Source organism: Mesocricetus auratus, unplaced genomic scaffold (genome assembly GCF_017639785.1).
Source record: "Mesocricetus auratus isolate SY011 unplaced genomic scaffold, BCM_Maur_2.0 Super-Scaffold_100004, whole genome shotgun sequence".
Classification (NCBI taxonomy): Eukaryota; Metazoa; Chordata; class Mammalia; order Rodentia; family Cricetidae; genus Mesocricetus; species Mesocricetus auratus.
Genome location: NW_024429189.1, coordinates 104,543,449 through 104,615,537, shown reverse-complemented (window position 1 = coordinate 104,615,537; position 72,089 = coordinate 104,543,449). Strand labels below are relative to the sequence as shown.

The 72,089-nt window shown below is 38.2% G+C and overlaps 1 long non-coding RNA gene across 4 annotated transcripts; it reads left to right on the top strand.

Annotated features, from left to right (window-relative positions):
- The first annotated feature begins 24,075 nt into the window (after positions 1-24,075).
- LOC110340637 lies at positions 24,076-43,845 on the top strand. Of its 4 annotated transcripts, none has more exons than XR_002382438.2 (5): positions 24,076-24,254; positions 32,596-32,670; positions 35,648-35,716; positions 40,187-40,452; positions 43,725-43,845. It is a non-coding gene; the product is annotated as an uncharacterized LOC110340637 (long non-coding RNA). The 4 variants fall into 4 exon arrangements; XR_002382436.2 differs by lacking the exon at positions 43,725-43,845 and adding an exon at positions 43,160-43,713; XR_005877442.1 differs by lacking the exon at positions 43,725-43,845 and having other exon boundaries at positions 40,187-41,691.
- Positions 43,846-72,089: the final 28,244 nt, after the last annotated feature.

Below are 72,089 nucleotides of genomic sequence, written 5' to 3'. Positions count from 1 at the left end.
GCCATAGATGCCTGTAATCCTAGGAATAGACAAAGGCAGACCCCAGGATTCCACTTCATTCCCCAGCCCATCAGTAAGAGTTGATAGCTGAGACACTTAAGATACTTATGTCTCTGCATTTCAGTACCCACACTGCTCATGGACACAGGTTAAATCTTAGAGCTGAGCTTTTGTTGCCAGATTGCCACTATCTCTAGTTGGATATCTAGCACATCCCAGACTCTGTGTAACTGTGATTTAACAGCTGTTTTCTCCTCAAAGCTGCCCTTTGTACAGCTAGTTGTATCTCAGTTAACATCAGCAGCTTCCTTCCAGCTGCCTAGGTGGAAAGTCTTCTAGGTGTTCTTGATTTGGCTGTTTTTTTTTTTTTTTTTGGTTTTTATGAGACAGTGTTTCTCTGTATTGTTTTTGAGGTTGTTGGTCCAGCCCAGCCTCGAACTCACAGAGATCTGCCTGCCTCTGCCTCCCGAGTGCTGGGATTAAAGGCATGCGCCACTACTGCTGTTTTATTCCTACTTTCATTCAACTGGGGCATGAAGTCTGTATTTCAGCATTGAAAAGCTTAGTCAGATTCTAACCTCTTCCCTTGACCTGTGGTATTGTTACACAGGTCTTGGCCCCTTCCTCTTGTCTGGATTGTTAGAAACACTTAGTAACTGGTCACCTGTACTCTAGTCTTAATACAGCTCATTGTTAACTACAGAAACCTTTCAAAGTTTAAATTAGGCAAAGAGAGTTAGAAAATGGCTTGGCGAATCTTCTATAAAGTGCTCCATTTTCCTTTCATTGTTTTTTTGGAAGCCACTCCCTCGCTCAGTCCAGTTCCAGCACACAGGCCTCCTGGCTGGTCCTCAAACACACTATGTTCATGCAAACTCCTTCTCCTTCCATCACTCTACTTTCATTTACTTGCCTGGTTGTATAATGGATGGAGGATGTCCTTTTGTATACTGTGAATATGTTTCTCTTATTGGTTGATGAATAAAGCTGTTTTGGCCAATGAACAGGCAGGATGTAGCCAGGCAGGAAGTATAGGTGAGGCTACCAGAGTAGGAGAATGTTGGGGAGAGGAACAGAGAGAGTGAGTCAGGAGAGAGGTGCCATGTAGCTGCCAAGGAAGAAAGAAGACTGAACATCACCAGTAAGCCAAGACCACATGGAGATACACAGATGAATAGAAATGGATTAATGAATGAGAGAGAGAGATAGTCATTAATAAGCCTGAGTCATAGACTTTCCAGTTTATAATTAAAAGAAGCCTTTTGTCTTTATTTGGGACTGAACAGCTGTGGGAACCAGGTGGGACAGAAACTTCTGTTAACAGCTGTGTCTCTTATCTTTGTCATTTTTTTCTTCAAACATCAACTTTTGACATTGCTTCCCAACCTCAGCTAACAATTCGCTTTCATTATAACTTATTTGTTGTTCAGTTATTGTCCCCCCACAACCACAAGATAATCTAGTGTGTGCAGAGGCCTTTGAAGCTCTGTGAGCATTGATATATCCTGTATGTCTAAAGCAGAAAGGCACATTGTGGGCTCTTACTAAGCACTGGTTGAATGAAAATTCCCATTTCAGTATCAACATTTATTGTATGATCAAAGTAACTTTTTAATGTTGCTGTAACAGTCTGCCAAAGGCTGCACAATTTACTAGGAAAATCATAGTGCTACCTCTCATTGTAGGGTACAGCAAAAGCCATAATCCACATGGGCCTAAATTTCCAAATGCTTAGTTATCTTTCCTGTGCTCATCAGGGTAGTCCTAACTTGCTGAGGAAGGAACTATATCAGTGGTCCTCAACCCATTTGGGGGATCTAAGAACCCTTTCACAGGGGTTGCATAGCAGATATAATGAATATCAGATATTTACATTATGATTCATAATAATAACAAAATTAGGGTTATGAAGCAGCAATGAAAATAAATGTATGGTTGGGGATCACCACAAAATAATGAACTCTATTAAACCTGTTATCTCCCCAAAATCCTATTTTTTCCCACACATATTTTTGTCTTTATTGGTACCTACCCTTGTATGCATATCTATAAATATTTAAACATTCTGTTTTGATATTAGTGTGTAAGTCTTCCACAGTGAACAATAAAATTTCCTAACAGCAATCTCTGAAGTCTTCAGAATGAAGTTGGGGTCCCACAACATTGATTCCACTTGTTTCAAAATGATGTCTTTGAACCATTTAAGTACTCACTTAAGTACACCACTCAAGTACCAGTTTTGAAATAAAACTGCTCTAGACAATTCCAGGTTAGCTAGATGAGATAGTCCACTTTCTTACAGCACTATGGCCAGAGATTAAGAACTTCAGATAACCCTCACCTGCTACTTAGAAACCAGCTGCAAGTGTTACAGCTAGTCTTCTTGAGACTTAACCATTGCTTTAGTTTTTTTTTACAGGATCCCATAGACACAACTTTGCTCCCATGATAGCCGGAAGTAATTCTAAAAAAAATGCCACCTGTCCCTACAGTTGGCTCAGATGTGTATTTTTTGTTTGTTTTTTTCCCCAAGATTATGAATAATTGTCACCTGTTAAGAGTGCTTTACAAGTTGTGTAGGGTTGGGAGTGAAATATGAAGTTCAGACTCAGGCATCTCTTTTGGAAAATAATAAAGGACAATGGATGGGATGGGATATAGGTAGATTAGTATATCTTCTTGTGAAATATTTTAGCAACTATTAGCTCTAGACAACTTATATTGTTATAGATTATTGTATATTGATACTTACGTAAAATTAATTTTGTATGCCTGTCTTAGAGAACTTGTGTATTTTTTCAAACTTGAATTTTTATTTACCATGCTGAGTAGGTTCCTCTTTATGTTTACAATGTTTTGCACATAAAGTTATTTTTATCATTTTATATATGTATGTTTCTACATATTCTTAAGATATTTTGTATATTGATAAAATTTAGAATATTTTTATAATTTTGCATTATACAGTTCTACCTCTGATCAAGATATTTACATATATATGTGTATAGCTGCAATTTTGAGGTCATTGTCCTCATGCTGCATATCTGTTTAAAGATTCTTTATTTTGTATAAGGAAAGCTTCAGTTAGTAAGCAATGCATGTTTTTGAGAGTCACAGATTATAGTCACCCATGCATCTCATATCTAGTTATGTTAGTTAGGTTCTCTAAATGCTCAGAGAGGTAATCAGCATAGATATTTAATCTTCAAATACTTCAGAGACCTACAGAATATGGCATTTAAATGTTCTACTAAATTAGAGCTCTGTTGACATGAGACACAATTGTTCCTGGCAGCACTGAGCTATTCCTGGGAGTATGATGGACACTGGGGACACTCCATTTGGAGGTTGTTTTCTTCTTGCCAAAATTGGCCTTTTGGGCAAAGAACTGCCCTAACTGGTCAAGTAGGATATAAGCAGAAAGAGATGGTTGAAACTTGCCAAATCAGGCTTGGACAGTCAAATTTTCCTGCTTTTGGTAATGGTCTGTCAAACACTCTAGGTCTTAGCCAAAGTTGGTTGTCTCAATGTTACTGTGAGATCTTGGGTGGCTGTCCAGGTAGCCAACTCTTTCTGTTATTTCTTACACCTTTAAGAAGTTGCCCTTCCTGCTTTACCCTAGTAACATTATTTTCCTTCTCAGGTTTTTGATGAAGACTAGATAGTCACAGCTAATATTTTCTCTTATCTTAGCTAGATCATATTAGGCACAAGAAGTAGACTTTCCAGAATAGCACAGCTATTGGAGTAATATCTGTAATAGTCTATTAGCCTTGGCCTAGAAATTTAGTGAATGTTTCTTGCTTAATGTTGTTCTTGTTGGTTGTAGGTTGAAATTTGTGTATGTTTTTACCTTTACTTCTACTGAACTATACTTAATATTTGTTATCATTGTATATAGTTTTTATACCAGGCTTAAAACACTCTTATTGCCCCACCTTGAGACATGGGAACTGTGCATTATGTAACCCATCCCAGTGGTCCAGCCCATCCAGAGACTGCCAGTGTCCTGGTCCCACCTCCACCCAAAGGAGTAGGTAGGCATCTATCTGCCCTGCCTTCCAGTGCCCTGCTTGGAGCCTCCTGAGGCTTGGGGCCTGCACACTAGGAACCCATCCCAGTGGATCAGCCCATCGAGGGTCTGCCAACATCCCAGTACTAGCCCTGCCTCCACCCATGGGAAGAGGAAACCTATTGGAGTATTGAACCTTCTTACACTCACCAAAAGGGAACCTTGGATGTGCAACTACCAGGAGAGGAAGAAACTCCACCTGTAGCCACTAGAAGAAGTGATGCGAAGAAGCCAGTATAAAAACCCATTCAACAAAAGAAAAACCAATATGAGACCACCAGAGTCTAGGGACTTTTCACCAGCAAGACCTGAGCATCCCAATGTAGATGATGCAGAAGAGAATGATTTTAAACACAACTTCCTGAAAATGATAGAGGCCCTCAAAGAGGATATAAGAAAATCCCTTAAAGAAATGGAAGAAAAAACAAACCAAAAATAATAAGAAATCAACAAATCTTTTAAAGAAAGCAAGGAAAACCAAAAAACAGTAATCAAACAAATGAAACAGTTCAAGACATGAAAACAGAAGTAGAGACAATAAAAAAACACAAACTGAGGAAATGCTAGAAATAGAAAAACTGGCTAATTGATCAGGAACTACAGATGCAAGCATAACCACCAGAATGCAAGAATGAAGCGAGACTCTCAGGTGTTGAAAATACACTAGGAGAAATAGATTCATCTGAAGAAAATCTTAAACCCAACAAATCCCTAACAGTAAGTATCCAGGAAATATGAGACACCATGAAAAGACCAAACCTAAGAATAATAGATATAGAAGGTGAAGAAACCCAGTTTAAAAGTGCAGAAAATATATTCAACAAAATCATAGAAGAAAACTTTCCCAACCTAAAGAAAGACATGTTTACGGAACACCAAATAGAGTGGACCAAAAAAAAGTCTCTTTGCTACATAATAATTAAAACCACAAACATACAGAATAAAGAAAGAATATTAAGAGCAGCAAAGGAAGAAGCCCAAGTAAAATATAAAGGCAAACCTATCAGAATTACACCCGACTTCTCCATGGAAACTCTGAGACTCAGAAGGTCTGGGATATATAATTCCACCAACCCTAAGTGATCACGGATGCCAGGATGGACTACTATAACCATCAAAGATTTCAACACTATAGATAAAGAAACAAGATTTTCTATGACAAAATAAGATTTAAACAATACATACCCATAAATCCAGCCCTACAGAAAGTTCTGGAAAGAAAACACCAACCCAAGGAAGTTAACTACACCCACAAAAACAGAGGCAATAAATAGTCCCACTTTACCAAAAGTCAAAAGAAAAAAGGGGTGGAGATCCAAACACAATACCACTACCACCACCAAATCTAAAACAAAAAATAATGAACAATCAATGGTCATTAATATCACTTAATATTAATGGTCTCAACTTGTCTATAAAAAGATACAGGTCGACAGAATCCATTCTTCTGCTGCATACAAGAAAAACATCTCAACTTCAAAGACAGATGGTACCTTAGAGTTAAGGGTTGGGAAAAGATTTTCCAACCAAATGAACCCAAGAAACAAGTGGGTGTAGTAATCAAAAATCAACAAAAAGAGATGAAGGAGGTCATTTCTTATTCATCACATGAGAAATCCATCAAGATGAAGTCTCAATTGTGAACATTTTCTCCCCAAATACAAAGGCATCCACATTTTTAAAAGAAACATTAATAAAAATCAGATCACACATAAAACCTCAAACACTTATGGTGGAAGAATTCAACACTCCACTCTCACCACTAGACAGGACCACCAGAGACAAACTTAAAAAAGAAACAAAGGAACTATTAGAAGTTATGACACAATTGGGTTTAACAGAAATCTATAGAACATTCCATCCTAACACAAAAGAATGTAACTTCTTCTCAGCAGCACATGTAACCTTCTCTAAAATCCTCCATGTACTTGGCAGCAAAGCAAACCTCAACAGGAAAAAAATGGAATAACACCTTGTGTCTTATTAAACAACCATGCTATAAACTTAGTATTCAACAACAACACAAATTGCAGAAAACCTACAAACTCATGGAAATTGAACAATGCATAATTGCACCATTCCTGGATCAAGGAAGAAATAAAAACAGAAATTGAAGACCTCCTAGAATTCAATGAGAATGAAGACACAGCATAACCAAAATTATGGGATACTTGAAAGCAGTGCAAAGAGAAAAGTTCATAGCACTAATTGCCACATGAAGAAACTGGAGAATAGTCACAATAGAGAATGAACAACACAGCTAAAAGCTCCAGAACAAAAAGAAGCAAACTCACCCCAGAGGAATAGATGTAAAGAAATAATCAAATTGAGTGTTGAAATCAATAAAGTAGATACTAGGAAAACAATACAAAGAATCAATGTAACGGAGAGTTGGTTCTTGGAGAAAATCATCAAGATAGACAAAACTTTATCCAAACTTACCAAAAGGCAGAGAGTGAACATGCAAATTAACAAAATCAGAAATTACAAGGAGATATAACATCAGACACTGAGGCAATCCAGAGAATCATCAGGTCATACTTTGAAAACCTGTACTCCACAAAAGCAAAGCCTTAAAATGACCTCAGGTTAGATGAAGATATTTTGATAATAGTTTTGAGGTTAGGGATAAAAAAGCAAAGTAGCTCAATTATTATTAGCTGACACACTTTCCTTACAAGGAATGGGTAGTGATCAAAGACAATTAATTCTTTGTACCCATTTCTATCCTCAATTTCCTGACATAAAAAAGTTCTTGATGAATGGATATTAACCCTAAAGATTTAAAATAGAACTGACTGATTGTTTTTCATGTGTAAAAAATGTAGGCTTGTGATTCCTTTTAAGATTACCTTTCAAGATAAGTAATAAAGTGATTGGTCCTTTCTTTGTAACCACAAAATGTATTCTTCCAGTAAAACAACTGACTCAGAAGAAAACAAAACAAAACAAAAAAAAAACAAACAAGAAAATGAAAAAAAGAAAATCTGAAGGAAATGGACAATTTTCTTGATAGATATCACTTGCCAAATTTAATCAAGAACAGATAAGCAATTTAAATAGACCTATAACCCCTAAGGAAATAGAAGCAGTCATCAAAAGTCTCCTCTCCAACAAAACAAAACAACCCAGTTTTAGATAGTTTCAGTGCATAATTCTACCAGAAATTCAAAGAACACATAACACCAATTCTCCTCAAAGTATTCCACATAATAGAAGCAGAAGGGTAATTGCCAAACTCTTTCTAAAATGCTTCAATAATCTTGGTACCCTAGCCACAGAAGGACACAACTAAGAAAGAGGAATACAGAACGATTTCCTTCATGAATATTGAAAAAAACACTAAAATACTGGAAAATTGAATCCAAGAACACATCAGAAAAATCATCTGCCATGATCAAGTAGGCTTCATCCCAGGGGTGCAGGGATGGTTCAAAATATGAAAATCCATCAATATAATCCACCATATAAACAAGTTGAGGAACAAAAATCACATGATCATCTCACTAGATGCTGAAAAAGCCTTTGACAAAATCCAACACCCCTTAATGATAAAGGTCATAGAGAGATTAGGCTTAACAGGAACATACCTGGACATAATAAAAGCAATATAGAGCAAACCAACAGCCAAAATCAAATTCAATGGAGAGACACTCAAAGAGATTACTCTAAAACCAAGAAGAAGACAAGACTGTTCACTCTCTCCATACCTTTTCAATACTGTAATTGAAGTTCTAGCTAAAGCAATAAGACAACAAAAGAGATCAAGGGGATACAAATTGGAAAAGAAGAAATCAAATTTTCACTATTTTCAGATTATATGATTGTTTATATAAGTGACCTGAAAAATTCTACCAGGGAACTCATACAGGTGATAAATAACCTTCAGCAAAGTGGCACAATACAACATTAACTAAAAAAAAATCAGTAACCCTATTATATACGTATGATAAATGGGCTGAGATAGAAATCAGAGAAGCATCAACGTTTACAATAGCCACAAATAACATAAGATACCTTGGTGTTGCTAACCAAACAAATGAAAGAACTATACAACAAGAATTTGAGTCTTTAAAGAAAGAAATTATAGAAGATACCAAAAAAAAAAAATGGAAAGATCTCCCATACACTTGGGTAGGATCAATACAGTAAAAATGGCATTCTTGCCAAAAGCAATCTACAGACTCAATGTAATCCCCACCAAAATACCAAGGTGTGTAAAAAAGACCTTGAAAGAACAATTCTCAACTTTGTATGGAAAAACAAAAGACCCAGGATAGCCAAAACAATCCTGACCATAAAGGAACTTCCAGAGGCATTTCCTTCCCTGCCTTCAAGCTCTACTATAGAGCTGTAGTAATGAAAACTGATTGATAGTGGCTCAAAAGTAGAGGAATAGACCAGTGGAAACTAATTGAAGGCTATGATAATAACCCACACATCTTTGGACACCTGATCTTTGATAAAGAAGCTAAAACTATACAATGGAAAAAAGGAAGCATTTTCAACAAATCGTGTTGGCATAACTGGATGGTAGCATGTAGAAAACTGCAGACAGAACCATATCTATCTTCATGCACAAAACTTAAGTTCAAATGAATAAAAGACCTTAACATAAGTCCAGGCACACAGAACTTCTCTCTTAGAAAAAAAGTAGGAGGTCCCCTAATTGTTGATCTCAGTGTCTGTGCTACTGGGGTTATGTTCAGGAAGCAGTCTCCTGTACCAATTCATTCAAGGGTACCTCCCACTTTCTCTTCTAAGAGGTTCAGTGTGGGGAGCCGCCCCCACATTCTCCGTTACAAGATGGCGCCGACATCCGTTGTCAGTTGGAGTAAACAACCTTGGTGCGCATGTGCCTGCTACTTTTCTATCCCTTACTCTCTGCCTCTCCCGTGGCGTCATATGGGCTGACAAGCAGGAGCCAGTCAGGAGATGACACGTCCGAGGCGGGGACTGCTGAGCTATATAAGGGTTGGGCTTTTCACTCCCTGGGTCTCTGCTCTGTAAGCTTATGCTCTCCCTCTCAAGACGCATTAAAGCTGTTCTGCAGAAGGATCCTAAGTGTGCCGCGTCGTTCTTGCTGGCGAGACGGTAGCGCGGGACATCTGGGGAGCCGCCCCCACAGTTCAGTGTGGCTGGATTTACGTTGAAGTGTTTGATCGATTTGGACCTAAGTTTTGAGCAAGGCGATAGATTTGGATCTATCTGCAGTCTTCTACATGTCAATACCCAGTTATGCCAACACCATTTGTTGAAGATGCTTTCTTTTTTCCATTGTATAATTTTAGTTGCTTTGTCAAAAGTCAAGTATTCATAGGTGTGTGGGTTAAAATCAGGGTTTTCAATTAGGTTCCATTGGTCTACCTGTCTATTTTTGTGCCAATACCAAGCTGTTTTCAGGACTATAGCTCTATAATAGAGCTTGAAGTCAGGTATGGTGATGCTTCCTGAAGTTCCTTTATTGTATAGGGTTGTTTTGGCTATCCTGGGCCTTTTGTTTTTCCATATAAAGTTGATTATTGCTCTTTCAAGTTCTGTGGAGAATTGTGCCAGAATTTTGATAGGGATTGCATTGAATCTGTAGACTGCTTTTGGCAAGATTGCCATTTTTATTATGTTGATCCTACCAATCCAAGAGCATGGGAGATCTTTCCATTTTCTGGTATCCTCTTTGATTTCTTTCTTTAGAGACTCAACGTTCTTGATATACAGGTCTTTCATTTCTTTGGTTAACATTATCCCCAGATATTTGATGGTGTTTATGGCTATTGTAACGGTTGATGCGTCTCTGATTTCTTTTTCAGCCACTTCATCATCTGTATATAATAGGGCCACTGATTTTTTTGAGTTTACCTTGTATCCTGCCACTTCGCTGAAGGTGTTTATCAGCTCTAGGAGCTCCCTTGAGGAGTTTTTCGGGTCACTTACATAAACTATCATATCATCTGCAAATAGTGAAAGCTTGACGTCTTCTTTTCCTATTTGTATCCCCTTTATTTCCTTTTGTTGTCTTATTGCTGTAGCTAGAATTTCAAGTACAATATTGAAGAGATATGGAGAGAGTGGACAGCCTTGTCTTGTTCCTGATTTTAGAGGAATTGCGTTGAGTTTCTATCCATTTAGTTTGATGTTAGCTGTTAGTTTACTGTATATTGCTTTTATTATGTTCAGGTATATTCCTGTTATCCCTGATCTCTCTAGGACCTTTATCATGAAGGAGTGCTGGATTTTGTCAAAGGCTTTTTCAGCATCTAGTGAGATGATCATGTGGTTTTTCTTTTGCAGTTTGTATATATGGTGGATTACATTGACAGATTTTCTAATGTTGAACCATCCCTCCATTTCTGAGATGAAGCCTACTTGATCATGATGGATGATTTTTCTGATGTGCTCTTGAATCCGATTTGCTAGTATTTTATTGAGTATTTTTGCATTGATATTCATGAGGGAAACTGGTCTATAGTTCTCTTTCTTAATTGTGTCTTTGTGTGGCTTGGGTACTGAGTAAATTGTAGCCTCATAAAAAGAGTTTGGCAGTGAGCCTCCCACTTCTATTGTGTGGAATACTTTGAGGAGTATTGGAATTAGCTCTTCTTTGAATTTCTGGTAGAATTCTGCACTGAAGCCATCTGGGCCTGGACATTTTTTGGTTGGGAGACTTTTGATGACTGCTTCTATTTCATTAAGGTTTATAGGTCTGTTAAGATTGTTTATCTGTTCATTATTTAGTTTTGACCAGTGATATCTATCCAGGAAATTGTCCATTTCCTTTAAATTTTCGAATATTGTGGAGTACAGATTTTCAAAGTATGCCCTGATAATTATCTGGATTTCCTCAGTGTCCTTTTTATTTCTGATTTTGTTAATTAGCATGCTCTCTCTCTGTCTTTTGGTTAGTTTGGACAGAGGTTTGTCTATTTTGTTGATTTTCTCAAAGAACAATCTCTTGGTTTCATTGATTCTGCTCAATTTTTTCCTGGTTTCTCCTTAATTGATTTCATCCCTCAATTTGATTATTTCCTGGCGTCTGCTCCTCCTGGGTTAGTTTGCTTCTTTTGGTTCTAGAGCATTCACCTGCTCTATTAATTCTCTGGTGTGACTGTTGTCCATTTTTTTCATGTGTGCACTTAGTACTGTGAACTTTCCTCTCAGCACTGCTTTCAGAGTGTCACATAAGTTTGGGTATGTTGTGTCTTCATTCTCATTGAATTTCAGGAAGTCTTTAATTTCTTTTTTATTTCTTCCTTTACCCACGGATGGTGCAATTGTGCATTGTTCAATTTCCATGAGTTTGTAGGATTTCTGGGATTTGTGTTATTGTTGAATTCTAATTTTAATGAATGGTGGTCTGATAAAATACAGGGGGTTATTCCACATTTTTTTGTATCTGTGGAGGTTTGCTATGTTTCCTATTATGTTGTCCATTTTAGAGAAGGTTCCATGTGGCACGGAGAAGAAGTTATATCCCTTTGTGTTTGGGTGGAATGTTCTATAGATGTCTGTTAAACCCAGTTGGGTCATAACTTCTATTAGTTCTTTTGTTTCTTTGTTAAGTTTCTGTCTGGAGATCCTGTCTGGTGGTGAGAGTGGAGTGTTGACGTCTTCTACTACTAGTGTGTGAGATTTTATGTGTGATTTGAGCTTTAGTAATGCTTCTTTCACAAATATGGGTACCTTTGTATTTGGGACATAGTTGTTCAAAATTGAGACTTCATCTTGATGGACTTTTCCTTTGATGAATATGAAATGTCCTTCTTCATCTCTTTTGATTGATTTTAATTTGAAGTCTAGTTTGTTAGATATTACGATTGCTACACTCGCTTGTTTCTTGGGTCCGTTTAATTGGAAAATCTTTCCCAACCCTTTACTCTGAGGTAACATCTATCTTTGATGTTGAGTTGTGTTTTTTGTATGCAGCAGAAGGATGGGTTCTGTCTTTGTATCCATTCTGCTAGTCTGTGTCTTTTTATAGGCAAGTTGAGACCGTTGACATTGAGGGATATTAATGACCACTGATTGATGATTCTTGTTTGTGCTTGACAGAAGAATGTAAAATGGCTGAAGGACACTTAAGAAAGTGCTCACCATCGTTAGCCATCCGGGAAATGCAAATCAAAATAACTCTAAGATAGCTTGTTATTCCTGTCAGAATGCTTTAATACAAAAACACTAATGACATTTTATGCTGGAGAGTATGTGGAGAAAGGGAACACTCCTCCACTGCTGGTGGGAGTGCAAACTTGTACAACCTCTTTTGAAATCAATATGGTGTCTCCTCAGGATAATGGGAATCAGTCAACAACAAGATCAAGTAGTTCTACTCTAGGTATAATACCCAAATAATGCACATTCATACAACAAGGACATCTGTTCAACTATGTTCATAGCCCCATTATTTGTAATAGCCAGAACCTGGAAGAAACCTAGATACCCCCCAGCTGAACAATGGATAAAGAAAATGTGATATGTACTAGTCATAGGGCAAAAAACAGTGGAATATTGAAATTTTCAGCCAAATGGATGGAACTAGAAGAAACCATCTTGAGTGAGATAACCCAGTCACAAAACGACAAACATGATATGTACTCACTCATAAATGGATTTGCATGAAGCACAGGATTGCTAGCCTAGAATCTTACCACCAGAGCACCTGAGAAGCAGGGAGGACCCTAAGAGAGATATGCATGGTAACCTGGAGAAGGGGAATCAGTGGAGATCTCCTAATTGGATTGGGAACATGGGGGAGAGGAGGAAAGTGGGAGATAGGAGAAAGAGAGGGGAAAGAGGAGGGAAGAAAAGGATACCAGGGAGCAGGATGGTTGGTTGAGTCAAAGTAACAATAGAGGAGAGAATGATGACAGATAACATAATAGAGGGAGACATTTTACGTTGGAGGAAAGATCTATCACTAGTGAGATTTTCAGAGATCTACAAAAATGACACCAACTGGCATTAAGGCTACCTTAAATGCCCTCTCCTGATAATGAGATTGATGACTATCTTATATGCCATTCTTGAAACTTCACCCAATGGCTGATGAAAGCAGAGGCAGACACCCACAGCTAGAAACTGAACTGAACTTCTGGAACCCAGTTGCAAAGGAATTAAGACCTGGCTGGCGAAACCCACAGAGGCAGCTGACTTAAACAAGGGGGAATGCATGGACCTCAGACTGATGACTGAGAGGCCAGCAAGGGACTAGCCCAGACTCCTTCCTCCTGAACCTGGGTGTCATAGAGGATGCCTTGGCAATCTACGGGACCTTGGTGAGTAGATCAGTATTTATTCCTGGCATACAAGTGGACTCTGGGAGCCCATTCCACATGGAGGGATGCTCTCTTAGCCTGGACACATGAGGAGGTCCTAGGCCCTGCCTGGGATGATATGACAGACTGTGAAAATCCATCATGGAAGGCCTTACCCTACCTGAGGAGTGGAGTTGTGATTGAGTGGGGTGTTGGGGGAATTGTGAGGCCAGGGGAGGAGGAGAGGGAGAGGGAACTGGGAGTAGTATGTGTAAAAAGTTAAATAAAAAATTATTATTAGATAAAAAGGGGAAATATATTGGCATATTGTTCCATCAATAGACAAGGTAATGGCCACCCCTTAGGTTGTGGTTTCAGTGTGTGAACATGACCCCTTACAATGAAGAGGAGATGCTCATTTTGGGTTCTCTCTTGGATTATCGTCTCAGGATCCTGAATGCATACCCTCTACTTCCAGTGGCAGAAAGCCTCAGCAGTGATTTACCATCATTGTGTGAGAGCTCTCCAAATTAATATTTGTCATTATTTATTCAGGCATTCATGGACTTTCTTTAACCTGCCTTCAGTTTACAACTATTGAAGTATATTATAGTGAGTTTCTTCCCTTTCATAAAATATGCAAATATATATATGCACTATTTAAAAAAAAGCTCTTGGCCGAATAAATTCAAACTATCCACGAAGTCCTAAGAGTAAGGACTCTGGGAATTTATAGTGATTTCTAGATCTTATTTCTTGTTAAGATTGCTATAGACACTGACATTTTGTGTTTGGTTTAACAAAAATCTCTGTCCCCTTTATAGGTCATTATTCATTTTAAAAATAAGGGTACTTTCTTCAAATATGAACATTCTTCCATCTTAAGCAAAGAAGTTACATTACTGAGGACTTGAAAAATATTCTCCATGAACACTTTACCTCTTCATGTTTGTTTTGCTCAACTATTTACATAATCATAATGCTTGAATTCTCATGTTCCCAAAATGGCACTTTCATAAGTGATGGGGCTATTCCTTAGAATGGAAAAATGTCTGATAGTTGGAAGTTTATAAAGCCCTGGTATCATCACCAGTTCCTGACAAAGCCCAAGTGGTCCATTGCTGGTCAAACTAATGGCTGTTTCCATATAGGTGAAACTCTCCTTCTATTGGAATCACAATATTGAATCCAAAGCCTAATGTGTTCTTGGCTCCTCCAGCAACTAACATTGGCCCCAGAATAGCTTTGTGGAAAATAAGCGATTATTGACAGTTGGAGGTCATGCCCTATAAATATTAAAAGTTCTGGGCTGCAGGCAAGTTTCAGAGTAGAGCCTGTTACTTTTCATTTATTGCTAACATCTTTCAAGCTGCCAATGGCAGACATTTCAAACTAACCAAGATTTTAGACAAATAAAATAGTTTCCTTTTTGACACTGTTTCTTTTTGTGGATGCAGCATTTCACAAAGGCAGAATGCCTTCAATCTGTATCCTAAGGCAAGCAATGAGTTTGACCTTGAAAACAACACTAAACTTGCCACTACTTATACATAGGCGATGTTTCCTTTTCCTTCCTACAAACACAGGCACCTTAAGAAAGTAATAGTATGACAGAATTGGGTGTAGGAGAGGATCGACTTAACCATTACAGGTAATGATACAAGTTTTGAATAGAAAGGTTTTATATATATATATATATATATATATATATATATAGTAGCTGTGAATGGGCAAACAAAAGAGTGAGATAAAGATTTCCCTGCTGTCTTGAGAGGGGAACAAAACTGTGAGAATCTGTTGTGCCTAGCTCCATTTAGAAACCATCAGCTTGAAAGAGCAGTGTATTCATCATATGTGGCCTCAGTACCTTCCCTTCTGAAAATAGGGGTGGAGATGGCCTCCTGCTGGGATGATAAATACAATATGCTTCTTGAGGGCATTTTTCTTCACACTCAGGTTCTTGTTTTTATTCAAAATGTTTACATTGTCAATTAAATGTCAACTTCAGACTCATTTTCTGAGGCAAAGAAATGCATAATCATTAATAGGAGCAAAAAAGGGAAGAGTGCCTAGCTGGCCAAGTGTGTTCTTATTCTCAGTATCATCTGCCAAAAATAATGTCCAATATTGCAAGAAGAAAGAGATAAATATATTTGGAGGCTTTGGAAAGAATCAATTTGTTTCAGCATTAGGCTATTTCTATCTGAAAAACAAAAAAAATTTAAGAGATTCATGTGTTATATATTCCATGAATCATAACCACACAAATTAATTATAAAATGAGTTTGAATGAATTCTTTATTATTAGCCAAAACTTAGTATCTCCTGAAAGATGCACATTTCCAGAAAATTCTTCAATATGCCAGTGCCATTACTAGTACTCTTTTTATGTGATAACTGCTTCTCTGAAGAACTATTTTTACTTTAGTAAGAATAGAATACTTACATTTGTACACGGTGCCTTCACATTCATCTTGATCAATAGTTGCCTTCCTGCTTCATATTTGGGAAACCTTCCTAAGGATATAAGGAAAAATAATTTCATAATTCTTTTAAACTGTAACTATTTTCCCAGTTTGTGTGAAAGCTATGTCCTCTTCATATTGATAAAAGTAGTTAGGGCTGATTTGCTGAATGAAACTGAGAATGTGGAAATGTTTGAGAAGTCTCAAATCATAAAACACACACACACTACAAATAAAAGCTGAAATGTGTGTAAAAGAATCAGAGATATAGAACAAGTCTTTTTAAATTTCTAAAATGACAGTGAAAGAGAAAGAAAATGTTCTGAAATAGAATGAGTAGAATGAGATACAGAGATCAGGAAACTAACACAGAACAAAGGAAAACTCTCACAAGTCTCCATTTTTGTCATTGGTCAGCAGGTTTTTCAGTATTAACAGCATATTTTATATTGTTAAAAACAAATTCACTGTGTCAGTGAGATAGCTCAGCAGATAGCAGTGCTTGCAGCACCCTTTGATGACTTTAGTTCAATGTCTAGAACATGTCTAGAACACACAATGGAAGGACAGAGGTGACTCCTGAAAGTTATCTTCTGATCTCCACACATGGACTCTGACATGCATGGATCACAAATGCACACACACACACACACACACACACACACAAACACACTTAATGAAATAAAAATAAATTGACCATCTCTTGACAGCAAATAAAATTTCCAGTACAGGGATTGGGTTACATCTGAATGAGTTGTTGACCAAAGAGGTCCCATAGGAATCCCCAAATAACCCAGGTCTCTTCCAAGTAGGTCGTTCTCCAAAAACTTGCTGCTATGCCCAATAGCTGAAGACAATACCTATACAACTCATTGAACATGGAGAAGTTGAATTGGTGCCTACATAGAGCCCTCAGTCCTACATTCTAGTGCCTTTGGAACAGGAAGGAACTCAGTGTGACACTAAAAAGGAAACAACATCACCAACCAAGCCACAAACAAACCCTTTGATCAATAATGATGTTCTGCCTACAAGATATGCCAAGGCATTGGTGGCACAAAGCTTGTGGGAGTAACCAACCAAAATCTGATTTGACTTAAGACCCATTCCACAAGATGGAACCCATACACAATACTGCTTCTGTGACCAAAAACCCAGGAGAGCTCAGATACCTAGGTTAAAACCAAATGTGAGCCTTCTACTAAGAGAACAAAGTAATAAAATGACTCCTAGTGACATTATACTGTACTCATAGATCAGTGTCTTGCTCATCGATTAGCAAGGAAGCTTCCTCCTTCAGCAGATGGGAAGCACAGTCAGGTGTTACTCAGAGGTTAAGACACCTTGGAACACTCAGCTCTAAATGAGATGTCTCCTCAAACCCCTCCCCTTAGAGTTCAGGGAACCAGTCTCTCAGAAAAGGAGGAAAGAGTGTAAGAACCATAGGCAATAAAGGACACCAAGAAAACAAATCCCTCTAAATCAGCTGGCACAAAGCTCAAATGAGCACACAAAAACTGAAGCAGCATGCACAGATCTCCACCATGTCCTCAGCATATGTCTTATGGTTTTCAGTTTAGTGTTTGTATGGGATTCTTGTGTATGCCAATAGTGGGTCTCTGATTCTTGTGCCTTCTCTTGGGCTCTTTTCCTTCTGTTGGTTTGTCTTGCCCAATGCCAACATGGTAGTTTTTATTTTATCTTACTATATTTTATTTTGTCATATTTTATTATTATCCTTAGAAGCCTGTTCTTTTCTAATGAGAGACAGAGAGTGACTAGACATGAATAAGAGGAGGGGTGGGGAGGAACTGTGAAAGATAGAGGGAGAGAAAACCACAATCAAGGTATATTATGTGAGAAAAATATATTTCCAGTAAAAGGAATATATATATATATGTATATATATTAAAATCTGTCTTATTCCTCCACTGCTTCAATTGTCAAGAGACTCTTATGATTTAACTTCTTTTTCTCTAATTTGGTCCTTTCTTTGGACCATTGTCTCTATGGAATAAAGCAAATGGAATTATTCATAGCATAGAAATGGATTAATATTTTATCGCTCTTTTTCTATTATTCCTGAAAAATCATTTCTCCCACCTCTTTATAGAATTCCCTGTGTGAGTGGTGCTATTTTTCTCAAATTCTACCCATATCCACATTTTAGCATAAAACTACTTTCTAACATGAAATTCTTCTGTCCATTTCCTCAGATTGTGTTTCTTTTCTTTCACTCCATTGCATAGATCTTTAAAAGCCTTCTTGTATGCTGTAGGAGGAAGTCTGATGCCGCCATTAAACATGTGAGTTATTAGAGGCACATACAGATGAGGTAATAAAAGGGCGGTTTACCACACCGCTAACCACACCCACTTTAGGCAGGACTAAAGACATATACGGCTGGACGTAAAGACATATACGTACGTAGGCGGAACTACGTCACTAGCCAGGCCCACTTTTGGGCATGGCTAGGGGCGTTACGGGGGGAAGGCATAAAAGACAGCGCACAGGAAGTCTCGCTCTCTTTTCCTGGAGTTCGGCTTCCGGTCCGGCCGCTAGCTGAGAACTAGATCCTCTGGGTTTGGTATCTTGTGAGTAATTTTCTACATAAAATACTTAGCATTACTGTCAGTAATTGTGTGTCGCATATAGTTACAGCGTCCGTTGAAGCCAACAATTTGGTGTCGGGAGCGGGATTGAAATCCGGATCCAGGCGCCCCGGAAAAAGCGGCTTCTCTTGGCCCGACCAGGCACACGTGGACTCTCCTTTCGCTAAGTTCCTCACCACTTCGCTCGGCAAGGCACGATTCCTGACGCCAGGAACCAGCACCTACTACCTGCCGGTAAGGTTAGGCGGTATTCCAAGATTTCTCTTGCGGCCACGTGCTGTTTTACCGGCGGCCTGCTGACTCCGGCCACGTGCTCTTTTGCTGGCAGCCTGTTGATTTCAGTGGGAATTACTCCATTGGTAACAAACGTAACTGCTTTATACAATGTCAACAGCTAACACTATGATGCAGGATATTAAGAATTTTCTTGGTTTTTGTATGGATGGGATTTTAGAAAGGGTTGAGGACCTACCTGAAAGGTACTTCCTACACACGATGGTGATTATTAGCTTCATAATCAATATAATTTTGTTAATGAAATGGCTCAAAAATAGGAATAAACTTATACAGGTCATACAGTCATCGCAGGATAGTTTTGAAATCTTAATACAAAGGATTCAGGAAGTGCAAAATTCATTGCAGGAGAGTAAGAAAGGGTTGGTAGATAATATTCAGGATATTAAAAATGATAATGTAGGTCTGACGAACAGATTTAAAGAGACAGAACACAAAATTGAATTACTATCAGGAAAAAAATGTGTTCCACAGAGAGAATTGAAAAATTGGAACATAATGTGGAAACATTTAGCGAAAAACACGGTTTCATGTTTGATGATTTCACTAGCAAATTACAAAGACTGGAACATAAAATTGAAATGCTAGCAGAAAAGCATTGTTCCATGTCTGAGAACAATGATAAACTAACTGATAGAATATCATTTGTAGAAGGCAGTTTACATGCTATTGAGGTACTTGCTAAGGATGAGAATATTAGAAATTTGGAATCACATGTAAATGATGAATGTAAAAAAATGAAAGATTCCATGACGTCCTTAGAAAATTATTTGTCCCAAGAACTTCAGGAGCTCAGAGAAACAATGATGAATAGACTGCAGGATTTAGAAGACACTCAATCTGATACTTCAGAATCAGAAATACAGGCAACAGGTCAGGAAAGGAGTTTCCCAAAGCTTCTCAAATGCCGGAATGATTTCCCTAAGGTTGCTATGCGTTCCCCTATGGTTTTTCCGGTATCTGTAACAGAAAAACCAGCAACGAAAAAACAATCAAATGGTCCCATTGCTTATCACTGGGAGCCTATACAGATGAAGGATCTAAAAAATATTAAGGAGGCCATTGTCCTGTATGGTCTTCATTCTCCCTTTGTCAGAGAGCTCCTAACCTCATGGGCTACTGTAAATAAAGTAACCCCAAAAGACTGGGCCCAATTAGCCTCTGCAGTGCTCGAAAATTCTTGCCAAATTCAATGGAGAGCTTTGTGGAGGCAAGAAGCAAAAGCAATTGAGATTCAGGAATTGCAGAAGGGTCATGAAGTACCCCAAGACAAGATTCTTGGGGAGGGTCCTTATGCTGACACGCAGGTTCAATCTGCATATGACGAGCACATGTTGTCTTTGTGCCGTACAGCTGCTTTAAATGCCTTGGATAAGGTTTGTGAAACAGGAGAGATAATGCAACCCTACACCAAGGTATTACAGGGCCCAAGGGAAAGGTTCACTGAATTTTTAGAGAGATGATCCAGAGCAGTAGAAGTACAGGTAGCGAACCCAGAATCCAGGCGTCTTCTTATAGAATCTTTGGCGTATGAGAACGCGAATCCTCAATGCAGGCAGGTAATTTGGCCATTAAAAATAAGATCAGCGCCATTGGAGGAATGGGTCCTACATACAGCGAACCTGGAATGTAAAAGTCAGGATACAGGAGCTTGGGTAGGTGAAGCTATTTCTACAGGCTTGAGGAGGCACCAGGATGCCAAATACCCTACCTGTGATGATATAGAGGCATGGGTAGGGAAGGCAATCTCAAAGAATTTAAATACGCGTAAAGATGCAAAATGCTTTAACTGTGGTAGAATAGGACATCTTAGTAGGAACTGTAGACAACGCATTCCTAGAAATAATGCTTTTACCAGGAATGCATCAAACAGAAAGCCTAAGCCTCCTGGTCTATGCAGGAGGTGTGGGAAGGGGCGCCATTGGACTGATGAATGCTTTTCCACAATAGACAGACAAGGTAGATCTTACAGCAGGGAAACGGGGTTCCGGGGCTCAATGGAGCCCCGAAAAGGAAGATTATCCGGTCATTCCCAGTGACAGTGGAGGACAGCCTCTCCCAGGACAATTAGAAGATCCACTGCCCATTGTAAATAATATGGCACTGGATAATACATTAGCTCCAGAGGATGAATCAATTACATCAGGAGGAGATACAAAACATATATTTTGGCAAACTTCTATACAATATTATAGACCCAAACTTCCGGTTAAGGTAAATAATAGGGTGATTTACGGATTACTGGACACCGGAAGTGACGTCACTATCCTTAATCAGCAGTCCTGGCCACATAACTGGGCTTTAAAAGAGGTTAATGTTCAATTCTTTGGGATTGGAACCCTATCTGAAGTTAAACAGAGTGTAAGATGGATTGACTTTATTGGGCCAGAAGGACAGCGAGGAAGGTTAAAGCCATATGTTGCAGATATTGCTATAAACCTCTGGGGTCGTGATCTACTCCAGCAATGGAATACACAGATTAACATTCCTCCTGTATCAGCTAGGAATTATAGACAAGCTCTTAGTGGTAGTAAGAATATAGTAAGCCAGTACAGAAAACAGATGCCAAATGTACAGGCTGTACAGAAGCAACATGCTAGTGCCAAACCTACAGAGCAACCGAAAGCTCTACCATTAAAATGGCTGACAGATGAACCCGTCTGGGTGGGTCAATGGCCTATGACATCTGAGAAGTTAGAGGCTTTGAAGAAGTTAGTTCAGGAACAGCTAGATGCTGGACATATTGAGGAATCAATTAGTGCATGGAATTTGCCTGTTTTTGTTGTCAAGAAGAAGTCTGGTAAGTGGAGAATGGTTACTGATCTTAGAGCGATCAACAAGGTAATTCAGCCTATGGGGTCTCTACAACCTGGGATGCCGTTACCTTCTCTAATTCCTAAGGATTGGCCAATTATAGTTATAGACTTAAAAGATTGTTTCTTCACCATACCGCTACAAGAAAACGACAGATAAAAGTTCGCCTTCACAGTACCTACCTATAATAATTCCCGTCCGGTACAGAGATTCCAGTAGAAGGTACTACCTCAAGGTATGTTAAACAGTCCAACTTTGTGTCAATATTTTGTGAATAAACCTCTAGAAATAATTCGTAAAAAATTTCCACATTCGTTAATATATCATTATATGGATGACATATTATTGTCTGATTCAAATAAGGATACTTTGGAAAAGATGTTTGAGGCAGTAAAGGAAATTTTGCCTCGCTGGGGATTACAAATTGCCCCAGAAAAAATACAAAGAGGAGATTCTATTAACTATTTAGTTTATAAAATATATGCTCAGAAAATTAGACCACAGAAAGTACAGATCAGAAGAGATCGTTACCAGACTCTTAATGATCTTCAAAAACTATTAGGAGAAATCTCTCAATTACAGACGATTATTGGTGTAGAAGGGCATGATTTAAAACACCTGAAAATGGCTTTAAAAGGAGATAAAGACCTAAACAGCCCACGAGTACTATCAGCTGAGGCTGAAAAAGAATTAGAATGGGTAGAAAAGAGAATATTAGAAGCACATGTGGACCGTGTGGATCCAAATCTGGACTGTATTCTGGTTATTTTACCATCTAGAGAATACCCCTCAGGAATATTCATGCAGAGGGACGACATCATTCTAGAATGGGTATCCACTTCCTTGACTTCACCTGATTCGACTGGAGGCATCTGAACTGCCCCACATCGTTGACTCCACCTGACAAGCACTATCCTGAAACTGGCTTGAAACTACATCACTCTACACAACTCCGGACCAAGAAACTGAAACAGCACATCTTCTACAATCTGACCAGAGCTTCAAGATAAGAGCTTCAATCAACACTAGAACCCTAGTCAGGAACTTCAATCAAGCATCTCCTGCCATACTGAGACTGTCTGATCTACTGAGATTTTGTTATACTAACATTTTCTTTTCACAGGTCCCCATGAGATTATCATCGTCCCATCTCAGCAGGAAGTAGTTTTGAGAATTCCACGCCCCCTCTCCCTACTATTGATATTATAAGATAGTACACCTGGTAGTGTTAGTTTTCAATTATTTTAGAGTTGGAATTGGAAGGAGGTGTTCATATTTGGGTGTTTCTTTCAGATAAGTTTAGGTTTAGATTGAAGTTTGATACATTTTGTTCATGGACACAAGTTAGTTGTCCTTTTTTAGACTAAAAGGGGAATTGTAGGAGGAAGTCTGATGCCGCCATTAAACATGTGACTTATTAGAGGCGCATACAGATGAGGTAATAAAGGGGCGGTTTACCACACCGCTAACCACACCCACTTTAGGCAGGACTAAAGACGTATACGGCTGGACGTAAAGACGTATACGTATGTAGGCGGAACTACGTCACTAGCCAGGCCCACTTTTGGGCATGGCTAGGGGCGTTACGGGGGAAGGCATAAAAGACAGCGCACAGGAAGTCTTGCTCTCTTTTCCTGGAGTTCGGCTTCCGGTCCGGCCGCTAGCTGAGAACTAGATCCTCTGGGTTTGGTATCTTGTGAGTAATTTTCTACATAAAATACTTAGCGTTACTGTCAGTAATTGTGTGTCGCGTATAGTTACAGCGTCTGTTGAAGCCAACAGTATGCCTCTAATTTTCTTCCATATGCTGTGTCTCTATGATACTAGTGTTCTTCATATGTGGCACAATTTTGGAAGGTGAGGCACATGTCTCCTGCATTTCTGTATTTCATCTCATTCAATAAAGTCTACTGGGTAAAGGAAAGCTTCTGAAACATTGATGAGGAATGAATATATTTCCAATATTCATGATATGTTTTCATTTTCTTGTAAACCAATACTGATTATATAGGCTAAGTAGAAATCAATGCTTTTTAAATATAGTATTTAATATACCAAACAGTCTTTATTTCTCAGGTGGGAAAGGAGAAACAAATTCTGGTGACAGAAAAATGAATTAAAAACACACAAATAGAAAAGGAAACTCCTCCACTCCATAACTATGAGCCATATTTTCCTTACAATTTCCTATATATATTAGGAAAGTGCTTAGCAGAGTGTCCTTAAGAAAGATAATTGCTTTCGGGTAAACTTCAGAGTGTATTCTTAATGTCTATATAATGGTTTATAATGAATAGCTAATGCCCTTGATAGAATACACTACAGTTTATTCCAAAATAAACTAAAATATAGATTAAAAAAGGAAACATGAGGCAAGGTATGCTGTACTTCTGCTTTCCATTTTTCATCCTTCTATTCCACAAGGAAGACTAGAATTTTAGAAATTGTTTGTAATATCAGCACACATTCTGTTCTTGAATATGAAAACAATCTGACCCACCATCGACCCAGTTTGTTAAATTTTGTTGGATATATCATGCATAGCATATGTGTTCTTCCACAGCATCATCTTGGCAGGAGAAAGAACTCTGTGTAAGCAGAGTTGGATGTTTTTCAAAACTGTCATCCCAAGTAGATTTACAGTCACTGAGAGACTCATCATTAAATTGATCCAGTGACCTTATATTTGGAGTATTCCCAAACTGGAGCTCTCAGCCTAAGGTAGACCAGCATCAAAGAGCAATTAAGGGTAAGTAACATGATTGGATTCTGACATGTGGGGTGAGAGTTCAGGAGAAAAGAGTTGAAATGCTGATGAACTGGTGTTAGGTAGTTTAGACCTCCCTGAAGAATGATTTCTTCTATGCAGAACAGTCGGAGAGTTCCTCAGTTGGATCAGCTGGCAGCCACATTAACACAGTTTGAGAGTACATAAACACCACCTGAGGATCTTGTTAAAATGCTGATTGTGTTGTACCAGGTCTGTGAGTTTTAACCATCCGCCCAAATGATGCCAGTGTTATTGGTCCTTAGAATACAAGCTGTTTTAAATAGCCAGGGCTCAAAACTGTGTTGTCTAATAGAGGGCTCAATGATGATCTTGAGTACTGAATTGAGATCACAAGGTAGGAAGAAACAGGAAATGCAATGTGTCAGAAGTCATCTTAAAAACAAATGTGGCGAGAACATGAGAACAAAATGAGACTAGTTAAGTAGGGCAATGATCCTACAGCAACAGTTACAAGAATGTCCTTGATGGACACAGAAATGCCAAAACAGAGTTATGATTTGTGATTCCTTGTTGTTTCTTCTCCAAATAAGCACCCTTATATCGTAAAACTACTGGTGATATTATTATCAGAAATGATGAGGAACCTGGATATCTCCTGGTAGTTCAATCTAACCTGACTACCTCCCATATTTTATTTCAGTATTGGCTATTAGTCTTGTGTAAAATTCCCAGACTAACAACTCAGTGGTACAGCATTTTCTGAAACCTGTTCCTGCTAACATTATACCCACCTGATATATTACTAAAACAAAATTTCTTCTTTCTAAACTTCATCCCTCTGTGATCCATGAATTTTATCCTTGGAATTTGTGAGACAAGCCAATGACTCACTGAAAGTTTTATGTGACCGTATCTGGTACCTAGATTCTCAAATTAAAGCCTACATGAGGAAAAGGGGCTTCCATCTAACAAAGTGGCATCCAGCTTTCCAGCTATCAAAGTGACTCAGCAGAGGTCCTTCAGTTCAAAAGGCCTGAATGAGCTTAAGAATAAGAACTCTGTGTTGGTTGTGTTTGTCATATTATAGGCCATGCATAATCTTCATGAGTGTGATTTTAGTAGATTTACTAAGTACAATGCCTGAACAAGAAAGTAGAGAATGAAAAGATTGAAGTTATTAAAGACTTACCTCAGAAAGAGTAGAAAAAATTATATGACAGGGTGGAGGGAAAGAGGGTTAAAAGAAGATTTTGCATTGGTGTATGTGTTTATATAGTGTCAAGAACGATTATGAAAAGGGAGAAGCTGAGGTACAGTATGGAGACAAATATCTGGCAGAATTCATTCCTTGAGGGGTCAAGTGATGATAAAGTCCAGTGCTAACTTTAATGTAGAGAATGGAAACAAGAGAGGCAGAGTATGTGAGAACCATTCAGAGTCATATGTGAACTGGATTCTATGAAAGACAGAGGCTCTCTTTGTTGCTATTTCCTCTCCAAAGAAGGTATTCGCAGAGAAAGATGAAGAGGCTGTGTATTACTGAGCTGATTAAAATGAGGAATTGCAAAATAGTTGTTTCATGACAAGAAAGAGAAGGAAGAGAAGGAGGAGGAAGTAGAAGTTAATTAGGCAATTACAAAACTCTCAGGTCTCACTGAGGTTGCACTTGAGGGGAGGTGTCATGAATATAAAATGGGATCACTCATCAGGTTTTCTTTCTTAGTGTACAACTATTTAAGAATGGGCACGGAGAAGTTAAATAGGACTTGGACTTTTGTTCATTAATTTTGATGCAAAAAGATACAATAGATAGTAATGGCACAAATGGCATTCTATTTTTCCCAATTTTCATTATTCACATAAATAGGACTACAACTCCTGACCCTTTGATACATAATTGCAACACCTGCCATTATTACTGCACCATTGACCTTGAACCCAGCTAAATGGTTTGCTTTGACCAATGGAATTGGAATAGCTGTTACATGAACAGGCTTTAACTATGCCTACATTTTTTGACTAATTCTATTTGTTTTCAACTAATACCAGTGAAAAGTCTGCTACTCTAGACAGCCACCTGTTCCACAGTAAAGGAAGATGATAGAGACATGAAGCAAGGCTGTGCTGCAGAGGTTCCCCAACATCCTACAGATGCACAACTCATAAACAGAGACTCTTGTCATCATACATAGAAACACTGGATCATGTTACACAATATTTCTTGAGAAATACACGATTTCTGATCTTGCCAGTGATAATATGAAGGTGTCACCACAATGAAGAATGGAATATTATCCAGATAAGGCAGGGAGTGAATTGTTGACAGAAGATAAAGTATCTGCACTTGAAGTCACATCAAAGAGTGGGCTATGTTATGGTATGAGAAGATGTGATCTCAACATATAGGAAGAAGTGGTTCAAGAACAGGATAAGTTAAGATTTTAAAGGGCTTAGGAAAATGCGATCTGAATTAACCTAGCTTCTGGTTCATCATTTATTTTTTATTTAAATTAGAAACAGGCTTGCTTCACATGTCAATTCCAGTTCCCTCTCCCTCCCCACATCCCTTGCTCCTGACCAACTACCCCTGAACCCACACCTCATACCCCCTCTGCTCCCCAGGGAGGGTGAGGCCCTCCATGTGGGATCTCCAAAGTCTGTCATATCATCCTGGGCAGAACCTAGGCCCTCTTCCATGTGTCCAGGCTGAGAGAGCATCCCTTCATGAGAAATGGACTCCATTCATACTTTTGTGATAAATACTGATCTACTACACAAGGCCCCATAGATTGCCGAGGCCTCCTCACTGACACCCACTTTCAGGGGGTCTGGATCAGTCCTATGTTGACCTCTCAGTCATAAGTCTGGGGTCCATAAGCTCCCTCTTGTTCATGTCAGCTGTTTCTGTGGGTTTCACAAATCAGGTCTTGACCTCTTTGCTCATCACACTTCCTCTCAGCAACTGGGTTCCAGGAGTTCAGTTCAGTGTTTAGCTGTGGGTGTCTGCCTCTTCTTCCATTGCCACTGGATGAAGGCTCTAGAATGGCATATTAGGTAGTCATCAATCTCATTGTGGAGGAAGGGCATTTAAGGTAGCCTCTCCACTATTGCTTAGATTACCAGTTGGTGACATCCTTGTAGATCTCTGGAAATGTCACTAGTGCCAAATCTCTCCTCAAACCTATAATGGCTCACTCTATTATGGTATCTCTCACCCCTCTCTCCTATATACTTTTCCCCATTCATGTTACCCCATGTCCTCCTCTCCCCACATCTCCCTATTTTTTTCTCCCAGCTCCCTCTCTCCTCCTCTGATGCTCCCAATCCGCTCAGGCTATCCTGTTCCAATACCCTTTTCCAGGGTACCATGTATATCTTTCTTAGGGTGCACCCTGTTTCCCAGACTCTCTGGTGGTGGGATTGTAAGTTGGCACTCCCCTGCTCCACGAATAAAATACATATATGAGTGAGAACATACCATGTTTCTCTTTCTGTGACTGGGTTACCTCACTCAGGGTGATTTCTTATAGTTCCATCCCTTTGGCTGCTAATTTCAAGATTTCATTGTTTTTGTCTTCATTGTGTAAATGTACTACATTTTCTCTATCCAGTCTTCAGTTGAGGGGAATCTAGGTTGCTTACAGGCTCTGACTATTACAAATAATGCTGCTATGAACATAGTGAAACATAAGTCCTTGTTATAATAATGTGCATCGTTTGGGTAAATGCCTAAGAGTGGAATTGCTGGGTCTTGTGGCAGACTGATTCCCATTTTCTTGAGGAACCACCATATTGATTTCCAAAGTGATTGTACAAGTTGGTATTTTTGATTTTAGCCATTCTGACAGGAGTAAGATATATCTCAGAGTTGTTTTGACTTGCATTTCCCTGATGGCTAAGGATGTTGAGCCATTTTAGACTACTCTATTGAGAATTCTCTATTCAGTTCTATATCCCCCTTTTTAATTGGATCATTTGGTGCTTTGGAGACTTGCTTCTTGAGTTCTTTATAAATTTTAGAAATCAGGCCTCTGTCAGATGTGTAGATGGTAAATATCTTTTCCTATTATAAGTTTTGTCTTGTTGACTGTGTCCATTGCCTTACAGAAGCTTTTCAGTTTCAGACGTTCCATATATTATTGTCGATCTCAGTGCTGTGCTACTGGTGTTTATGTTCAGGAAGCAGTCTCTTGTAGTAACTAATTCAAGGGTACTTCCAGTTTCTCTTCTAAGAGGTTCAGTATGGCTGGATTTATGTTGAGGTCTTTGATCCACTTGCACTTAAGTTTTGTGCATGGTGATAGATATAGATCTGTCTGCAGTCTTCTACATGCCAGCATCGATTTGTGCCAGCACCATTTGTTGAATATGCTTTCTTTTTTTCGTTGTGTGGTTTTAGTTTCTTTGTCAAAGATCAGGTGTTCAAAGGTGTGTGGGTTAATATCAGGGTCTTCAATTTGATTCCATCGGTCTACCCATCTATTTTGTGCCAATACCAAGCTGTTTTTGTGCCAATACCAAGCTGTTTTAATTACCATAGCTCTATAGCAGAGCTTGAAGTCAGGAATGGTAATTCCTCCAGAAGTTCCTTTATTGTACAGGATTGTTTTGGCTGCCCCGTGTTCTTTTGCTTTTCCCTCTAAAGTTGAATATTGTCCTTTCAAGGTCTGTGAAGGATTGTGCTGGTTTTTTATAGGGATTGCATTGAATCTGTAGCTTGCTTTTGGTAAGATTGCCATTTTTATGTTCATCCTATGTATCCAAGAGCATGGGAGATCTTTCCATTTTCTTGTATCTTCCTTAATTTCTTTTTTAATGATTCAAAGTTCTTGGCAAACAGGACTTTAACCTGTTTGGTTACAGTTACCCAGAGATATCTTATGTAAAGGGGGATGTTTCTCTGATTTCTTTCTCAGCACATTTTTTTTGTATATATAGAAGGTTTACTGATTTTTTTTCAGTTAATCTTGTATCCTGCCACTTTGTTGAAGGTGTTTATCAGCTGTAGGTGTTCCCTGGTAGAATTCTTTGAGTTGCTTATATAGACTATCATATCATCTGCAAATAGTGAAAGTTTGACTTTTTCTTTTCTAAGTTTTATCCTCTTGTTCTCCTTTTGTTGCCTTATTGCTCTAGCAAGATCTCAAGTACAATATTGAAGAAATATGGAAAGAGTGGACAGACATGTCATGTTCCTGATTTTAGAGGAGTCCCGTTGAGTTTCTCTCCATTTAGTTTGATGCTGGCTGTCTGTTTGCTGTATATTGACTTTATTATGTTTAGCCATGTTCCTGTTATCCCTGATCACTCAAAGACCTGTATAAGTGGTGTTTAATTTTGTCAAAGTCTTTTTCAGCATTTAGTGAGATGATCATGTGGTTTTACTTTTTTAGATTGTTTGTATGGTGGATTGCATTGATGAATTTTCATGTGTTGAACCATCCCTGCATCCCTGGAATGAAGCCTACTTGATCATGGTGGATGATTTTTCTGGTCAGTATTTAATTGAGTATTCTTGCATCAATGTCCATGAGCGAGACTGGTCTGTAGTTCTCTTCCGTAGTTGTGTCTTTGTGTGGCTTGGGTACCAAGATTATTGAAGTCTCTTACAAAGAGTTTGGTAATGACCCTTCTGCTTCTTTTGTGTGGAATGCTTTGGGGTGAATTGGTATTAGTTGTTATTTGAATTTCTGGTAGAATTCTGAATGGATCATCTGTCCCTGAACTGTGCATTCTTCAATTGCCATGAGTTTGTGTGGTTTCTGCAATTTGTGTTGTTGTTGAATTATATTTTTGAGCCATGGTGGTCTGATAACATATAGCGGGTTATTTCATATTTTTTGTATTTGTTGAGGTTTTTCATTGCTAAGTATGTGGCTGATTTTAGAAAAGGTTCCATGTGGTGCTGAGAAAAAGGTATATTCTTTTGTGTTCGGATGAAATGGTCTATAGATGTCTATTAAATCCATTTGGGTCATAACTTATGTTAGTTCCTTTGTTTCTTTGGTAAGTTTCTGTCTGATTGTCCTTTCCAGTGGTGAGAGTGGGGTGTTGAAGTCTCCCACTATAAGTGCACAGGGTTTAATGTGTGATTTGAGTTTTATTAATGTTTTACGAATGTGGGCACCTTTGTATTTGGGGTATACATGTTCAGAATTGAGACTTCATCCTGATTGGATTTTTCCTGTGATGAATATAAAAAGGTCTTCTTCCTCTCTTTTGATTAATTTTAGTTTGAAGTCTAATTTGTTAGATATTAGGATAGGTACACCTGCTTGTTCCTATGTCCATTTGATTGGAAAATCTTTTCCAAACCCTTAACTCTGAAGTAATGTCTGTCTTTGAAGTTGAGGTGTGTTTCTTTTATTCGACAGAAGGATGGATTCTGTCTTCATATCCATTCTGTTAGCCTCTGTCTTTTATAGATGTGTGAAGACAGTTGATTTGAGGGATATTAATAATCATTGATTTTTAATTTTTGTTTGTTTTGGATTCATTTTTGTTGGTGGTTGTTTCTGTCTTTTGGTAAAGTGAGATTATCTATTGTCGGTGGTTTTGTGAGTTTAGTCAACTTCCTTGGGTTGGAGTTTTCCTTCCAGAATTTTCTGTCATGTTGGAATTGTGGACATGTATTTTGTAAATCTGGTTTTATCATGGAATAACTTGTTTCTCCATCTATAATTATTGAGAATTTTGCTGGGTATTGTAGTCTGAGCTGGAATCTGTGGTCTCTTAGTGTTTGTAGAACATCTATTCAGGACTTTCTTGCTTTCAGAGTTTACATGTAGATGTCATGTGTAATTCTGATATGTCTACCATTTCAGTTTTCAGGTCTTGACCTGTTTGAATTATTTCCTTCATCTGTTTAATTGTTTTTTCTTGGCTTTTCTTGCTTTCTTTAAGAGATTTGTTGATTTCTTGCATTTTTTGGTTTGCTTTTTCTTCTATTTCTTTAAGGGATTTTCTCATATACTCTTTGAGCATCTCTATCATTTCATGTGATTTTTTAAGGTCATTCTTTTCTGTTTCATCTGCATTGGGATGTTCAGGTCTTGTTTGTGTAGAGTCCATAGACTTCGGTGGTGTCACACTCCTTCTCCTGATTGTTATGGGTTTAAGGCTCTATCATTTCTTCTCTCTCTCTCTCTCTCTCTCTCTCTCTCTCTCTCTCTCTCTCTGAGGGTGGAGGGACAAGGCCAGAATCACAGCCAATGAAGCTGGCTGCTTTGTGTTGCCTCCAGGTCACTCTGTGGGGTTTGGGGCCTGGAAGGGTCTGGTGGCTGCAGGTCAGGGGACTCAAAGAGGGGGAGGTGGGCTACAAGAGCTCATATGACTCAATTCTCAACTGGAGGGTGGAGGAGCAAGAAAGGACCCTCATCACTTCTTATACTAGATGTTTCTTTTTGGTGGCTTAACTTGGTGGTGGTTTCAATTCCCAGGTCAATTTTCTTTTTCTTTGATACCAAAGTTCACTTCCTTTTGATCCCTGTACCTGGCAAAATGTGCCACATAGATCAGATGCTTAAAAAAATACATTGTTTGTATGAGCTAAGAATTTCCTAGGCAACCTAATTAAGTCCTCTTCCTAAGTCATAGATTCTCTACCTATGGGTCATAACCCTCTTGGCAAAATTCTATCTCCAAAAATATTTATATTACAATTCATAACAGTAGCAAAATTACATAAAAATAATTTAATGCTTGTGGGTTGTCACTATCAATAAGAAACTGTATTTAAGTGTTGCAGCATTAGGAAGAATCATTGTCCTAAGGCATGTTTTAAAGTCAACTGAGGCCTTCACTAGAAGCCCCAGGCTCTATTCTAGCTGATTTTAGTTAGAATCACTGATTGGAACTCCATATCAGCATTCTCAAGGTTTCCAGATGATTCTTGTGGGCCACTAAATTTACAAACCCCTCTGAAGGAAGGTTCTAAAAAGTGTTGCTTATGATATAACTGCATTCTATAATATGTGGTTTGGAAGGCAGGAAGTAGCAAGTGTTGCTATAGTAACCCTCATGTCACCATATTTGGAATATTAACTATGTCCCTTTACCTTTCTACACTAAAGACAAAGATGACATGTAACTTCCTTTTCTTCTGAGGGATTTTGCCACTTTCTTGTTTACAGTACATGACCCAGGGCCTGAAGCTTGGTTTCATTGGGTTTACATCCAGTTCTGCTTCTAAAAAGCTACATTGTAGACAAAGCAATAACTCCCAGGAATTGCATCTGAAAGCAGAATCGAATCTTCATAGTTTGCATTACCTCAAGTTGTATTCATCACATTGGAGGTGACAGCCATTTAGGCTAAACTTGAGAAGCATTTACAGCTTTGCTTTCTTACTTCTTACAAGGTACCTGGCAGCTGGTGACATTCATTAGGCGGTCTTAGCTGATATGTGCCGATCATAGAGGCCTGGAACAAAAAGGTAACAGAAGCCAAATTTTCCTTTTAGTACTCTTGGGTTCTCTTTCAAGGGGAGCTTGAAGATATTCTGTATTTGCAATATGTTAAAGGGATCTAAAAATGGGTAGTACAGAAAATACTCAAAACATCAAGGAGTTCTTTGCTATTTTTGATGTTTCTTAATTGTCTGGTCCTCTAGTATTGTTATAATATATCAAGTATCCATGAGCTATATGACACTATTTCTGGGGAGACTTGAACAGACATCTGATTGCTCATGCCAGATAGGAAACTGATGTCAGATCAAAGTAGGATTATCATCAAAGTCCATATTGATAAACTAATGAGTTTTATTGTGGTAACTTGCAAAAATATCAGTAAAGGACTCCATTCAGAAGTAGAAATAACCCAAGATAGCTGTCCCAACAGGAGTGACAGTTTATGGCAGGTGCAAACCTGCCATAAGTGTACTGTATATCCTACTGATAACTCAACAGGTTGGAGAATATGCTTACCAGGTAACTCAGTTGGTCTGAGTCTTTTCCAGGGAGCTAAGTTCATCTCTGCCTCTTCCTGACAGCTCTGATAGTCTTTGCTTCGTCTAAGCAGTCCAGCTGCTCTCATGTTTGAGGAGGGAGGAGCCTAGTGGAGGTGATCAGTTTTGGTGATTTCCTGGAGACTCTGAATTGCCTGACTTCTTATCTTAACAAACATCACTGCAGTATAGAATATTTAAACTTACTTTAGAGCATCCTATGAGTTTACCCACCTCTTTAATATCCTGTGTCTTAAGGAGCTTTATTTAAAGATGGGAGGGTTGAATTTTGGAAGAAATGGCTACAAATAAACACCCAACCACATTATTTTAAGCCAGAAGAGCTCCTCCCATGCAAAACTGATGGAATTCCCTCAAGCCTGTAATCTATGTATGCTTTGTGGTGAGCTGTAATTAAGTGAATTCAGTGGACATGTCACATTCCAGCTGGGGCTTTTGAGAAACTTCATTTACACATTTCCTCTCTTAGGTTTCCCAAGTTTCCTGTTGGAGGATAAGACTCATATGTCCAAGCACAGATTATTATAGTAGAGTCACCCATCCTAACCTCACACCTGTATGAGAGACTGGTCATGAGAGCAGACCTCAAACGAACCTGTAGATCAATCAAGACATATACAGTTGCTCAGTTGCTATCATAGACTCAGAATCAACCATCCTTACCACATTAACTCATAAAGTTTTGAATTTGTTGCCACATATCAGTATCTCCCTGATATTGTCCTCAGTTTTAATTTCTTCAAGAGAAGGGTTAGCAGGCTGATATCTGAGGCACTGTGCTTTATCTGAAGCTATGCCCAACAATTATCTGTGGCCGTCAATCTAGCCTGTTCATTTTTATGACAGACTGAATCTGAAATTATATGATCAGTCTGGATTCCTACTTCTATGCTTTTAAATTTCACAAGTTGTTCTGATCACAGCTTGAAGGAAAAGGCTTCTTTGGTAGTCTTCTTCTATCATCAGAACACATGATTCATCCATAGAAAGCCCTATTTTAGTGTTATAAACCATAAGAAAGGCCAAATAAAATCAGAATAATATTATGTCATCCTAAAAATGAAATGGCCCTGTAGTCAGAATTTTCCTAATAATCAGCAGTAGCTTCCCAAACGACTCACTTGGGGACTTAGTATACATTATAAGTGCTTTTTCAATAGCTCAGGCTTGTTACTAACTAGCTCTTACAATTTAACCCATTTCCATTAATCTATGTGCTTTCCTGAGGTTTCTGGTTTTTACCTCTATCCTATTTTGTGTGTCTAATTCATTCTCCATCTGGCTGGTGACTCCTCTGACTCTGCTCTTCCTCATCCTGTCATACTCAGTTTAGCTTTCCCAAATAAACTTATCCTTTTCAGTTACTGGCCAGTTAGCTGGTTTATTACACCAATCATAGTGACATATATTCACACAGTGTACAGAAAGATTATCCCATAGCAGAGCCCAGACTCTCTACTCTGTAGAAAGAGTATCCTTTGCCCTAGCATTTGTTTTCAGGAATCTATATTTCTCTATCTCTATGTTGGCTTGAACTTATTTATTTTTATTTTGTAAAGATTGGATATCCTTATATAACTAACAGAATTATTGCATGAATTTAAGAAATCATCTTAAAATGTATGGCAGAATGTTAACATGGACTTCAGCTGGCCTGAGCTGAGCAACCTCAGGGACTGAAGATGCCATCATTGATCCTGCATGCTTTCTCTTCTTGCCTTTCTTGCTGCTACAACTCACTGATCTTGTGATTGTATTCTCTGTTTCATTTTCTTCTTTTATTTTCAGACTGACTTCCTTTAATTTGTTCATTAGCCCACACAGACCTTTCAGAACTGGAAGCATTAGTACTGAAATTCACCTAACATTATGGCTGCATAAAGCTTTACATCTTTGTGGCCTAATTACAAATTACCTCTGGGAAGACCTCTATCATTACAGTTCAAATCACAGGTCCAAATCAGGTCAATCCAGCTGAGAGGGAGAGCTCTTTCCACATTCTGGAGGGATGCCCCTTCTGCAGCTAGCTGTCCAAGAACAGATGCATTAAACAGAAGGGTAAAATTGAGGGGAAGTTATTCACGATTGTAATAAATGACATTTATAGAATCATATATTTACATGGGTGCATCAGATAAACACATAGAAATGTTCCACATTCCTATTTTGAATATTTAATATTCGATCTTACCAAATCATAGCTCAGTTTTTAGCTTCATTGAGATAATTGAAAAGATTGTATATATGTGATGGCTTTAATAAGAATGGGTCATATATGTACATATATATGAATATTTAGCTCTCAGTCATCAGGGACCGGAATTATTGAGAAAGATTGGGAACTGTGGCCTTGTTGCCATAGGTGTGTCGTGCTGGAAGAAGTATGTCACTGGGGTGGCCTTTGAGGTTTCAAAGGGTCATAATAGATCTAATTCTCTTCCAGCTTACGGGTGAGGATGTATCTTTTGTCTGTTTCTCCAGCACCAAATGTGCCTGCCGCATTCTTCCTGAGGTGAGCAGCCTCCCTAATTAAATGATTCCCATTATAAGATGCCTTTGTCATGATGTCTCTTCATAACAATAGAACAATAACTAAGACAATATACAAAATGATGATTTCATATATTTTACACTGTAATTGTCACAGTCAGTTGGTCATCTCACTTTCATTTTGGAGTGAACATTTAAAATATATTCTGTTATCAAACTGAAATTTAAAATATTATTATATTTTTAACTGTAGTCATAATGTTATACTATAGACTTCTAGAATTCATATAAAGGATTCTAATGGTTTTTACCACCAACTACATGTTCACAATTTTGTGAACCAGAAGGAATGGATAAATGGATAAACATAGAATCTGCAAAATTGCATCATGAAAAAAGGACATTCTGAATATACTGATAATAAGGATATATAATAAGGAATTCAGTAATGAAATCTCTTGTTAAAGAAAAATTCAACATCTGATAGCATCAATGATAAATTCTTCTAAATATTACAGATACAAATTGAATAATATATTGTAATATTAGTATTGTATTGTAACCAAAAAGAGACAAAGGCACTTACAAGAAAATTGCAGACTATCATCTCTTAAGAGCACACAGACATAGAAATCCTCAGTAAAATACTAGTAAATCAAATTCAGAAGCACATAAAAAAGGATCATATACTATGAAAAATGATATCTTCCCCCAGGATTCAAGGATGGTTCAAATTACTCAAATAAATAAATAAATAAATAAATAAATAAATAAATAAATGTTGAACACATTAATGGAAAGAAAAGCTAACATTAAAAATAGTATCTTCTGGTTAAGTGAAAGAAAGTATTTGACAAAATTCAATGCTTTTTCATGATAAAAAACTTTCATAAAAGGCCAAAATCTTTTCATTAAGATTTAAAGTGCATTTATATTCCAACTCTCATCCCTCCTATTAAGCAAAGTTCTAGAAATCCTAAGCAGAAGAGCTAAGAAACAAAATGAGAGAAAAGCTTTTATATTAGAAAAGGAATAAGTTAAGTTTTCACTCTATGCAGATAGCTTATATATATGCACATATATAATATGAATGTAGTAAATGTCTAGAATAAAAGACATGCACACAAAATTATTTTATATTTATCTTCATTAAAAGCAAATTATCTGAAAATGAAATAAATTATATTGCCTACAGCATTAAAAAGAATAAAATAGTTAAGAATAATTTAACCAAGTAGGATGTAATTGATGAAATAACCCAAAGAATGCACATATAAATGGAAAGATACACTCAAAAGAATGGACTTATTTAACTGGTCATACTAACTAAAGCAACCTATAGAATCAGTGTAATTCCCATCAAAATTCCAAGAGAATTTGCCACAAAATTTAACAAAAATATTTTAAACTGTGTAGAGAACCTTACTAGACCCCAGAGAGCAAAGCAAAAGCCTTGAGAAAGAAGAATAAATCATAATTTAGTTTCTATTTTTAGCTATAGTACAGTAATTTTTAAATTGCAATAATTAGAACAATATAAAATAGACACAAATACCTATATCAAGAAAGTTAAAACCACTCATATATTATCAGTTTGCATAAGATATGAGATCTAAGAACACAGTGGAACAATTGTTGTTTCAATAAATACAAAGAAAACTAGTTACTTACATGTAGGAGAATGTCTTTGAACTTTAACCTCAGCCCCTCTCACTTTCTGTCATACAAATCAACACAAAATAGATTGAAGACTCAGATATAAATACTAGACACTGTTAAATTCTTGAAACAAAACACTGAGGAAAATGATCCTTGGCATTGGTCTTAACAATAACACCCAAAGATCAAACAATACAAGCAAAAATAAATGAGTGTGGACACATAAAAAAATCAAAGATTCATAACATCAATAAGAAAGGAAAGCCTGGGGAGCAGTAGAATATGTTTGCATGCTTGCATCTAAAGATAAGACTTTAAAATCTAAAGTAAATAAGAATTCCATACAACTCAGTAAAGGAAATAATTATACTAAAAACTAAACGAAGAACTAATACAGTCATTTTTCCCAATCAGATATGCAGGTCACCAAGAATTGCCCTGAGATATGCAAATCAAAGCCAAAAAGAAGTACCAGTTCCCACTTGCCAATATTGCTGCTTTCAAATGAACAAGTAAAAAGCATTGCTGTTGGGAATGTATGGAGAAAAGTTAAATGGAAATAACATTAGAAGTAATGTAATAGTGTGTAGTATCCTTAAAATATACAAACATTGTTTCATCTAATAATATAGTTATAGTTTCTGAGTATATAACTGAAGGAAAAAGATCATTTGAAAAAGGAGTCTGCAGTCCCAAGTTCACTGTCTCACTTAAAATTATGAAGACATGGTAACAATCTAAGTGTCCATTGACAAAGGAGTAACTTAGAGGGTGCCAGAAAGCGAAGAAAAATACTACATGCTCTCTTTCTCCATCTCCCTGTCTCTTGGTCTTCACCCTGCCTCTCCCCACCCTTCAGCCAAACCAAGAGAAGTGGAGCAGAATGGTGGTTGCAAGGGACTGGAAAGTAAGAAAAGGGGAAAACGTTCCTCAAAAAGTAGAAATCGAATCACTGTTAAACGTAATTGCTGGGCTGGAGAGATGGCTGAGATTAAGAGCACTGACTGCTCTTCCAGAGGTCCTGAGTTCAATTCCCAGCAACCACATGGTGGCTCACAACTATCCGTAATGAGACCTGTGCCTTCTTCTGACCTTCAGCATACAAGCAGACAGAACACTGTGTATATAATAAACAAAATCTTTAAAAAAACGTAATTGCTTGCATGTTTTGAGAACCCATATAATTCAGGTTTCTGTACAGAATAGCAACATTTGTCTTGAACATGCAGGTAGTCTTCATTTCTCAGATATAAGTCTAACAGCCGCTTTGCACATTTCAGACTTTAATATATACCTTCACTTTGCAGAAAATGTAAGGAGTCATCGAAGAAATGACTGAGAAACAAACACAAGCCCTAGAGGAATAATTTTATCATCAGTCTAGCTAACCTGTTTCATAGTTTTATACCCTTGAGCAAGGCATATGTGAGAAAAGAAAGGATTTGGCTGGTAAATTGTAAAGCAGAGAAGTAATTACTATTTTGCTACATTTGTTTAGAATGCCCTTGTAAGGAACTTGGATCTACGGCATCACTGACTATAGTCAAGCACTTACAATATAAGAAACCTTGTGTTTAAAATTAAAGAGAGCTTAATGATTTTTTTGTGCAGCTTGATAAAAGTTTTAGGAAATTACAATGGCCAGGCATGACCTCTGATACGTTGGAAGTTTTTATTTTAGTAGGAAGTGGATATTTTCCAGTTAGTGACATTGGAAATTGTCCATTATAAACCATGATAGAAAATCACAAACAATGATGGAAAATTACAAACAGTTTTGAGGTCATAATGTATAACCTGTTGTAGTAATAAGTGAATGATAGAATGTCAGAAGTGACACTGAATTGGTGACCTGATGGAACTGAACAACAGAAACTCTAGATGAGGCAGAGGAACCCACATATGCATTAGTCTCCTATGAGAGACTGATATAACACCAGAGAGTAAAAGGAGGTAAGCATAGCAGTGTGAGGGACAGAGGACTTGTAGCTAAAGGAACCTGGGAGAAAGGCAGTCCCAGCAATGGGCAGGGCCTTGTGCTCTGTATGCAGTACAGCTCCCTTTAGTATAAGAACAGGAAAGCACTGAAATAATTTAAACAAAAAAGCAGCAAGACCAGGTATTCTTTGTAAAAGAAGAAAATTCACTGTGCTATATTGAGAATGGTCTCCTCAGAGACAAGAAAGACATGGACAGAATAGTTAAGAGGCTTGCTTCTGGAAATATAGTCACAACAAAATGCTTGCTATACAAATATGAGAACATGAGTTTGGATCACAGTATCCACGTGAAAAGCTGCGTGTCACAGTAAGTGCCTATAATCCTAGTGCTGGTGAGTCTGAGACTGGAGGATTTCTGATGTTTGCTGGTCACCCAGTGTAGTAGAACCAGTGAGGTTCTGGTCAATGTGAGATCCTGTCACAAAAGGAACAAAGCATAAGGTGGAGCACTATTGAGGAAGAAGGCACCCAAACTCAACTTCTAGCCTACACACACACCCACACACAGCGAGAGAGAGAGAAAGAGAGAGAGACAGAGACAGAGACAGAGAGAGAGAGAGAGAGAGAGAGAGAGAGGTCTGTAGGGGCAAAACGGAGTGCCCTAGTTGTCCTAGTTGTAGTCGTAAAAGAAAATATGACAGCCTTGGAAAGTATTTCTAAGGTAGAGTTGGCAGAATTTATGATGAATTGGATAAGGAAAATAATATATTAGTTGTCACTATGACCCTGATCCTTCCCTCTGCTTAAATGAGCCCTGACTCCTGTTAATAGACACCCTCAAGAGTTTTGTTTACTATATAACTGATGTATCCTGTGTTTCTCCACTTGTCCAGGTACCAGGTCAATAGAAGCCAAAATTCCAGTTTGAGGTTTTGAAGCCTGGAACTAAGCTTTACTATTTCCTGTGGTTTTGTTTCTCTGTGAAAATATGCCCGAAGTGGCCTGCTGAACATGATGAATGCAGGAAGGAGAGTCGAGATGCTCAGGCATCCCAATGGAGCTTGATCTGGATCAATAGACCAACATTTGGCACATAGCCAAAAGAATAAGCCTAGCCAAAAGCCATACAGGCTTGCAGCAGATCCCTATCTGCCTCCTGGTGTGTGAGCAATGACTACTTTTGTATTATGCCACTGAGGTTTTGTGTGTGCAGCATTTTGGCAAAATATAAACTGAAAAATATATTTGTAACACAACCTTCTCTTATAGAGTGAATACTTTTGGCCCCCAATTTGTTTATTAGTGTCCCGTGCTCCAGTGAGATGATATTAAGGAGTTGGGGTTTTGAGAGATACTTATGTCAGGGGGATTGGGCTCCCAGGAATAGGATTAATGTCATTAGAGGAATAAGCTGGTGAAAAATGATGTTTTTAGTCACCATTTCAGGTAATAAAAAGTCAACACCATCTGCACACTTGTAAAATAACCCTTTTCAGAAACTGGATGCATTGGCATCCTGACTTTGGGCTTCCAAGTATTCTTGACTGTGAAAAATGAGTGTTTATAGTTTAAACTTCACGGTCTATGAAATATTGTAAGCAACTGAAACTGGCCAAGACTTCATCGGTAAAGAACTTCCATCATAGCAGAAGTCAATGTAGTATTCCAATGTAGTATTCTTAGGTATTAGGAAGTCAAAGAGTTAAGTTTTGATGGGAGATTTCACCTTTAAACCTCCCTATGACATTGTGAGAAAGTAATCAACATTACTCAATAGTTGGATTAATGGATGTGTCTGTCCTTATTTGTGGATGTTCCTAAGAAAGAAAATTCTAAAAGGGTAGGTTATGCTTTTGAATGTTTGTCGTCATTGTGGTTTGTGGGTTTTTTTTCAACCTAGCTTATCTCTGGTGACAAAAATGCTTCTTTTGTTCAAGCAGTTATCACTCTTTAAAGAATGCTTACAAGATCATATAACATAGCAATGCAGTTTTAAAAGATTAAGTTGGGAAAATCCTGTTCAGTGGAGAGCTTCTGGTTGGCTTGCTTGTCTAATGGTTATGTCCCACTTTTGGACTGTTTCAGAGAGTTACAAAGAGGAAGCCACCATTGATGGCAGGATCAAAATAGTCCCAACAGTGGCATTGCCATTTCAAAGTCACATCTCTTCAAAGGGGATGAAAGCAGAAACTGAACAAAAACTTCTTTCCTGGAGTTTAACCGTGCAAGGATGGCAGGGATGGATCAGGCCGCTTACAGGCAGTCCTGACCCCTGTTTATGGATGTTCTCAAGAGTGCTCACATTTAATTGCTGCTGCTAGGCAAGGGGTTCAGAATAAATGCCTCTGTCATGCAAGGGATTGCTATTCAGAGGAATAAAAATGCCTCCTTAACTTTCTTTCTTGAACTTTGACTGTTTGTTATTATTTTTAAATGTTTTCAAATATATTCTTTCTGCTAGTATTCAAAAGACTCACCATAGCTCCTTGGTTAACTTACTAATGTAGATCTGAGATGGGCCTGAGAGTCTCAATTAGTAGCAACCTCCCAGGAATTGAAGCTTCTAGTGATACATGCACCATGTGTTAAATGGCATTACCTTAAGGCAGGTACTCCTACTTACAAATCCAAAGAGAATCCTGAAAGTCTTCTTATATACAGCCTCTCTTCTCTTCTCCTCTCCTCTCCTCTCCTCTCCTCTCCTCTCCTCTCCTCTCCTCTCCTCTCCTCTCCTCTCCTCTCCTCTCCTCTCTTGTCTTCTCCTCCCCTCCCCTTCTTTCTTTTCTTTTTTCTCCTACTCATTCTCACTCCCTCTCAGACTCTCTCCTCTCTGCTCTATCTACTGATTATTTTAGTTATCTCATGTAAACTCATAACTGTAGATGAATTATGCTAGGTTAAATGATGCAGTTATTTCTAATAATATACGTACAAACGGTGATTTGGTAAGAGGCACAATTGCATGTCCTTCCTCCCCTGCATCTCATGCCTTGTGAAATTGCACTGTCAATCATTCTGAGACATTGAAGAAGTCCAACTCTAGAGAATATGAAGGTGTTGTTAGAATCCTTTCCATACCTGCATTTGACTGCTCAGGAGAAGGCAGCTTAACCCTGCACCACAAAAGAAAAGCCACGGGAGGAGAGACAAGGGCTTTGTCCTGGATGAATTCACATTTTCCACTGGCTGGCATCCAGCATATATGGGAGGCAGAACAGTGTTGTGCCCACTTGGCTGCAGACTTCCTTGGTGAGCATTAGCAGAGCTATGCATTTTCCCCAGTTTTCCCTATGACACTAATAGTCTGAGATGTGACAAAGAGTGCAGGTGGGAGGATGAAAAGTGATTTCTGGCTCCTGTTTTTCTCTCTTAATTTTCAATGTAATTATTGTGCATTTATAAACTAAAAGTGAGACTCTTACAGAAAATACAGACAAGTAAAAGAATGAAAGGAAAGAAGGTATGACCTCATTCTTTAGGGAAAAAGCTGTAATTTCTTTCTTTCTTGTGTTTTTAGGACAAAACAAAATTTCATGTTTTTTTTGTAAAATTAACATCCTGCTATACAGGGTAACTGCTTTCTTTTTAGTAATATGTTGGACGTTTTCTCCTATCATTAAATACTGCTAATGCCAAGGTTTTTAATGCCACAAAATTTTCATCTTTGTCCCTTATGATAATCTAAGTGTTAAAATCTGCGTCATGCCCCCACAACCCCATCATCATCATCATCATCATCTCTCTCTCTCTCTCTCTCTCTCTCTCACACACACACACACCCACACACACACATACACACACACACTACACATTCTGCACCTCTTTGCCTCTCTTTTCTAATCTCTTACATATTTTTCTGCTTACAGGAAAATGAGAAATAATAACAGAACAAGGACAAAGCTCAAATGTAAGGCATTTTAAAATGATGGAAACAAAGTTTGCCTGAGAGATGTGCATATTTGCTCAAGCCAATGTTTTAAAGGGGAACAGGAGAAAAAGTCTGGGGCTCTATCATGTGAGAAAGCAGAGGAAGCTCTAGGAAAACAAACTGCTTAGAGAGGAGGCATAGAGGTTATCTGCTGTGTTCAGTCTCCCATCCTGGAAAAGAGTCAGCAGAACCAACAGAAATAGACCGACAATGACTAGAAGCATCACGAATTCTAAAAAATAAATCTGAATACATATATGTGTTTAGTAAAATAAAAAAGTATGGGACGGTAAAAGGCAAATATGGATTGGCAAAATTATTTGAGTTAATAAAACAGCCAAATAGTAATCCAAGAAATGTAAAATAAATCTTTGTTATAGAACCAATGCTTTCAGTGATATATGATTTTAATTACATCATCAAAAGATGGAAAAGTAAGAATAACTGAATTTCATATGAATAGTGTATATTTCTTACCTCAATACATAATATGATTTTTTCAGCACATGATGCCTGTAAAATTACTGCTAGATTAATAAAGGACCCAGAGACTGATATTGGAGTTCAAGCTTCAAGCTGAAGATCAGAAAAGCAAAGCAGTTAGTCACCAGCTCTTATTCTACCTCAGAATGAAAGGTGATCCTGGCTCCACCAAACCTCAGACTGTAACCTCTCCTCAGAGTGGCTGGAGAATCCTGAGACTTCAGTGTCTTCCTGTCCACAATGTGTCTGGAGAATTAATACTTCCTATCCTCAATGTGGCTGGAGAATGAACGCTTGATATTGATTATTGAAGTTCCTGCTCCTGTTTTATACCACTCTAGTGCTGGCATTAAAGAAGTGTGATCCCAGGTGCTGAGATCATCTTTGTGTGAGTTGTTTCTCGTTAGGGCTTAATCAATCTGGTGCAGATCTGAGAGGTCTTGGACTCACGGAGATCCGAATACCTCTTAATCTGGAGTCCTAAGATTAAAGGTATGTACCAACACCTTCAAGCCTCTGGTTTCTTAGATTAAAGGTGTGTATCACCACTGCCTGATCTCTATGGCTTGAGGCTGACTTTGCTTTCTGAATCCTCACGCAAGCTTTAATAAATCATAAATAATATTTTACACATAAAATTATTGGAACATTTTATATTTTTTTGCAAAATTTTAAAATACAGAGTATATAGCATGGAAAGGGAAGGTAGACATGAAGTCCTACTCCTAGTTAAGTCCTACAGAGAGTCAGTGCCCTTTCAGAGTGTGATCCCCAATCAGTCAATTAGACTCCAGTGGAAGGCTACGCATCCAACATTATATGGCAGGACAAATTTGATTTAATGGGTTTAAAAGAAAAAGAAAAGAGCGTGACACAAAGTTGGGTGAATATGAAGGGAAAGCATGGGTCTTGAAGGAACTGGGGGAGAGAATGATAAGAAAAAAATACCCTTACAATGGGGGTTGCAGTATTGTTCAATGGTTAAGAGCACATACTGATCTTGACAAAGATAAAAATTTGGTCCCCAGCACTCATCAGCCACCTATATTCAGTCTCAAGGGATTCAACATCCTTTTCTGGTCTTCCTGGGTACCCATACATAAACAAACAGAAATAAAATTTTAGAACGTATCATGTACTAAATAATAAAAAAAAACTACTAAAAAATTACAAGCAACAACAAAAGCAAGCAAACAGCCCCCCTAGGTGTGTTTTACATGTACAGACTGCACACCATAGTGTATGCACAAGCTGGAATACACAAAGCAATACTACTGTCATTGCAGTGTCAATATAATAACTTGTCACTGACTGAAGATGGAAAGCATGGTAGCACTTCTCATTTTATTTTTACTTATTTATTTATTTATTTATTTATTACTACAAAGTCACAATAATAAAAGCTAAATGGTATTGTCACATGTATATACAGGGGACAGAATAATACATGTAAATATAAACACATACAATTATCGCTACCTAATTATTTTTTACAAAGAGTAAAAAATACACATTAAAGAAAGTATAAGTTTTTAACATGTGGTAATATAAAAACTGGAATGCATATATAGATATAAACTTACAAAGTATAAAAAACTCTAAGACAAGACTTGGTATTCTAACCTTAACTGCTTTTACTGTACAGGAAGGAAAGGACATAAGCTAATTGGAACTACCTACAGAATGGTGGAAAATCCTGCTAATTAAACATCTGATAGAGGATTAATATCTAGAATACACAAAGAGCTACAAAAACCTCTAAATCAATAAATAAAATACTGATCTGGGCAATCAACACTCAAGGCATTAAATACAAATAGCTAATGATTATATAAAAATTCAATTTCATTTGGCATCAGAGAAATACAAACAGAATTCCATCTTCTCTTAGTATGAATGTCCAGTTATTAAGAAAACAAGACAAGTGTGGATGCTTGTGAGGGTGTTTACCAAAGGGTACTCTTAGGCATTGCTGTGAGAGTGGAAACTAGTCTAACCTCTATGGGCTAGAAATATTTCTACTGTATGTCTCACTTATACCAGTTTTGAGTGAAGGACTCCAAGTCAAAATATCAAGTCAGACAATGCACATTAAGCTTATTGTGACACTGTTCTTAAGAGATATGCTATGGAGCCAACTTAAATGCCCAACAGCAGCAGATTAGGCAGTGAAAATATGGCATAAACATGACGGGACTTTTTTCAACCATAAGGAAGAATAAAGTTACGTCATTTAGGAAAATGCATACTAATGGAGACAAAAGTGAGTTTAGCCTACTTCAGACATATATAGTGTATTTTAGTTCATTTTTTGTTCCTAGCCTAATATAGTCACATAAAATCACATATGCATATACTAAATAAAAGTACAGTGATATTTTATATGGGGACAAGGGGTACTAATATGGATGAGAGAAAGATGAAATAAGAGAGGGTAGTAAGGAATGGGACGGTTTATATGCACAAAAATACCACATATTGCCTGTAAAATTTTAATATGGGTGGATAAAGCATTTTATAAAGATTTTTATAAAGACTTGAAGCCAGTTGTAGGAGAGAAGGCAAAGCAATATAAAGAAATCACTACTAGACTGACAGCTGTCTTTACACAGCATTAGCCATAGCAGTATCTTAACATGGTAGAAGGAAATCCCTGACACATGATGAAAACATGCCTTGAGGGAGAACAGTGCTGAAATAAAGACATTTTCAGAGCAATACTGGAGAGTTTATAAGCATTAGACCCTTACAAAAGCCATAACAAAGAACACACTCAGATAGAAAATAATACCAGATATTATACCTGTACTGAAAATGAAACTAAACAGTAGATACTGGCTATATCTGTGAATGTAAATAAAAACTGACTAGGTATAAAAGTCAGAATATCACATTTGTGAGATTCAGAAACCAAGGTGAGCAAGGTGGTGACTGTGTATGCCTTTAATCCCAGTATTAGGAAAGTAGAGGTAAGTGGATTTCTGTAAGTTCAAGGGCAGCCTGGTCGACAAAGCTACTTCTAGGACAGCCAAGCCTACACAGAGGAAACCTGTCCCAGGAAACCAAGAAGAAAAGAGAAGAAAGAAATCAAGATAAATTTGATTCTGATGGTTTAATTACTTAATTTGAAGGGGGGTAATTGAAACTAATTCTTTTACAGTTCCATATCTGAAATAGAAAGAGAGTTGAGATATTGGTTAACTCAAGGGGTGAAGATATGACTTCCTGGTTAACTTTAGATTTCTTTTATTTAATTTTTAAAATTATTTCTTCTCTCATTCTGACCGCAGGACCCACTCCTCACTCTGTTCCCCCAGATTCCTTCTTCCTCAAGTCCCTCCTCTGTTTCCCTTCAGAAAAAAGTAGGACTCCCAGGGATATCAACCAAACATGGCATAACAAGTTACAACAAGACTAGGCACAAACCTTCACATCAAGGCTGGATGAGGCAACCAAGTAGAAGGAAAAAGGTCCCATAAGTAGACAAAATAGTCATAAACACCCCCACACTCACTGTTAGGAATCCTCCAAGAATACCAAGCTACACAACCATAACATATTAGCAGAAGACCTAGCACCGTCCCACATTTTCAGAAGCCCTAGCAGACTCTGTGATTGTGATTATTATCTCAATCTCTGTGAACCCTTATGAACCCTGATTAGTTGGTTCTGTAGGCACTGACACAGCTGGACAAAAAAAAATGGGCTTGAGAAACCATGAACAATACATAAACAAATGAGATGAAGCAAATGGGTACAAATCAGGCAGAGAAAAATAAAAATAGATCTCCCTTTACTGACAGTGAAAGATGAATTTGTAAAAACACTCACCTGATTTAGAACTCACATATACAAACATATTTGAAAATAAAGCTGTAGAACACCCACCAAAACTAGCTAAAAGAACATTAATAGTAATAAAAATATTGGACAAAATCATTTTACACCACAAAAGCATTATAGATGATAAAGAAATTGTTTCATATATTGAAAAAAGGTTTTAATCATTGGGAAATATTTGAAAAGTACATACACTTTGATACTTAAGCCTAAAAGATAAACAAAAATATGTAAAACTTTAGAAGAAAGATAAAAATTTCACCAAGTAGAGAGATTCCAACAATCTCTCTATTGGGTGTATGAGTTAGTCTATAGCAATATTGTATGTAGTAACCCACCTTGCTGGGGTATCTTTCATGACCCATGGTTGGGGCATCAACTTCTGTCCAATCCAGCTGTTCTGTCTGGTCTGTACCTGAGTGGGGGCGTGTAAACTGAGGAAAGAAACAGTCTAGAGACAAAGATAGAGTTAGGAGGGCACCTGGTGAATACAAGGATCAGTCCTAAGTTTATTATTCAAAGCTCTTATATACCCAAATCAAAAGGTGGGAAGGCAAAAAACTTCTATACCAATATACAAATAACAAGCAAACACAATTACCTTCTCAATAACCAAACCATAAAGTAACCACACTATAAACCAAACTATCCTGTTGTCAAGGTGAAATAGCCGATAATAGATAACCTGTTATTAAGGCAAGAGACACAATAGCCACACTTTAGGCCAAACATTCTGTTGTTTAACCTTGAAACAGCAATAGTGATTTTGAACTCTCTGACCTTAAGTCAAGATGAAGCAGGGCTTCTTTGGTCTCTGACAGTTTAGTAATACAATTAACAAGTTGGGTACACATTAGACATACTTAAAATATTGTTCTTGTAATTCACAGAAAATTTATGAAAACTGATGATATGTTAGGTCAGAAAGCAACTGTTTATGCTCAGTGATTTATATGTACCCATATCATATATCATAATTTCAATACAATTGCTGGGCTGGCAAGTTGTTATTGTCTACATGACACATACTAGAATTATCTGGGAAGAGAGCCTCAGTTGAAAATTCCCTCAATCCGGTATCCAGTTGACTTGCGGCCATGTCCGTGAGAGATAGTCTTGACTGATGATTGATGGTGGAGGATCTAGCCCATGGTTGGGGGCACCATCCTTTAATACATTGGTCTGGACTCCACAAGAAAGTTATATAAGTCAGGAAGTATCTGAGCCAATCAGTAATATTATTCCATGGTTCATACTTGAGTTTGTGCCCTGACTTCCCTAAGTGATGCATTATGAGTTGGGCACTATAAAATGAAGTAAACCCATCTCTATCTAAAGTTGTTTTTGGTCAGATCAGAGTATTTTATCACAGCAAGAGAAAAGAGACTAGAACCACTGCTTTAAAAATAGATATCTAAATATTAAGAAACTGGTGTAAAGTGTATTAGAGCAAAGAAACTCATGAGTGGAGCAGCATTCAGAACCACTGGAGGGTGGCTGCACACAGCGACTGGGGTGGCAGAGCTCTGAGGGCTCACTATGGAAGTGTGATAGAAAAGCCATTTGGCCACTGTAGGTCTGCCTCTGTCTCACCTGGATATGGTGGAATGAGAGATTGGCCTCACTTTTTAATGGCTGCATGCGATTAGCTAAAATCAAACTGCTTAGTTAGAAATACTCCTAGGCTTTACTTTGTTAATATACTAAAATATTAGAGGTTTTTTTTGGTGAGAAAAAGACAACAACAATAACCTCAGTTTAACATTTTCTTGTTTACTTTGTACCTAAGTTAGAAATGAATACAACTATATTCTAAAGGAAGGTACCCTGGAGTGAGAGGTAAGGGTTAATTTCCCAAAGATGGTACCATGTAAACTGGCTTTCTAGAACAGGAGTGGGCCTCCTTTAAAGATTCATGGAACCAGGCTACATTTTCTTATGTAATGGGTAGGCAGAGACTTGGGCAGTGGCCTCTAAATCAAGTCAGGACAGGACTAGTTGTTACAACTCTTGCTGTGAATGTCAAGCTGGCAGGAGAGGCCTAGGGCCAAAATTCTGCCATGTCATATTTGTGTTACCTAGAAAAATCCTTTGATCATTTATGAGGGATGGGAGAATTATGTTTCCCTAGAAGAGGTTCTTTGTAGTCTTCAGACCAAGGTGTGGGGATCCTTTTCCAAAATTAATTCTGGCTATGCCAGAGTCTTTTGTAAGTTTTCCCAAAGCACACTCAGAGTGAAACTACTACCATCTCTCTGCAAGCAGTTTCCTCCTGTGAGCTTTCTTTCAGCAGGGTGGGCATGAACCCCACTTGATTACTTGCCCTTGTTTTCACTTTAGAACATGGCAAATCTCCCACTTGGATGAGGGGACTGGAAACTAGCAAAGCCACTTTGGAAAGTAAATTGGAATTGCTACGCAATTGGTCCAATCACTGCTCTGTGGCTAGGAAATTCCAAATCAGAGAAATAGGTATGAGTTCTCAGTAGGTCGGCCTGCTCTGACATGATAGAATCCAATGAGGGGACTATCATAGGCCAGAGCAGATCAAGTAAGTGTCCTCCCTTGGTCTTCAGAAGAGGGACTTTCCATGTGAGGTTCACAACATTAGGCTCCTACAGTTTTAACGTTCAGACAAGTCTGCCATCCATTGCCATTACTGGCCTGAGATGCTGAGACCAGCAATGAAAAAATGCATTGTCATTTTCTTTCTAGAATGTGCAAACTGTGGCCCATTGAGCACCACCACCACCACCACCACAACAACAACAACAAAAAGGCTAGTAAATAGGATTTTTCTGTTTCAGTAATTTGTTCTCTTTTTACAAGAGATGTTTAGAATCTGAAAAGTCATGTGGGCTTCCTGCCCCTGTTTCTTTGTTTTTTTCAAAATTGAGAGATTTTAGATAAGTCCTATTTAGACATTCAACATAATGAAATAGATATAGACACGAGTCACATGCAAGTTTTTTAAGAGTCTCTGAAATAATTCTTCAGGAATATAAGCTACAAACAGGAGTATTTTTAACAAACAGAGAAAGACATATACATACTCATAAGTTACACCAAGCATCATATCTCACTCCCTAACTTCCAGAATGGTTTTCTGAAACCAGTAAATCTCTCTGTTTCTACTACATAGCTAAATTAAAATGTTATTTGCTAAATTGATATCTTTTAAGTTTATGTTTGCTTGTTTATCATAATGTTGTCATAAAATATACCCTTGTCTTCATTTCAGATATACTTTTACTTCCTTGTATTTCCCTGTGAGCTACACACCATATGGATATATAGAAAAACAGCTTTATTTACATTCCTGTGGGTTAGTGGCCCTTCAGGGACTGCAAAATGTCATACAAGTCTGGAGTCTAAAAAGTTACAGAATGAGTTTTCAGAGTGGGTAGAAATCATTTGTGGCTCATTTTTCTTTACTTTCTGTAAGTTTTACTTTGCCTGTTATTGGTGACAGCTCCCTCCAATCTCTTCTTCAACATATATGCAAGGGTTAGATCTGTTTCTATCCTCTAGTGAGTATGGCTGTGTAACTTGCTTTAGCCAAAGTATATGAAGAAAACTTGGAGTCATTCATCAATGAATACAAGAAATTGTCAGAATAAAGAGAAGGAATGTCAGCCAGACGGTGGTGGTGCACGCCTTTAATCCCAGCACTCGGGAGGCAGAGGCAGGCAGATCTCTGTGAATTTCGAGGCCAGGCTGGACCTATAGCCTCCAAAACAATACAGAGAAATTCTGTCTCGTAAAAACCAAAAAAAGGAGAGAAGGAATGTTCAATGTTCAATTCATGTCTACAGGACAGCAGCTTTGGTACTCGTCTGAGCGTTCAAATATACTCTGTACAAGCAAGACTCTTTTGATAAATGAAATTGTGGTGATTTTATGGGTCTTTACTCTGGCATCCTAACAACATTCCAATACACTATTTCATCTACTTGAAGAAACACTATCACTGGCGACACTGTATTTTAATTGTAATATTTGATCACAGGACTGCTTTGTTATCAGAGTTCAAATTATTTTTTCTGACAGAGACTCTGTTTTCTCCAGCAGTTCAGTGTAAAAAAATCTGTCTTATCTGTGATTTTTCAACCTCAATGATATAGTGATACAATGATTTGCTAAATATATTGACATCAGGGGTGGAGATTAGGAAATCAGATGCTTTGGTGCAAAGATGTGACTTCCATGTGTCTGTTTTCCTATAGACTAAAAATAAAGAAATTATAATATGGTATTTTCCTGTTAATTTTCAGCTCTAATGTTCTATGATTTTTCTAACATTTGTTAAATGATATTCTGAGATAGCACATGCCGTGCTGTCTTGCTCCTTATACATCCAGAAGATAGCTTTCCATCTTAAACTCACTTTTATATACTCAGGCTTAATTACTTTTCACTAAGCAGATGAGCTGCTCAGAGTTGCACAGTCTACAGAGATTCATTTTTGAAAATGCCCCTGGAGAGGAGGCTGGGAGTCCAGGGAAGCAGTGGTTCCCCCAGCAGCATCAGGTAAACAGGCCGGCTTCCCAGTCTGTGTTCCAGTGCCTGCAGATCGCCTGGGAACTGCACAGAGCTCCCAATCTCGGTGGGAGCCAAGCACCCCAGACTCCAGGTCTTCTCTCCCGTCAACAAGACCAGGAAACCAGAGGAGCCAGGGAGACCAGGGGAGTAGCTGTTCCGGATCAGGTACAACAGGACCCAGCATAGGGTCCAGGGGACCAGATTCCTGTTCTTCTTCTCCACCCATGGGACCAGCATTTGGACAAGGAATAGAAGAACCACCAGATTATTGGACTTGCTAGCACCCACCAAAAGGGAACTCTGGTCCCCAGACCAGTAAGGGGCTCTTTCTGCACCCACAAGAAAAAGAGATGGGAAAGAGACAATACAAAAACACACTCAGCAACAGAAAAACAAATATGACACCGCCAGGTTCTAGAGACTCCACACCAGCAAGACCACAACATTCCTATGCGAATGAAGCAGAAGAGAACGACCTTAAAAGCAGTTTAATGAAAATGATAGAGGCCCTAAAAGAGGACATGGGAAAATCCCTCAAAGAAATGGAAGAAAAAACAAACCAAAAAAAAATGCAAGAAATGGAAGAAAAAACAAACCAAAAAATGCAAGAATTGGAAGAAAAACGAAACAAAAAAGGCAGGAAATGGAAGAAAAAACAAAGCAAAAAATGCAAGAATTGGAAGAAGAAACATACCAAAAAAGGCAGGAAATGGAAGAAGAAACAAAGCAAAAAATGCAAGAAATGGTAGAAAAAACAAAGCAAAAAATGAAAAAAATGGAAGAAGAAACAAATCAAAAAAGGCAGGAAATGGAAGAAGAAACAAAGCACAAAATGCGAGAAATGGAACAAAAAGCAAACCAAACAAAATGCAAGAAATGGAAGAAAGAACAAACCAAAAAATTCATAAAAGGCAACAAATGGACGAAAAGATAAACAGAAAATTGCAAGAAGCAATGCAAACACTGCAAGGGTTGAAAACTGAAATAGAGACACTAAAAAAACACAATCTGAAGAAAGGCAGAAAACAGAAAAGCTGGACAGTCAGGCACTACCGATACAAGCATTACCAACAGAATAGAAGAGATGGAAGAGAGAATCTCAAGTGTTGAAGATACACTAGGAGAAATGGATTTATCAACCAAAGAAAACCTTAAATCCAACAAATCCTTAACACAAAACATCCAGGAAATATGGGACACCATGAAAAGACCAAACCTAAGAATAACAGGTATAGAAGAAGGAGAAGAAATCCACCTCAAAGGGGCCGAAGGCATATTCAACAAAATCATAGAAGAAAACTTTCCCAACCTTAAGAAAGACATGCCAATGAAGGTACAAGAAGCCTACAGAACACCAAATAGAGTGGGCCACAAAAAAAATCCCCTCACCACATAATAATCAAGACCCCAAACATACAGAATAAAGAAAGAATATTAAGAGCAGCTAAGGAAAAATGTCAAGTAACATATAAAGGCAGACCTATCAGAATTACACCTGATTTCTCCATGGAAACGCTCAAAGCCAGAAGGTCCTGGATAGATATTCTACCTACACTAAGAGACCATGGATGCCAGCCCAGACTACTATACCCGGCAAAGCTCTCAATCACTATAGATGGAGAAAACAAGATATTCCATGACAAAACTAGATTCAAGCAATATGTGTCCACTAACCCTGCCCTACAGAAAATTTTGGAAGGAAAACTCCAACCCAAGGAAGCTAACTACAACCAGAAAAACATAGGCATTAGAGAATCCCTCTCTACCAACAGCCAAAAGAACAAAGGGGTGAAAGTCCACATATAATTCCACCACCAACAACCATTGCAAATCGAAGAAGGATGAGCAATCATTGGTCATTAATATCCCTCAATATTAAGGGCCTTAACTCACCCATAAAAAGACACAGACTAGCAGAATGGATTCGAAGACAGAACCCTTCCTTCTGCTGCATACAAGAAACATACCTCACCCTCAAAGACAGACATTACCTGAGAGTTAAAGATTGGGAAAACTTTTTCAATCAAATGGACCCAAGAAACAAGCAGGGGTAGCAATCCTAATATCTAACAAACTGGACTTTAAAATAAAATCAATCAAAAGAGATGCAGGAGGTAATTACATTCTCATCACAGGTGAAACCCACCAAGATGAGGTGTCTATCCTGAACATCTATGCCCCAAATACAAAGGCATCCACATTCGTTAAAGAAACATTATTAGAACTTAAATCTCATCTAAAGTCCCACACAGTTATAGTGGGAGATTTCAACACACCACTCTCACCACTAGACAGGAATACCAGACAGAAACTCAACAAAGAAGCAAAGGGTCTAATAGAAGTAATGACCCAACTGGGATTAACAGATATCTATAGAACAATTCATCCACATAAAAAAGAATATACCTTCTTACCACCACCACATGGAACCTTCTCAAAAATCGACCACATACTTGGCAACATATCAAACCTCAGCAGCTACAAAAAATTGGAATAACTCCATGCATCTTATCAGACCACCATGCTTTAAAATTAGAATTCAACAACAACACAAATTGCAGAAAACCTACAAACTCATGGAAATTGAATAATGCTCAACTGCACCATCCCTGGGTCAAAGAGGAAATAAAAAAAGAAATTAAAGACTTCCTCGAATTCAATGAGAATGAAGACAAAACATAGCCAAACCTATGGGACACTTTGAAAGCAGTGCTACGGGGAAGTTCATAGCGCTAAGTGCTCACATGAAGAAACAGGAGAATAGTTATACCAGAGAATTAACATCACAGCTGAAAGCTCTAGAACACAAAGAAGCAAACTCCCCCAGGAGGAGTAGATGCCAGGAAATAATCAAATTGAGGGCTGAAATCAATAAAGTAGAAACCAGGAAAACAATACAAAGAATCAATGCAACGAAGAGTTGGTTCTTTGAGAAAATCAACAAGATAGACAAACCTTTGTCCAAACTTACCTAACAGCAGAGAGTGAACACGCAAATTAACAAAATCAGAAATGAAAAGGGGGTCATAACAACAGACTGTGAGGAAATCCAGAGAATAATTAGGTCATACTTTGAAAACCTGTACTCCATAAAATTCGAAAATTTAAAGGAAATGGATGACTTCCTGGATAGCTATCACTTGCCAAAACTAAATCAAGAACAGATAACCCTATGGAAATAGAAGCAGTCATCAAAAGTCTCCCAACCAAAAAAAGTCCAGGTACAGATGGCCTCAGTGCAGAATTCTACCGGAAATTCAAAGAACAGATTATACCAATTCTTCTCAAAGTGTTCCCCACAATAGAAGCAGAAGGGTCTTTGCCAAACTCTTTCTATGAGGCTTCAATAACCTTGATCCCCAAGCCACACAAAGATACAACTAAGAAAGAGAACTTCAGACCAATATCCCTCATGAACATTGATGCAAAAATACTCAATAAAATACTGGCAAATCGGATCCAAGAACACATCAAAACAATCATTCACCACGTTCAAGTAGGTTTCATCCCAGGGATGCAGGGATGGTTCAACATATGAAAATCCATCAACGTAATCCACCATATAAACAAGCTGAAAAACAAAAATCACATGATTATCTCACTAGATGCTGAAAAAGCCTTTGACAAAATCCAACACCCCTTCATGATAAAGGTCTTGGAGAGATCTGGGATAGCAGGGACATACTTAAACTTAATAAAAGATATATACAGTAAACCAACAGCCAACATCAAACTAAATGGAGAGAAACTCAAGCCAATTCCTCTAAAATCAGGAACAAAACAAGGCTGTCCACCCTCTCCATACCTTTTCAACATGGTACTTGGAAGTTCTAGCTATTGCCTTATGACAACAAAGGGGGATCAAGGGGATACAAATTGGGAAGGAAGAGGTCAAACTTTCACTGTTTGCAGATGATATGATAGTTTACATCAATGACCCAAAGAACTCTACCAGGGAACACTTACAGCTGATTAACACCTTCAGAAAAGTGGCAGGCTACAAGATCAACTCAAGAAAATCAGTAGCCCTACTATATACAGATGATAAATGGGCTGAAAAAGAAATCAGAGAAATATCACCCTTTACAATTGCCACAAACAACAAAAAATACCTTGGGGTAACGCTAACCAAACAAGTGAAAGACCTGTATCGTAAGAACTTTGAATCTTTAAAGAAAGAAATTAAAGAAGCCCTCAGAAATTGGAAAGATCTCCCATGCTCTTGGATAGGTAGGATCAATGTAGTAAAAATGGCAATCCTGCCAAAAACAATCTACAGATTCAATGCAATTCCCATTAAAATCCCAGCACAATTCTTCACAGACCTTGAAAGAACAATAATCAATATTGTATGGAAAAACAAAAGACCCAGGATAGCCAAAACAACACTGTTCAACAAGGCAACATCCGGAGACATCACCATCCCTGACCTCAAGCTCTATTACAGAGCTATAGTCCTGAAAACAGCTTGGTATTGGCACAAAAATAGACAGGTAGACCAATGGAATCGAATTGAAAACCTGGGTATTAACCTACACACATACGAACATCTGATCTTTGACAAAGAAGCTAAAAATATACAATGGAATAAAGAAAGCATCTTCAACAAATGGTGCTGGCATAACTGGAGACTGGCATGTAGAAGAATGCAGATCAATCCATGTTTATCGCCATGCACAAAACTTAAGTCCAAATGGATCAAAGACCTCAACATAAATCCAGCCACTGAACCTCTTAGAAGAGAAAGTGGGTGGTACCCTTGAACAAATTGGTACAGGAGACAGCTTCCTGAACATAACACCAGTAGCACAGACAGTGAGATCAACAATTAATAAATGGGACCTACTGAAACTGAGAAGCTTCTGTAAGGCAAAGGACACAGTCAGCAAGACAAAAAGGCAGCCGACAGAATGGGAAAAAATATTCACTAATCCCACATGTGACAGAGGTTTGATATCCAAAATTTACAAAGAACTCAAGAAGCAAGTCTCCAAAACATCAAAGGACTAAATAGAGAGTTTTCAATAGAGGAGTCTAAAATGGCTGAGAGGCACTTGAGAAAGTGATCAACATCCTTAGCCATCCGGGAAATGCAAATCAAAACAACTCTGAGATACCATCTCATTCCTGTCAGAATGGCTAAAATCAAAAACACCAATGACAATTTATGCTGGAGAGGATGTGGTGAAAGGGGGACATTCCTCCATTGCTGGTGGGAGTGCCAACTGGTTCAGCCACTTTGGAAATCAGTATGGAGATTCCTCAGAAAAATGGGAATAAACCTACCACAAGACCCAGCAACTCCACTCTTAGGCATATATCCAAAAGATGCCCATTCATACAACAAAGATGTCTGTTCCACTATGTTCATAGCAGCTTTATTTGTAATAGCCAGAACTTGGAAGCAACCTAGATGTCCCTCAACCGAAGAGTGGATAGAGAAAATGTGGTACATCTACACAATGGAGTACTATTCAGCAGAAAAAAGTAATGGAATCCTGAGATTCGCAGGCAAATGGATGACACTAGAAAAAAACCATCCTGAGTAAGGTAACCCAGTCACAAAAAGAGAAACATGGCATGTAGTGTCTCATATATGGATTTTAGACATAGATCTGGGGAGTGCCAGCCTACAATCCTATGGCCAGAGAGTCTGGGAAACAGAAACTTCATTTAGTGGCTGATCGAAGAAGAGGCAGACTCCCTTGGTTAAATACTGAGCTGAACTCAAGAAAGCCAGTAACAGAGAGGGAGGACTGATGATCAAAGGGATTAAGACTGGGCTGGTTTAACCCCCAGAAACAGCTGACCAGACAAAGGTTAACTCTTGAATCCCAGGCATCAGCCTGGGAATCCAGCATGGGACTGATCAAGACCCCCTGAATCTGGGTGTCAGTGAGGAGGCCTAGGGAATCTATTGTGCCTTGGGCAGCAGATCATTACCCATCCCAAGTATACACACGGACTTTGGACTCCCATAGAACAATGTGAGTTGCCCTCTCACCCTGAACTCTTGAGAAAGGGTCTAGGCCCTGCCCTATATGAAATGACAGACTATGGACACCCCCATGGAGGGCCTCACCCTCCCTGGGGGAATGAGGGGATAACGGGGGGGTTGGGGGGAGGGCACAGGAGGAGGGGAGGGAAAGGGAGAGGGACCTGGAACTGACTTGTGAAGCAATCTTGTTTCTTATCTAAATTTAAACTGGAAAATAAAATAAAAAAAGAAAATGCCCATGATTTCTTTTACATTCTTGGGAAAATCCAGAAAACATAAAATTGTCAAAGAATAATTGTATTTATGTTGTGATTTCCCTACTATGTGCTAATGGTAGATATCAGTAATCAATGACAATACATTTCCTCTTTAGTCATATTTCAGAGGTATCTTTAACATTGCCCATTAGAAACTGATTACCTGTCAATGGATATTCAACATTTATGTGGACATTTCTACTTTCCCTGGTCTAACATGTGAGATTTAACTAGTATTCCACATCTTCCATATTCAAACTACACAAACACTGTAACTATAGAATATACTTCAATTGGATACTGTGTTATAACAGTGGGTTCTGTATTATTTAGAGTGATTTCTGTAGGAAAACAAGAAGCAGTATTCCTTCATTGGTCACAATCTCAAATTTCTTTTATGATCAGGACTTCCTGTTGATACTGCTTCTCTAAAAGTTGTGACTAGATTTTCATCCTCTTCCAGAGGCATCCATCACTTAGTAGAAGCTCTATCTCTAGACTTTATTGAGAGACTAAATGAATATTCCAAATAGTTGATATAGACAGAGGTATCAGGTTTTGACACTTTATTTAATATGTATGCTTGCTTGTATGTCTGGGTGCTCATATGTGTATCAATGAAGACCATAAGATCCCTTGGAATTGGAGTCACAGATGGTTGTGAGGCACCTGCAGGTACTTGAAACTGAACTCCTGCTTTCTGCAAGATCAGCAAGCGCTCTTAACCTCTGAGGCATCTCTCCAGACCCATAAGTGGCATTTTTAAATGAACAAACACAGCATTACTCACTTATCAGAAAACAGCAGAATCTGCATATAAAGCATTTTCATCTTTTTAGTAGTGTTTGGTGCCCATTAGGAATTACTCCTTGAAAGAAGTCCACGGCATTACCCTCAGCCAGGGCAGTGGTGGGAAGACATGTTGCTAAGACATTCCTGGGGTTTTCCTTTTCTAAGAGATAGCATTTCTTTATGGTAAGAACTATAGGCCATGACTCTTTTCTGCATTACAATACCTTCCACATGCCAATGTCTGGCCACCTGAACCACTTCAGAAATACAGAGGTACACATGGGGCGCGGCAGGAGATTGCTTTACTGAAGTGCAGCTCTTGGTTCACTGTTCCAGAACTTGAAATATACAGACGATAGCTATCAAATAAGAAAAAAAACAAGCCAAGAATATTCTATTTCTTGCATATTTGCACTTTGTTTTTAATGTGTGGTCCATGGACTGGCCATTCAGTATGAGAAAAAATAATACAAAACCAAAACCAAACCAGTGGTTGAGAAAAATCATTTGGAAAATTTTCTAACATTTTTCTCTAGTATGCTTTTCTACTGATTCATGTTCATTGAAATGTGACCCTGAGTGTTTAAATAATGAAAATAAGGCTTGTGTTTTGCAGGCTTCGCTTAATTTTTATTTTATATTTTATTAATCATTTATTTTATTTTTCTTTGTTATTATTTGTTTGTGTGTTGTTGTTTCTTAAATTTTTAAATAATATTATTTTACACAACAATCCCAGTTCCCTCTCCCTCCAATCCTCACACTCCCCCCACCATCTCCCCATCCCACCCTCCATCCTCAGAGAGGGTCAGGCCTCCCATGGGGAATCATAAAAGTCTGTCCCATCATCTGAGTCAGGACCAAGGCCTTCCTCTCTGTATCTAGGCTGAGCAAGGTATCTCTCTGTAGGGCATGGGCTCCAAAAAGTCAGTTTGTATACTAGAGACAAATACTGGTTCCACTGCCAGTGGCTATGTAAACTGCCCAAGCCCCCCAACTGTCACCCACATTCAAGGGGCCTAAGGTCTTATGCAGGTTCCCTAGCTGTTAGTTTGGAGTCAGTGAGCTCCCACTTACTCAGGTCAGCTGTTTCTGTGGTTTTCCTCAACATGATCTTAACCCCTTTGCTCATATTATCACTACTCCCTCTCTACAACTGGACTTCAGCCCAGTTATTAGCTGTGCATCTTTGCATCTGCTTCCATCAGTTACCTGATTAAGGCTCCATGATGGCAATTAATGAAGTTATCAGTCTGCTTATAGGGGAAGGGCAGTTAAGATATCTTCTCCACTATTGCTTAGATTGTTTGTTGGGGTCATCCTTGTGGATTCTTAGGAATTTTCCTAGTGCTAGGTTTCTTGTTAATCCCATAATGACTGCCTGCATTTTCTAGCCATAACTCTAAATTTAAACTGTATTAAACATACATTATTATTCAAGAAAATGAATATAAACATGGATATCCAGGGAACAGATAATATGTTGCATTCAGAACCAGGTGTCCTTTGACAAATTCTGGCAGCTGGAGGTTACCAGCTGTGTAAAGGATATAGGAGGTAGAATGCACATTGCAAAATACAGTTTCATTGCTGCTGAGGTCATATGGGGATTTTGCTTGCCTGCATTTTCATTTAAATGGTATTCACAAGTAATGCCATTGTGAATGAAGTTATGTCATTAAAATGTCAGATATTTTAGACCTAGTTTCCATATGCCTATGAACCTGCAACTTGAAATCTCTCCAGATTAAACTGAGAGGAAAAATATAGGCTCTCATTTTGATTACATCCCAGAAGGGGATTAAGTGACCTGATTTCAAGAAAAAAAAGATAGAACAGGCTATGCAATGACTAATTTGGCTCTCGGTAAATAAAAGTGACAAACAACAACTTTATTCATAATAGAACTTTCCCCAAAGCACAATTTTCTGCTAACTCTGGCATACTCTATTTGTAAAATATTTTGAATGTATCTCATGTCATGGGCCTCTGTTTATGAATTTGGGCTTTATGCCTTGCAGAAGCATGAAATCTAGCTTCCATTTTAATGTAAAATTAAATGTAAATTAGAAGGTGTAGGGGTGGCTGTACATTAAGCACACAATTTTATTGGAAAGCAGACACTTTGCATCTCTCTCACCTTGCAGGAAAGAGCCGCCATCCATAACCAGTGAGCTTTATCAGTAGATTTATATTTGGTATGCATTCTCTATATTCTTAATATGGTCTGATTTGGCAATGAAATGAGTAATTTCAGTATTTTCTCACTTGAACAGGATTCTTAGCATGAAGAGTAGTTTAGGAAATGTACCAATTGAAAAATAAGCATGGGCCCATTGTTGTCTCTTCATTATATGCTTATGATTGGAGAGTCTATAGAAATATTAATGCAACATGTTAAATTGACTAATAATTTGCTCCTGATATGTAATTCAAATATACTAGTAAGTTGAGATTTAATAGTTCTTTCTCTTTTCTTGATACAAGGCATTTTTGTGTAGTGCACGCTGGTCTTAACTCAACATAGTCTTGCCTACACTTCCTGAGTTCTGGGATCATTAGTGGCCACCACTGTATCTTACTTATTTTCTGAATTTTTTTAAAAGATCAATCCTTTTAATTCAGAAAATGATTCCTTTCCCTGAAATTTTTTCTTCTAAATTCCCTGTGAATACAAGGCCAGCCTGTTCTACAGAGATTCAGGCCACCTAGGGCTATATCGTGAGACCCTGTCTCAAAAACAAAAGCAAAAAATAAGAATGCAAAGAAACATCAACAACAAAAGGAAATCAAGGTATTTTATGTCTCATTTTTAAAAGTGAGACTTGAATGTTATCCTTTTCCCCCAAATTCAGTGACTATTTCCTCCAGGAAAAGGGAAAGATCATGAAAAGATGGGATGTAGTGGGAGAAGAAGCGGGGTGTCTGCTTGCACATTAGTCAGCTACATTAGATTTTAATATGACAAGAAAGTATTTCCTCTTTTAGGTATTGGGACTGGTACCACACAAACAGTGTGTGACAACCTTCTACATTTGGATTTATCACTATACAGTTTTCAGACACTTTCTGAGTTTTCCTGATGGTGACTGGGCCGGGCGTTGGTGGCACATGCCTTTAATCCCAGCACTTGGGAGGCAGAGGCAGGCAAATCTCTGTGAGTTCCAGGTCAGTCTGGTCTACAGACTGAGTTCCAGGACAACCTCCAAAGCAATACTGAGAAACCCTGTTTCGAAAAACCAAAAAAAATAAGAAAATATGGTGACTAAGACTGGGTGTCAACTTTACCTACTGCTCAGTCAGTACCTTTCACATGTCATATGATCAAGCAGGGGTCTCATACTTAGCATGTGAAGACCTTGAGAAGCAAGACCATGAGGAAGGGAATCTAAAGAACTCAAGACAGAAAGTCAAACACCTTAGCATTTTACTTCCTCTCTTGTCACTGGCAGTGAAGACAAATCTTGGCTGTGACAATGAGATCGCAGTAATAGGGAGAAACTGAAGAGGTGGCTGCAGTCCAGAGAATGTGAAATCACATTCAGCCAATGTTGCCTAGGCTTACTGAAAGAGAAATACACTTCTGGGCTCTGGGAGTGTTGTCATACATGTGGGCATGCCTGGAGAAGTTTCTGTTTTCATGCTGTACATCGACACATAAATAGAGAAAAAATAGCTTTCATTCACAGCTTAGAAAAGAACGGAACAGCTCACACTTACATTAGAAACCAAAAAAACAAAAAGATTTCTGGCCGGGCATTGATGACTCATGTCTTTAATTCCAGCACTCAGGAGGCAGAGGCAGGCAAATCTCTGTGAGTTCGAGGCCAGTCTGGTCTACATACTGAGTTCCAGGACAACCTCCAAGGCAATACTGAGAAACCCTGTCTCAAAAAACAAAATAGAAAACAACAACAAAAAAAAAAAGAAAAAGAAATGGCTTCTGTCTTTTTCCTGAAGATTGTGTATTGGTTTTATGAGTTTTTACCTGGACTTTGAGCAGCTCTTTCACCTCCTTCCTGAGATAGTCAGATGGAATTTGAGGGAGTGTCAAAATAAATAAATAAATAAATAAATAAATAAGAAGATACATAAATAAATAAAAAGTACTTTCAAAAGGCTTACTCAAAATCCCTTTTTGTTGTTGTTGTTGTCTGGAAATGGAAGAAGTTCTTTCTCGTTTGTTTGTAAGCAAAGTACTTTCTTCTTTCACCTTCTCCTTTTCCTCTTCCATTTTCTCCCTCTGCTTGTCAGTTGTAAGAAGCAACCCCATGAAATTGTTAGTTGAAACATTTTGTAACTTCATCTTTCATTTTAGAACTCCCAAACCAAGCATGTACTTTTGTCCCATCTTTCTTGACATAAATTCCATGTGTATGTTCCCCCAGATCTTCAACTAGATGAGAATAGAATGGAATGTAGTCATTAGCTTATGAGTCACCTGATTCCAAGACTGAAGTGGAAGCACAGAGATCTGTGATAAACTGTATGCTGTCTTCTCTGGAATGAGATGCACATGTGCAACTCAAAAACATGCTAAAACATCATTATATTTGAGACAAGCGGTCCAACTATGGGAACATTGACTAGAATGGTCACATATGCTCTGTCAATATATTTTCTTCCCCCTTGTGTGCATCCTCACACTACTCTTCGGATTTCAAAAGCCAGAGCACCCCTTTCTTCTCCTACCTTCCTTGAACAAATACCTAAAGGTTTGAGCTATGTACACACTCTTTATGCTGTGATGAAATCCACATCAGGAAAGTTATCATTTCCAACCGTTTTAGATGTTTAGTTAATGTGGCATCCAGCAATTCACCTTGTGTAGCCCAAATCACCATCTGTTTCTAGAATATGTTCATTTTCCTAAACTAAAACTCTGTCCCTATTAAACAGTAATTCTATATTCCTCCCTCCTCACACCCCTTGACATTTCCCTAAAGCATATATTCAAACAAATGTGAATCTTAAAATTCTCCACCCATTCTTATAAAAAGAAAATCTTTTTCGTTTGCATATTCTGTTATTATGAGTCCTTGTTTCTTGGAACAGTAATGAACATAAAAGAGGAATCAAATTCAAAAGAAACAACTTAGAAGTGCCAGGCACCCATCATTGGTGGGAGAAAAACAGGCTATGTACCCCTGCAATTTAGCCAGTGAACTCTGCTACTTTCCAGTGAGTCTTTCTGCTAGGCATTACTACTCGCACGGATAAAAGAAGTAAGAGCCTACTCTACTTCATAAAATACATTAACATGAGTGTTATCATCAACCCATTCAATGGCCCCTTTCCCCCACTGAGCAAAGAAAGCAGAAATGAAAAGTTACAGAGTTCCTACTTTGTATAAAGCTTGTCATATATATTAGTTCATGTAAGCCTCATTAAAGCTTTATGAAAGAGCAATTATTTTAAAAAAACAACCACATTGTTTACTGACCTCGCAGAAGACAGCTAGTTTACCAATAATTGCCCTGAACTCAACCTCCCCTGTGATAAAGGTACCACTATGATTTGTTTTTGACAAAAAGGGAAATTCTGGCTCAAAGCAGTTGGGATGCAAAACTGTAAATGCATAACACTTTGAGTCCATTTACATTAGTCACTGGGTATAGCCAATAGTTAAGTCTAGACAGTGGTTAAACCCAGAAGGCAGCCAAGGATCACCTTCACAATGACAATGAAACTTTGGTTATATTGAGTGTGGGCCAAAGGACATAAGTGAGAGCTAGATGCTTCTGTTGTCAATCTTCTTCTGACTATCTACATCCTTGATCATTTTCTCTCAACAAAGGTGATAATTATTTTTAAAAGAATTAGAAAAAATTAAGGAAAACATTGAGGGGAAAGTATTTCAGCAACCAAAATGAGAGTGTTACTGGGATATATGATGAAAAAGGATTAACAACTTAGATAAAAATGAACAATAACATCTTTGAACGTCTTTCTATGAAAGATGACATACTAGCAATTGCAGGAAATTTGGTAGATTTTTTACACTTAAGTCTTCAACAATGCTATGAAGTAGATATTATGACAACTTCTAAACATATGAGAATGACATGATACAATAATATGAAGTGATTTACTCCAGATCACACTTGGGCTGAGATTAGCGTGTACTATTGCAAAGACTGTTTCAGGTTGTTTCTCTCAACTTTCTTTTAGGCTCAGATGTCAGTTCTCATTTGTAAGGAAGGAAAGCCATGTCAAAGAAATAATTCTGCTGATCTAAAACTGACTAGTTCAAATAATATCATTTCTCTGTTGCTTTTCCATATAAAGTTGAGAATTGTTCTTCCAAGGTCTGTAAAGAATTGTGCTGGGATTTTAATGGGGATTGCATTGAGTCTGTAGATTGCTCTTGACACCTATCCAAGAGCATGGGAGATCTTTCCATTTCCTTGTGTCTTCTTTAATTTCTTTCTTTAAAGACTCAAAGTTCTTGTGATATAGGTCTTTCACTTGTTTGGTTAGTGTTACCCCAAGGTATTTTATGATGTATGTGGTAATTGTAAAGGGTGATGTTTCTCTGATTTCTTTTTCAGCTCTTTCATCATCTGTATATAGTAGGGCTACTGATTTTCTTGAGTTGATCTTGTATCCTGCCACATTGCTGAAGGTGTTTATCAGCTGCAAGAGTTCCCTGGTAGAGTTTTTTGGGTCACTTATATAAACTATCATATCATCTAGAAATAGTGAAAGTTTTACCTCTTCCTTTCTAATTTGTATCCCCTTGATCTCCTTTTGTTTTCTTATTGCTCTAGCTAGAACTTCCAGTACAATATTGAAGAGATATGGGGAGAGGGGACAGCCTTGCCTTGTTCCTGATCTTAGAGGAATTGGCTTGAGTTTCTCTCCATTCAGTTTGAAGTTGGCTTTTGGTTTACTGTATATAGCTTCTATGATGTTTAGGTATGTACTTGTTATCTCGGATCTCTCCGAGACCTTTACCATGAAGGGGTGTTGGATTTTATCAAAAGATTTTTCAGCATCTAGTGAGATGATCATGTGATTTTTGCTTCTCAGTTTGTTTATATGATGGATCACATTGATGGATTTTCGTATGTTGAACTATCCCTGCATCCCTGGAATGAAGCCTACTTGATCATGGTGGATGAGGTTTCTGATGTGTTCTTGGATCCGATTTGCCATCATTTTATTGAGTATTTTTGCATCAATGTTCGTGAGGGATATTGGTCTGAAGTTCTCTTTCTTAGTTGTGTCTTTGTGTGGCTTGGGTATCAATGTTATTGAAGCCTCATAAAAAGAGTTTGGCAAAGACCCTTCTGCTTCTATTGCATGGAATACTTTGAGAAGAACTGGTATAATCTGTTCTTTGAATTTCTGGTAGAATTCTGCACTGAAGCCATCTGGCCCTGGGCTTTTTTTGGTTGGGAGACTTTTGATGACTGCTTTTATATCCTTAGGTGTTATATGACTATTTAAATAGCTTAATCTGTTCTTGATTTAATTTTGGTAAGTGATATTTATCCAGAAAATTGTCCATTTCCTTTAAATTTTCAAATTTTGTGGAGTACAGCTTTTCAAAATATGACCTGATTATTCTCTGGATTTCCTCAATTGCTGTTGTTATGTCTCCCTTTTCGTTTCTGATTTTGTTAATTTGCATGTTCATACTCTGCCTTTTGGTAAGTTTGGATAAAGGTTTGTCTATCTTGTTGATTTTTTCGAAGAACCAACTCTTTGTTACATTGTATTGTTTTCCTAGTTATGACTTTACTGATTTCAGACCTCAATTTAATTGTTTCTTGTTGGGGCCAAGCCCCCACAGGGTCTCTGAGTTGCTTGTCAGCTGATAGCCACAGGTGCATCCTGTTATCTAGTCCTGGCTTACTGGCCCCACATTATCCCACTGACATCAACATCTAGCATGAGGAAAACATGGTCTCTTCCACCTAGGGTTTTTCTACTGTGTTGTAAGATTATATATAAGGCTGTTCCCTCCTACAAGAGAGAAACCTCTTAGCACTTACAAAATAAAGACACTTCTTAGTACAAACAGCTGGACATCTGGTCTTTTCCTGATACTCCAGAGTTGCTTGTGGCGTGGGCACCACAATTTCTTGGTGTCTGCTCCTCTGGGGTGAGTTTGCTTCCTTTTGTTCTAGTGCTTTCAGTTGTGCTGTTAATTCTCTAGTGTGCCTATGTTCCTGTTTCTTCATGTGGGCACTTAGTGCTATGAACTTTCCTCTTAGCACTGCTTTTGAAGTGTCCCATAAGTTTGAGTATGTTGTGTCTTCATTCTCATTGAATTCTAGGAAGTCTTTAATTTCTTTTTTATTTCTTCTTTGACCCAGCAGTGGTGCAATAGTGTATTATTCAATTTCCATGAGTTTGCAGGGTTTCTGCAGTTTGTGTTATTATTGAATTCTAACTTTAAGGCATGATGGTCTGATAAGATACACAGAATTATTCCAATTTTTTGTATCTGTTGAGGTCCCAAATTTCCTGGATATTTTGTGTTAGGGATTTGTTGGACTTAAAATTTTCTTTGGTCAATGACACTAATTCTCCTAGTGTATCTTTAACACCTGGGATTCTCTCTTCCATTTCTTGTATTCTGTTGGTTATGCTTGCATCTGTAGTACCTGACTGTTTTCCCAGCTTTTCTATTTCCAGCATTCCTTCAGACTGTGTGTGTATGTTTTTTTTATTGTCTCCATTTCAGCTTTCAACCCTTGCACTGTTTGAATTGTTTCTTGCAGTTTTGTCTTTTGCTCCATTTCTTGCATTTTTTTTGAATTGTTCTTTTCCATCTCTTTTAGGGATTTTCTCATATCCTCTTTGAGGGCCTCTATCATTTCCATGAAGTTGTTTTTTATGTCATTCTCTTCTAGTTCATTTGTGTTGGGGTGTTCCACTCTTGTTGGTGTAGGGTATCTGTACTCTGGCAGTGTTATATGGTTTTTTCTGTTGCTCCTTGTGTTTTTATATTCTCTCCTTACCATCTGTTCTTGCAGTGGGTTCCAGAGGGTGCCTCTTCCACTACTGATGGGTGTGGGACCAGGGTTCCCTTCTGTTGGGTGTTGGCAAGTCCACTGTTTTGGTAGCTCTCTACTTCCTGGTCTTGTGGGTGGACAAATGGACTAGGATACTAGGGTGCTTTGAATCCCCCTGGGATGGATGGGAGCCCCAGTGCTATACCCGAGGCATAGGAGTGTAGTCTAGAGACAGGCCCTGATAGTCTTTGTCTCGTGGGTGGAGCATGAGACTAGAATGCTAGGGTGAGTTTGCTTCTGCCTCTGGGATGGAAGACACAGAGGGAGATCCCAAGTACAGGCAGCTAGTCTAGTCCTAGTTCTGTGGGTGGAGCAGGAAACTATGGTAGCGTGGCTCCTGCCACCTCTGCCAGGATGGAAGCCTCAGTGGCAGATCCCAGGCCCAGGCAGGCAGTCCAGAAATGGGCCCTGGCTTACCTCGACCCGTGGGTGGGCAGTAGACTGGGGAGCGTTGGCTCCTGCCACTGGGATGGAAGACACAGCAGTAGACACCATCCCCGGCAGCCAGTCTAGTCCTAGTTCCGTCCACATGACAGATTTTAATATGTAAATACTAAATTAAATAAAATAGTTCAAATATAATTAAATAATAATGAGTAATCAGCTCTTTAGAAAATTGTGTTAAAGAGAACAAGGTAATATTAGCATTGTACAACCAAAGTTGTATTCTAAGGCAAATTTATGACTTATTTAATTAGTTATGTATATTAAAATGAACTAATTCAAAAATGCATTCAATGAAGAATTTCTTAAAAGATAAACAATGTAACATAGAAATTTGAGAAGTAATAAAGTAGAATGAGACATTATATCTTTAAATGATTGTTCTCAAAACTATTGATATTTTAGATGTGGAAAATTTAATCAAGATTTATAATGAATATTGACATACTTGAAAAGACATTAAGAGTACATTAAACATTAATAGAACTATAGTGTTTTAATAAATTATACTAACAAGTAAAGTTTAGATAATAAGATCGAGAGTCTCATTGACACTATTCTCAGTTAATTATCAATAATAAAAGGCATTAGAAAACTGTCAACCCTGAGTAGATCAGCATTTAGAAGAAATTATCTCCTGTAATACTCCTCACTTTTGAAAACAAATAGAGGCAATAGTCACTCAGCTACTGAACAGATTGCTGATACTAAAAACCTTTGTAAGCAAATGCTAGCAATTGAAATCTTAGAGATCCACTTGGTATTGGGTAGCCAATTCAGGAGTCCTACCCTTGGGTCAATAACTTATAACTGTGTAAGTCGTAGGTCCTAGGGGAGAATGTATCAATATTATTCTGCTAAATGGTGTAATAGCAAACTACCCTCTGAATGTTCATCTTTATACCATAGATGTTGTGTTTCTGAAACCTCAACAGAGAACCTTTCTTTTATAGTAAATGAAGAACAAGAAGGAGGGGAAATAATATAATTATATTTCAATTAAAAAGCACAAAATAAAGAGATAACATAAAGTTGGGTGTGGAGATGGGGGTGTATCTAGGAGGGGTTAGGGAAAGGAGTTGTGGTGAATTTGATCAAAATAGATTGTATGAAATTCTCAAAGGATTGCTTAAAGTTAGAGAGAGAGGGGGGAGCCCCTGTGGAGTGCTTAGTCCTAAATGGGTAGTCTGTTTTAAGATCCGCACCCAAGGCTCAGAAGTCATTGTGAAAGAGGGGATGGAAGATTATAAGACAAGTGGTTGTGGACCAATGTGGAACAGTGTTTTCCTGAAATAACTGAACAGTAGAATACAAGGTCTCCCAGAGGCTGAAACTGAATGTGGTAGTTTGAATGTAATTGACCCCATAGGCTCATAGGCAGTGGCATTATTAGGAGGTGTGGCTTGTTAAAGTGGGTATGGCCTTGTTGGAGGAAGCGTGTCTTGTGCAGGTGGGTTTTGTGGTTTTCTGTGTTCAGGATACCACCCCGTGTGCCAGTAGACTTCCTGTTGTCTGCAAGATGTAGAACTCTCAGCTAGTCCTCCTGCACCATATCTGCTTGCAAGCTGCCATACTCTGGCCACGATGCAAATGGACTGAACCTCTGAAAGTGTAATTGAGCAATCCCAATTAAATATTTTCCTTAGAAGTGTTGCCATGGTTATGGTGTCTCTTCACAGCAATAGAAATCATAACTAAGGCACTGGATGAACAAGAACAAATCTGTCAAAATTCAAGCATGAATGGGGTATGGGTGGGCTCAAGAAGTCTGGCCTCTTACTGAGGTTCTTTTGTCAGTTGTTGGCTGTTGGCAGAGGGAAAATTAGTCTTCTTCCAGATTATAGCATCTGATAAGCTGTCTGTATTTCATTGGGTGGTGTTACTCCTACGCACATACTAGTAGTACCTAGTGGAACAGTGGGTTAATAAAGAATACATGAATTGGAAGGGAAAAGTGGTACTCAGGACATGGAAAGATTTGGAGGGGTGGGAGTAGAGATGGATTTCACCAAGACACATTGTAGATACATTTACAATTATCAAATGATAAAGAAAAAATTAAGAAAGGAGAAAGAGATGAAAAAATCACTACAATAGACCACAAGTAGTTAATTATTCATTTAAAGTGAGTTTCATACTAATAATGTTGATATTCATTTCTCTTGTTTCAAAAGTCATCAATATCTTCATTTGTCTTTACATTCCAGGCAGCATATTAAGAGGTCCCAGGACAATTTTAATGAGTTGGCCCTGTTCTTCCACTGTGGGTTCCAGGGTTGGGTCTTACATTGTCAGACTTGTGCAACAAGGGTTTCACCAACTGAACCATCTCCATGACCCTCATTTCTCTTATCAGAAAAGCACATTGTACTTCCTAAAGAATTTTTTTCTAAAAGAAAAGAAATAAAAAATATAGGCTTCTAATATGACTCTCTTAATTGACCTATCTGAAAAGACTTTCCAAAGGATGAAATTAAAAGAGGAAACATAAACTATTAGTGAACCACTGACAAAGAGGGAAATTTTATGTAATTTGACTATTAATTTCAAAAATCTGAAAATATTGATGAATAAACCTTAAGCTTCTCAAAAACTAGTAACTTACTGGGTGCAAAATAAAATTTATAAAACTTCATTAATATCTCATATAGCAAAAATAATTATGGAGAAAATGAAATGAGGAAAAATAATTCACTCACAATATAATTTTAAATGACAACAATCTAAAGATAAACAAAATATATGCAGACACTCAAAAAATAAAAATATGAAATATTAAGACATATAAGAATTGAATAAATGGAGACATTTCCCAAGTTTTACATTAGGAAGTTTGATATTATAAAGTTATCAAATATTCTCCAATCAAAAATACTATGATTGGAGTCCAGCTTCAGGTGAGATTGGGTCTCCTGCGGGGACCGCCCGCCCTTCCCCCATCCCCCTTGATCTTCAGGGCCACACCCAGCATCCAGAAGACCCGCCCACACAGGAAAGACATCAGCCCCTCCAAGACCCCAACCCCAGCGAGTCCAGCTTCAGGAAAGACATCAGCCCTTCCAAGACCCCAACCCCAGCGAGTCCAGCTTCAGGAAAGACATCAGCCCTTCCAAGACCCCAACACCAGCGAGTACAGCTTCAGGAGACCTGCCCACACAGCAAAGAAGTCAACAATTCCAAGACCCCAACCCCAGTGTGACCAGCTTCATGAAAGACATCAGCCCTACCAGGACCCAAACTCCATGTCAGCATCCCCAGCTTCAGCTTCAGGAAGGAAGGAGACCAGTGGAGATAGAAAGACCCCACCAGCACCCACTGAAAGAAGAGATGGGAAGAAGACAGAATAAGAGATCACTCAGCAATAGAAACACCAATATGACCCGACCAGAATCCAGGGATCCAACACCAGCAAGACCCGAAAAGCACTACATAGACGAAGAAGAGGAGACAGACCTTAAAATTATTTCATGAAGATGATGGAGACCC